The following is a 72,089-nucleotide window of genomic DNA, read 5'->3' as shown; positions in this document are numbered from 1 at the left end:
AAATACACAATTATGAGGACATATTATAATTACATGCAAGCCCCGCCTATGACACAAACCATTATTATAAGGACAGTAGCTATAACACACACACACACGTTATTATCGTGTATTAAAAGGACACAAATGTATTAATAGGACATATCTAAACATACACAAAATCAATGCATTGAGTATTGAAATGACATCGCTGACCTGAGGACAAATGGCTTATCACGTCAATATATTTGTGAACCCTCATGAGACTACTGTCAGTCAAACCTTATAGTCACAAAGTTCTGGTCTGTTAATAATGCCCTGAATATCTAAATCCTTTAAAAGGTAGTAAACAGTTTTCTGACTTCTAAACTTTAAAAGCCTCCACAGCCCCGTTCTGAATTCAGACACACTTGATCAGTTTAAGTCTACAGACTCATCTCTTTAACCATGCATACACATAATTCAATGCAAAAACAATATAATGCCACAATAATTAGCTCAATCAGAATCAAGAGTAATTCTTTTTCTGTTCATCTTTTTACACTAAGTGTGAATGTGTGAGCTTTGTCTTATCCTTGGACAACCAAGCCATATATTTTTATATGCACCCCCTAGAACACCATTAATTGAAAACTTAAAAACGCAAACACAAGCGTGAAAACATTGTGTATTATAAGGACAAAGGTGATCTAGGAGGACAAACGGTTTAACACAAACACACAAACGTGAAAACATTGTGTATTATAAGGACAAAAGTGATCTATGAGGACAAACGGTTTAACACACACACACACACAAACGTGAAAACATTGTGTATTATAAGGACAAAAGTGATCTATGAGGACAAACGGTTTAACACACACACACACAAACGTGAAAACATTGTGTATTATAAGGACAAAGGTGATCTATGAGGACAAACGGTTTAACACACACACACAAACGTGAAAACATTGTGTATTATAAGGACAAAGGTGATCTATGAGGACAAACGGTTTAACACACACACACAAATGTGAAAACATTGTGTATTATAAGGACAAAGGTGATCTAGGAGGACAAACGGTTTAACACACACACACAAATGTGAAAACATTGTGTATTATAAGGACAAAAGTGATCTAGGAGGACAAACGGTTTAACACACACACACAAATGTGAAAACATTGTGTATTATAAGGACAAAAGTGATCTATGAGGACAAATGGTTTAACACAAACACGAAAAGTTTAATGCTAACCACTAGGCCATTTTTATATATATATATATATATATATATGTGTGTGTGTGTATAGGAACATAAAACAGTACACCAAGTACGGGAACAAGAAGCAAAGTTTAATGTGTGCTTTTTCAAATACAAAAATAAAAAATAACTAAAATGCGAATTGAGGTAAAGCACTTTATCATTTCCCTTTGATAAACTTAAAGGATTAGTTCACTTTTAAATAAACTTTTGCTGATAATTTCCTCACCCCCATGTCATCCAAGATGTCCATGTCTTTCTTTTTGCGGTCGAAAAGAAATTAATGTTTTTGATGAAAGCATTTCTCCATATAATGGACTTCGATGGGCATCATTCTGTTCAAGGTCCAAATGACAGTTTCAGTGCAGCTTCAAAAGGGCTTTAAAGGTCCCGTTCTTCGTGTTTTTTGAAGCTTTGATTGTGTTTACAGTGTGCAATATAACATGTGTTCATGTTTCGCGTGTAAAAAAAAACACAGTATTTTTAACACAATTTACTCATCTGTACACCGCTGTTCTCACTGTCCTAAAAACGGCTGATGAGTTCCTTTATTCTATGAAGTCCCTCCTTCAGAAACACGTAACGAGTTCTGATTGTGCCAGCGGTTCCTGTGTTATGATTCGACAGCAGCTTAGCGAACGTGGAAAGGTCACGCCTCTTAACGGGAGATGTATGCGCTTAATGATCTCTACAGCGTCCCTGGGAAAGCCAAACAAAGGTGATTTGACTCCGGGATGAAAATAACAGCGTCTCGACGACATGGCGACAAACACACTCAAACGCAACACTTCCTTTTCTCCACGCGACACTTCCTCTTCTCCACGTGGAACAGCAACAAGACCACGCCCCCTTTTTTCGCGTATTCTTGTGGGCGGAGGTTAGTCTGTTCTACTGCTCTACTGACGTAATTAAAGCAGGCTGTACCAGGATGTAGTCCAAGCCGGCCGTTCGCTGTAGGCTTTGAAAGGGAACTTCTGTTAAATAAAATATCTCGCTTGGCATTGAACTTTGAGCTTTATAATTTTACAGGTATTATTTATGCTCTAACAGCAACATTACACACTAACTAAAGTTTGAACAATGGGATCACGAAGAACGGGACCTTTAAATAATACCAAACGACACCAGACGATTTACACTGAAACTCATTTGGACCTTGAACAGAATGATGCCCATCGAAGTCCATTATATGGAGAAATGCTTTCATCAAAAACATTAAAGGTCCCGTTTTCGTGTTTTTTTTAAAGCTTTGATTGTGTTTACAGTGTGCAATATAACATGTGTTCATGTTTCGCGTGTAAAAAAACACAGTATTTTTCACACAATTTACTCATCTGTATACCGCTGTTCTCACTGTCCTAAAAACGGCTGATGAGTTCCTTGTTCTATGAAGTCCCTCCTTCAGAAACACGTAACGAGTTCTGATTGTGCCAGCGGTTCCTGTATTGTGATTCGACCGCAGCTTAGCGCATGTTGCCCGGTTCCTGTGTTGTGATTGGACAGCAGCTTAGCGCACGTTGCCCGGTTCCTGTGTTAGACGTTGCACGGAAAGGTCACGCCTCTTACCGTAACGGGGAGATGTATGCGTTCAATAATCTCTACAGCGTCCCTGGGAAAGCCAAACAAAGGTGATTTGACTCCGGGATGAAAATAACAGCGTCTCGACGACATGGCGACAAACACACTCAAACGCAACACTTCCTCTTCTCCACGCAACACTTCCTCTTCTCCACGTGGGAGAGCAACAAGACCACGCCCCCTTTTTGGCGTATTCTTGTGGGCGGAGGTTAGTCTGTTCTACTGACGTAATTAAAGCAGGAAGTAGAGGGATGTAGTCCAAACCGGCAGTTAGCTGTAGGCTTTGAAAGGGAACTTCTGTTAAATAAAATACAGTCCCTCCAGAAAAACGCGATTAGGCGATCGCAAGAGTTAATGCATAATCAGCCAAAGTCTGCATATTTATGCGGGGACAGCATTTTTTTCCAAATACGCCGCACTTTCGCTGCGTAAATTGCCTATTTCCGCGTGCAAAATATTTGGGGCTAGCATGATTTCATAATCCCCGCATTTTCGTTGCAATAAAGTCACATATATTAGTAGAAAGTTGAAAAATGTTCGTTTACTTCACACAAGAGCCGCCATTTCCCCCTGTTGCCATGGGAACGCTTTGAAGTGACGCCACCCGACGCCAACGGTCATCGAAAAGCTGCAAACCCCGTGGAGAAACCATAGATATCGGTGAAACCAGAACGCACCTTAAGACAGCTGGCTAAAAAAAAAAATGTAACCTTTAAACTGCGGAAGAATAATAGTTTAATTCTATAGTTTAGAGCAATAGAGCAAGCACGATTTCACTTTTCTAACTTTAGCTAGTGTGTAATGTTGCTGTTTGAGCATAAACAACATCTGGAAAGTTACAACGTTCAAAGTTTAAAGCAAAGGGAGATATTGGCTTTTAAAGAAATCAATTTCTAAGGACTACAGCAAACGGCCGCAAGGGACTACTAGACATTCCTCAGGGGTCTCTGACATCACCAGCCCCAATATTTGCATAAACCCCTCCTCCAAGAATATTAAATAAGGGTGGGCGAGGCCATTTTTAGGGCCCTATGAAATCCGTTTTATTTTTTCCCAAATTCCGTTTTATTTTTTCCCAAATTCCGTTTTTTCCGTTTTAATTTTTGCTAATTCCTTTTTTTTCCGTTTTAATTTTTGCAAATTCAGTTTTTTTTACCCTTAACTGTTATTTTAGTCGTAAAAAGAGTGTTTTTAATGTTAATATAATAGAACATAAAACATAAAATAGGAATGACAAACATCAAACAGGTAACAAACATCACATTTACTTTTCAGGACAAATACTGCAACATAACACTGCACTCTAAGCACTTCAAGTCACAACTAGATATTAGTGCTGTGAATTGATAATAAAAAAAACCCAGAATTAATTGAATTTTTTCTGTAATTAATCATGATTAATTGCAATTAAAAACATTGGAGTTTTTAATATTTTGATATTGTAATAATTTCAGTTACTCTCCAAATTAATTTAGAAACAATTTAAAGACAGCATATTTTAAATGTGTGTTGTAATGGCATCTTTTTATGAATGAAGGCCAGTCTCACTGATATTAATGTCTATATGAAACATTGATGACGTTACATTACAGTATAACTGAAAGCTACCAATTTCACCATTTATTAGGCTTTAAAAAATAACTTTTAATTTAATTGAACTTAAAACAATCTTTACATAAACCCATTATAATAAATGTTATATTTACCTGTGGCCTTCCCTGTCAGGCATAGTCTACACAGAAATTGAATAAAGTTATCAACACCTTTCTTAACTGCATAAATAATAAGTGAAATATAGATGAATCATCATTAAAGCTACAATCTTCTGTTCCCGTTGTTCTTTGAACATTAATGACAGACATTATCAGTGCTCCTGTCACTTTAAGAACAGCCGCTTCTGAACATGATGTGGATAATGCTGCCTTCACGTGCTATCGGAAATTTGATGATTCCGACTTCTGAAGTCGTGATTACGAGCGCATTGCATTCAAGTTTCAAAATGTGAGGGCGTTCAGGTGCAATGTTTACCTAGGAAACTCGTATATTACGATAATTCCGAGAGCACGTGAAGGCAGCATAAGACGCGCTGATCCGCGCATCTCATTTTCTCTCAAGTTCATTTAAGGCATTATTTTCCATACAGTACATTGAAGTGCATTAAAAACAAGGCAAAATACAGCAAGCACTACCTGAGGGAACTGCTCGGCTCTGTACTGAGGGCGGTGTGAACGGGGCTTTAGCGTTGAGTTTCTTAACTTTTCCGCTGATGAAAGCAGAGCCGTGGTGAGCCGCTTCACCATACTTTCATTGTTTTGAAGGCGGAGCTGAAATGACGGGAGGGGTTGAGTCGCCCAGATTTGCTTCCCCCGGTCTGCATTTTCCCCAGACATACGTTCTTCTCCCACACAAAACCGCATTTCATTCCAAATATGTCAAATTCCGGGAAATTCCGCATTAACAATAGATTCCGCGTTAATATGCCAATTCCGCGATTCCGTCCGCGATTCGGTGATCGCGGAAATCATAGGGCCCTACATTTTGTATCGCCGCGGGGAATAGTTGTTGTGGTAGGCTAGTTAGTAGGCTGGAGTGTTGCTGTGGTATAGTTAGTAGGCTGGAGTGTTGTTGCCAATGCCGACGAAACGCTGTTATTTTCATCCAGACTGCAGGTCCACTTTGTTCAGCCTTCCTAGGGACGGGGGGGTTGCAGTGCATTTAACATTCAACATGTTATATGCATGTGTGTATGAGACAGAGGGGAATAGGTCGCATCTGCAGCAGATATATGCTGCCCATCATAAATCAAAGCACGAGACAGACAGGGGTCGGAGGAGAAGACTGGAAAATGTGACAGAATGGACAATATTTGCCTGTATTTGCAATCCACGAGCCGCGGTTCAGCTGCACGGGACACACACTGCCAGTGTGAGCGCCGCTGATCCACTGGAGCTCACAACTCCGAAAACGCCAGATAAAATGTACAAATAGGCACTCTTTATATAAATAAACCACAGATTTGAGCTTTAAACAACTAGCCTGGCTCCGCCCTCCTACGTACTTCCGCTCAATTTTCATTTTCCTTCAGTACTACGTCTGGGACTGCGGTGTATGCTTAGGTTTTCCCCCGAACAATTTTTTACCGGTCCAATCAGCGCACAGAGGGAGTGGCTGAGAGCGATGACGTTGATGTCGTGCGCTAGTTTGAGTTGTAGTTCAGTAATGGCGTCGGAGAAAGATGCGAGTGTGTGGCAGCGCTGACGAATGTCCAGAAGTTAAAAGAGTGGCGAGGTGGACGAGCGAGCGAGACCGGTGTGCGTGATTGAGACACACCGGTCTCGAGTCCTCTCATGAGGGAGCACGGAGGCATATAAGGGCGAGCGACACCGGTGAAGGACGAGAGAGGACCAGGCCGGGATTTTAAGTTGGGTTTTGTTATGTTTGTGCGCGGCAGTCGTCCGTGAGGGGCTGCCGCTTTTACTTTCATTTTGTGTTTATTATTTGATTAAAAGTTGTTAAACGTTCGCCGGTTCCCGCCTCCTTCTTCCCTGAACAAACGAACTCCCGTTACACGGAGCAAGAACAATCACTGCTGTACTGCTGATGTTGTGGTCCGGGAAAAGTCTTTTCCAGCTCGCTCCGTTAGTGGTGAAGGAGTTGCTGAAGCCGTCCGTCTCCCACCACCCGCGAGAAAAACCCAGGCTGAATTATCGACTTTTGACAAACACCAAGGTCGTGTGGTAATGTAATTGCTGTCCGAATCCACATCTCTGAGTTTTCAAGAATATGTCACTTCAAAACTCACTGTTTATATCCTTTATAGACCCTTTCAGAGCACTGCGCGGTTGCGTGAGCTGTAATTTGCATTTCTAGACTTGTATTTCTTTAAATACTGGCAAGTGTTTACAAGAGCAAAATATTTCACCACCGCTCAAAAAATAAAAGAAAAGCACGTAAACATTTGAATTGGGCTGTTATTCAAGGCAGCATTTATTCTTATCATACTAAGCATATGACATTTTATTGACAGCATACAATCATGTTATGATTGCATGATATATGCACCACGAGAGCAGCGCGTTCCGATCACAAAACTCTCCTCCACTGTGAATAAATAACAATCCGAATGCACGAGGTTTTATCACTGATACTGAGGTGGTGTGCTCAGTTAATGTGAGAATCTAGGCGAACGGCGCGTGACATACGTCACGACCAAACGTTAGCGATTGGTTAGGCAGATTCAGAGTGACTCTTGGCAGATCCAATAGTTTTAAACTTCAACAGAGGACCCGCCTTCAAGGAAGTAAACGCTTGTCAATGGAGAGTGGCCAGACTCTATGTACAAATGAAATGTACGAGAGTCTGGTAAAACCAGGCTATTAAACAACTACATTATCGACTGAAAAAGTCTTAAAACTCCGTTTTGTCACACATTAACAGTAGATTTTAACAAAAAAAAGATGTGTAGCAGCCCATGTCAGCCATTTCTCAACGAGACGAGCCGCTGGCAGAAGCCCCGCCCATGACACGGATTTGCGTCTGTTGTGCAGTGAATGTCACACGCGAATGAAGCGAATTTCACCCGCGAATGAAGCGAGTAAACTCAAAATGTTCAAGCGTCCACCTTCGCGCGAATAGCGCGATTTATTTGCGTCAATCGCGTCCGGTGTGAACGCCACATGAGACGGGCGTGCGCGGCTCCCGCTGCACATGTTCAATGAGTTCAATGCAGGATTCGCACAACGGCTTGTCCTGAAAGATGGATTTAAAAACAGAAGCTGTTTACGGGCCACAACCTGTAAGTGTGATTTATTTTTCTTCGCAGTGTTTTCCTGTAATAGTTTGTATTGTTAATTGTACGTTAGCAAGGAAATAAACAGATGACAACGCTCATTTGGCTCTGCAAACCAGTTCGTTAAATGCTCATTCATACTTAACGTTATCCGACAAACACTTAACGTTACAAACTGCTCAAATTTGTATGGTTTTATAGACGCCATTGTACTACCCAAAGCACAGGCTAGTAGCCTGAGGCTACCGGTAAAGGGAAGGGGCGTAGCGTTTCCGACATACGTGCACTAGGCGGTTAGCGAATCACAACACACTGGGCCAGCTAACCAATCTGAGCCCATTGCGTATTTTTGAGGAACCGGCTTCATACAACCCGGAAACCATCAGACCGTTTTTACAAGGAGGGACAGAGCAGTGTAGAATAAAGGTCAAATATATGAAAAATAATGCTTTTTTTTTAAACGAAGCATGAACACATGTTACATTCCACCCCACAAACACAATCAAGCCTTCGAAAGAATGTGTTTTACCACCCCTTTAAAAGTAGTGTAGTTTAGGGGGATGGACTTGGCATCCCCAAACCGCTTGGACTGTTCCAATATGGTGAATTACCTACGTATAGCGGCTCATAGAAACAGATGCTAAGGCGGCTTGATCTACAGATCTAATAAAGTGTTTATTGTACATTTTTGTTGGTGTTTTTTACTAGCTTGTTCATGCTCTTCCCTACTGCTGTGCTGCTTCTTCTTCTTCTTCTTCTTCTTCTTCTTCTTCTTCTTCTTACATTTTTGGTAAACTGCTTAAAAACAAAACAGAAACATGTGCACATCTAATTTAAATCAATCAAGCAAATGCAAAAAGTGATCCAGAATCTCAAATTCTAGATATGCCACTGATTTTTTAGCTTCGACTAACATTTATATATCTTTAAAATCGATTAGTAGTTAAAAACTTCCATCTTGTCTTACCAGCAGATTCAAGGTCAGGGCTTTCCAAGGCTAATAATCCAAGAATAAAATAATACTGTAATATACAGTAGGCACTGCTTGGTCTACATGAACTGAATCAAACCTTGCTAAACATGCTAGTTAAATGAGATTAATGCCCATACCTTCTGAGGTGCCTGGAAGATCCTCGACAGGTCGCCTAACTCGCTTCAGTGCTGTGGTATGAATAATATAGTTTAATATTAAGGTTTTGGTGTCGCATGTTTATTTATATACAAGAATAAACTAGAGTAAACACCATGATGGCTAGATTTCATCTCACTATTCTTTTAACCAGTCTAATAATTATCTTTGGTCTAGGCTTGTTTGAATGATTGCTAGTCTTTACTAAAGTGTTGAGGGGCTGTTTTGGCCTGCTTGTTTTGTAATAGGGAAGCAGGTTTGTACCATTAAAATTTTTTACCATTCTTTTAAGATTAATGTTTAATTGCTTTCCCAACCTGTATATACACCGATCAGGTATAACATTAAGACCCCCCTTCTAATATTATGTTGGTTACACAGTAAATATGAGGACATTATACACAACACGTGTCCCTATCTGACTGTAGAACCCACACCTGGATCTTCACCCAACCTCCCACAACATGACATCAACAGTAAATATGAGGACATTATACACAACACGTATCCCTATCTGACTGTAGAACCCTCACCTGGATCTTCACCCAACCCCCACAACATGACATCAACAGTAAATATGAGGACATTATACACAACACGTATCCCTATCTGACTGTAGAACCCTCACCTGGATCTTCACTCAACCCCCACAACATGACATCAACAGTAAATATGAGGACATTATACACAACACGTATCCCTATCTGACTGTAGAACCCTCACCTGGATCTTCACTCAACCCCCACAACATGACATCAACAGTAAATATGAGGACATTATACACAACACGTATCCCTATCTGACTGTAGAACCCTCACCTGGATCTTCACTCAACCCCCACAACATGACATCAACAGTAAATATGAGGACATTATACACAACACGTATCCCTATCTGACTGTAGAACCCTCACCTGGATCTTCACCCAACCCCCACAACATGACATCAACAGTAAATATGAGGACATTATACACAACACGTATCCCTATCTGACTGTGGAACCCTCACCTGGATCTTCACCCAACCTCCACAACATGACATCAACAGTAAATATGAGGACATTATACACAACACGTATCCCTATCTGACTGTAGAACCCTCACCTGGATCTTCACCCAACCCCCACAACATGACATCAACAGTAAATATGAGGACATTATACACAACACGTATCCCTATCTGACTGTAGAACCCTCACCTGGATCTTCACCCAACCCCCACAACATGACATTAACAGTAAATATGAGGACATTATACACAACACGTATCCCTATCTGACTGTGGAACCCTCACCTGGATCTTCACTCAACCCCCACAACATGACATCAACAGTAAATATGAGGACATTATACACAACACGTATCCCTATCTGACTGTGGAACCCTCACCTGGATCTTCACTCAACCCCCACAACATGACATCAACAGTAAATATGAGGACATTATTCACAACACGTATCCCTATCTGACTGTAGAACCCTCACCTGGATCTTCACTCAACCCCCACAACATGACATAAACAGTAAATATGAGGACATTATACACAACACGTATCCCTATCTGACTGTAGAACCCTCACCTGGATCTTCACCCAACCCCCACAACATGACATCAACAGTAAATATGAGGACATTATACACAACACGTATCCCTATCTGACTGTAGAACCCTCACCTGGATCTTCACTCAACCCCCACAACATGACATCAACAGTAAATATGAGGACATTATACACAACACGTATGCCTATCTGACTGTAGAACCCTTACCTGGATCTTCACTCAGCCCCCACAACATGACATCAACAGTAAATATGAGGACATTATACACAACACGTATCCCTATCTGACTGTGGAACCCTCACCTGGATCTTCACCCAACCTCCACAACATGACATCAACAGTAAATATGAGGACATTATACACAACACGTATCCCTATCTGACTGTGGAACCCTCACCTGGATCTTCACCCAACCTCCACAACATGACATCAACAGTAAATATGAGGACATTATACACAACACGTATCCCTATCTGACTGTGGAACCCTCACCTGGATCTTCACTCAACCCCCACAACATGACATCAACAGTAAATATGAGGACATTATACACAACACGTATCCCTATCTGACTGTGGAACCCTCACCTGGATCTTCACTCAACCCCCACAACATGACATCAACAGTAAATATGAGGACATTATACACAACACGTATCCCTATCTGACTGTAGAACCCTCACCTGGATCTTCACTCAACCCCCACAACATGACATCAACAGTAAATATGAGGACATTATACACAACACGTATCCCTATCTGACTGTAGAACCCTCACCTGGATCTTCACTCAACCCCCACAACATGACATCAACAGTAAATATGAGGACATTATACACAACACGTATCCCTATCTGACTGTAGAACCCTCACCTGGATCTTCACCCAACCCCCACAACATGACATCAACAGTAAATATGAGGACATTATACACAACACGTATCCCTATCTGACTGTGGAACCCTCACCTGGATCTTCACCCAACCTCCACAACATGACATCAACAGTAAATATGAGGACATTATACACAACACGTATCCCTATCTGACTGTAGAACCCTCACCTGGATCTTCACCCAACCCCCACAACATGACATCAACAGTAAATATGAGGACATTATACACAACACGTATCCCTATCTGACTGTAGAACCCTCACCTGGATCTTCACCCAACCCCCACAACATGACATCAACAGTAAATATGAGGACATTATACACAACACGTATCCCTATCTGACTGTGGAACCCTCACCTGGATCTTCACTCAACCCCCACAACATGACATCAACAGTAAATATGAGGACATTATACACAACACGTATCCCTATCTGACTGTGGAACCCTCACCTGGATCTTCACTCAACCCCCACAACATGACATCAACAGTAAATATGAGGACATTATTCACAACACGTATCCCTATCTGACTGTAGAACCCTCACCTGGATCTTCACTCAACCCCCACAACATGACATAAACAGTAAATATGAGGACATTATACACAACACGTATCCCTATCTGACTGTAGAACCCTCACCTGGATCTTCACCCAACCCCCACAACATGACATCAACAGTAAATATGAGGACATTATACACAACACGTATCCCTATCTGACTGTAGAACCCTCACCTGGATCTTCACTCAACCCCCACAACATGACATCAACAGTAAATATGAGGACATTATACACAACACGTATGCCTATCTGACTGTAGAACCCTTACCTGGATCTTCACTCAGCCCCCACAACATGACATCAACAGTAAATATGAGGACATTATACACAACACGTATCCCTATCTGACTGTGGAACCCTCACCTGGATCTTCACCCAACCTCCACAACATGACATCAACAGTAAATATGAGGACATTATACACAACACGTATCCCTATCTGACTGTGGAACCCTCACCTGGATCTTCACCCAACCTCCACAACATGACATCAACAGTAAATATGAGGACATTATACACAACACGTATCCCTATCTGACTGTGGAACCCTCACCTGGATCTTCACTCAACCCCCACAACATGACATCAACAGTAAATATGAGGACATTATACACAACACGTATCCCTATCTGACTGTGGAACCCTCACCTGGATCTTCACTCAACCCCCACAACATGACATCAACAGTAAATATGAGGACATTATACACAACACGTATCCCTATCTGACTGTAGAACCCTCACCTGGATCTTCACTCAACCCCCACAACATGACATCAACAGTAAATATGAGGACATTATACACAACACGTATCCCTATCTGACTGTGGAACCCTCACCTGGATCTTCACCCAACCCCCACAACATGACATCAACAGTAAATATGAGGACATTATACACAACACGTATCCCTATCTGACTGTAGAACCCTCACCTGGATCTTCACTCAACCCCCACAACATGACATCAACAGTAAATATGAGGACATTATACACAACACGTATCCCTATCTGACTGTGGAACCCTCACCTGGATCTTCACTCAACCCCCACAACATGACATCAACAGTAAATATGAGGACATTATACACAGCACGTATCCCTATCTGACTGTAGAACCCTCACCTGGATCTTCACTCAGCCCCCACAACATGACATCAACAGTAAATATGAGGACATTATACACAACACATATCCCTATCTGACTGTGGAACCCTCACCTGGATCTTCACCCAACCTCCACAACATGACATCAACAGTAAATATGAGGACATTATACACAACACGTATCCCTATCTGACTGTAGAACCCTCACCTGGATCTTCACCCAACCCCCACAACATGACATCAACAGTAAATATGAGGACATTATACACAACACGTATCCCTATCTGACTGTGGAACCCTCACCTGGATCTTCACTCAACCCCCACAACATGACATCAACAGTAAATATGAGGACATTATACACAACACGTATCCCTATCTGACTGTGGAACCCTCACCTGGATCTTCACTCAACCCCCACAACATGACATCAACAGTAAATATGAGGACATTATACACAACACGTATCCCTATCTGACTGTAGAACCCTCATCTGGATCTTCACTCAACCCCCACAACATGACATCAACAGTAAATATGAGGACATTATACACAACACGTATCCCTATCTGACTGTAGAACCCTCACCTGGATCTTCACCCAACCCCCACAACATGACATCAACAGTAAATATGAGGACATTATACACAACACGTATCCCTATCTGACTGTAGAACCCTCACCTGGATCTTCACTCAACCCCCACAACATGACATCAACAGTAAATATGAGGACATTATACACAACACGTATCCCTATCTGACTAGAACACACACCTGGATCTTCACTCAACCCCCACAACATGACATCAACAGTAAATATGAGGACATTATACACAACACGTGTCCCTATCTGACTGTAGAACCCTTACCTGGATCTTCACCCAACCCCCACAACATGACATCAACAGTAAATATGAGGAAATTATACACAACACGTGTCCCTATCTGACTGTAGAACCCTCACCTGGATCTTCACCCAACCCCCACAACATGACATCAACAGTAAATATGAGGACATTATACACAACACGTATCCCTATCTGACTGTAGAACCCTCACCTGGATCTTCACCCAACCCCCACAACATGACATCAACAGTAAATATGAGGACATTATACACAACACGTATCCCTATCTGACTGTAGAACCCTCACCTGGATCTTCACTCAACCCCCACAACATGACATCAACAGTAAATATGAGGACATTATACACAACACGTATCCCTATCTGACTAGAACACACACCTGGATCTTCACTCAACCCCCACAACATGACATCAACAGTAAATATGAGGACATTATACACAACACGTGTCCCTATCTGACTGTAGAACCCTTACCTGGATCTTCACCCAACCCCCACAACATGACATCAACAGTAAATTTGAGGAAATTATACACAACACGTGTCCCTATCTGACTGTAGAACCCTCACCTGGATCTTCACCCAACCCCCACAACATGACATCAACAGTAAATATGAGGACATTATACACAACACGTATCCCTATCTGACTGTAGAACCCTCACCTGGATCTTCACCCAACCCCCACAACATGACATCAACAGTAAATATGAGGACATTATACACAACACGTATCCCTATCTGACTGTAGAACCCTCACCTGGATCTTCACTCAACCCCCACAACATGACATCAACAGTAAATATGAGGACATTATACACAACACGTATCCCTATCTGACTAGAACACACACCTGGATCTTCACTCAACCCCCACAACATGACATCAACAGTAAATATGAGGACATTATACACAACACGTGTCCCTATCTGACTGTAGAACCCTTACCTGGATCTTCACCCAACCCCCACAACATGACATCAACAGTAAATATGAGGAAATTATACACAACACGTGTCCCTATCTGACTGTAGAACCCTCACCTGGATCTTCACCCAACCCCCACAACATGACATCAACAGTAAATATGAGGACATTATACACAACACGTATCCCTATCTGACTGTAGAACCCTCACCTGGATCTTCACCCAACCCCCACAACATGACATCAACAGTAAATATGAGGACATTATACACAACACGTGTCCCTATCTGACTGTAGAACCCTCACCTGGATCTTCACCCAACCCCCACAACATGACATCAACAGTAAATATGAGGACATTATACACAACACGTATCCCTATCTGACTAGAACACACACCTGGATCTTCACTCAACCCCCACAACATGACATCAACAGTAAATATGAGGACATTATACACAACACGTGTCCCTATCTGACTAGAACACACACCTGGATCTTCACTCAACCCCCACAACATGACATCAACAGTAAATATGAGGACATTATACACAACACGTATCCCTATCTGACTAGAACACACACCTGGATCTTCACTCAACCCCCACAACATGACATCAACAGTAAATATGAGGACATTATACACAACACGTGTCCCTATCTGACTGTAGAACCCTTACCTGGATCTTCACCCAACCCCCACAACATGACATCAACAGTAAATATGAGGAAATTATACACAACACGTGTCCCTATCTGACTGTAGAACCCTCACCTGGATCTTCACCCAACCCCCACAACATGACATCAACAGTAAATATGAGGACATTATACACAACACGTATCCCTATCTGACTGTAGAACCCTCACCTGGATCTTCACCCAACCCCCACAACATGACATCAACAGTAAATATGAGGACATTATACACAACACGTGTCCCTATCTGACTGTAGAACCCTCACCTGGATCTTCACCCAACCCCCACAACATGACATCAACAGTAAATATGAGGACATTATACACAACACGTATCCCTATCTGACTGTAGAACCCTCACCTGGATCTTCACCCAACCCCCACAACATGACATCAACAGTAAATATGAGGACATTATACACAACACGTATCCCTATCTGACTGTGGAACCCTCACCTGGATCTTCACTCAACCCCCACAACATGACATCAACAGTAAATATGAGGACATTATACACAACACGTATCCCTATCTGACTGTAGAACCCACACCTGGATCTTCACTCAACCCCCACAACATGACATCAACAGTAAATATGAGGACATTATACACAACACGTATCCCTATCTGACTGTAGAACCCTCACCTGGATCTTCACTCAACCCCCACAACATGACATCAACAGTAAATATGAGGACATTATACACAACACGTATCCCTATCTGACTGTAGAACCCTCACCTGGATCTTCACCCAACCCCCACAACATGACATCAACAGTAAATATGAGGACATTATACACAACACGTATCCCTATCTGACTGTGGAACCCTCACCTGGATCTTCACTCAACCCCCACAACATGACATCAACAGTAAATATGAGGACATTATACACAACACGTATCCCTATCTGACTGTAGAACCCTCACCTGGATCTTCACTCAACCCCCACAACATGACATCAACAGTAAATATGAGGACATTATACACAACACGTATCCCTATCTGACTGTAGAACCCTCACCTGGATCTTCACTCAACCCCCACAACATGACATCAACAGTAAATATGAGGACATTATACACAACACGTATCCCTATCTGACTGTGGAACCCTCACCTGGATCTTCACCCAACCCCCACAACATGACATCAACAGTAAATATGAGGACATTATACACAACACGTATCCCTATCTGACTGTAGAACCCTCACCTGGATCTTCACTCAAAAATATGAGGACATTATACACAACACGTATCCCTATCTGACTGTAGAACCCTCACCTGGATCTTCACTCAAAAATATGAGGACATTATACACAACACGTATCCCTATCTGACTGTAGAACCCTCACCAGGATCTTCACTCAACCCCCACAACATGACATCAACAGTAAATATGAGGACATTATACACAACACGTATCCCTATCTGACTGTAGAACCCTCACCTGGATCTTCACTCAACCCCCACAACATGACATCAACAGTAAATATGAGGACATTATACACAACACGTATCCCTATCTGACTGTAGAACCCTCACCTGGATCTTCACCCAACCCCCACAACATGACATCAACAGTAAATATGAGGACATTATACACAACACGTATCCCTATCTGACTGTAGAACCCTCACCTGGATCTTCACTCAACCCCCACAACATGACATCAACAGTAAATATGAGGACATTATACACAACACGTATCCCTATCTGACTGTAGAACCCTCACCTGGATCTTCACCCAACCCCCACAACATGACATCAACAGTAAATATGAGGACATTATACACAATTCGTGATCCATTAAGGGAAACGCCTGTTTTACACTGCACATGTAAGCAGTATATTGATGATGTGGGGGCATAAAGGGTTTATTCACTATAGGAGAGAGTGATTTGTGATGCAATCATTTTTCCTTTTTTCATATTTGTGAATGGCGAATGAAATGTGTAGTTTGAAGCCCTTCTCCTTTACTGTTCTTGATGTATGGCTTCTGTGTGAATGACTAAACACATGACATTGCTCCCTATTAAAGCAACATGCGCTTGATGGAACAAAGCTGGCTGAGATTTTAGCGGAAATATGTCATCGCCACATAAGCATATACCCCAGTCAGCATGAGCAACGCAGTAAAAATAGACTTGGCTCTGAAATTATGTAGGGCCCTATAAATTCCGCGATCACGGATGGGCAGACGGAATCGCAGAATTGGCATATTAACGCGGAATCTAGTGTTAACACGGAATTTCACTGAATTTTACATATTTGGAATGCAATGCTGTTTTGTGTGGGAGAAGAACGCATGTCTGGGGAAAATGCAGACCGGGGGAAGCACAACCCCCCCCCCCCGTCATTTCAGCCCCCTCTTCAAAACAATGAAAGCATGGCGAAGCGGATCACCACAGCTCTGCTTTCGCTGGTGAAAAAGTTAAGAAACTCAACGCTAAGCCCTCGGTACCGAGCAGTTCCCTCGCGGGGAGTACTTACTGTATTTTCCTTTGCTTTTAATTCACTTTAATGTACTGTATGGAAAATTTCTTAAATTAACTTGTGAGAAAATGAGATGCGCGGGACAGCGTCAGATCTGCGTCATGTTCGTCAGTGGCCGTTTTTAAAGGGACAGGAGCACTGATGATGTCTGTCATTAATGTTCATCAAAGAACAAAAGGAACAGAGACAAATGTAGCTTTAATGATGAATAATCTAGATTATTTATGCAGTTAATAAAGGTGTTGATAACTTTATTCAATTTCTATTTAGGCTATGTCTAACAGGGCTAGGCCATGGGTAAATATAACATTTATTATAATGGGTTTATGTAAAGATTGTTTTAAAAGTTTTTTTAAAGCCTAATAAATGTTAAATTGGTATCTTTCAGTGATACTGTAATGTAACGTCATTAATGTTTTACTAAGAGACATTAGTATCAGTGATACTGGCCTTCATTCATAAAAATCTGCTGTCTTTAAAATTGTATCTACATTAATTTGGAGAGTAACTGAAATTAATACAATATCAAAATATTAAAAACTCCAATGTTTTTTAAATGCAATTAATCATGATTAATTACAGAAATTTTTTTATTAATTTGAATTGATCTATTCACAGCACTAATATTTTGTTGTGACTTGAGGTACTTAGAGTGCAGTGTTATGTTGCATCATGCAGTATTTGTCTTGAAGTACAGAGTAAATGTTTGTTTGTTTCCTCAATCAATTTTAGGTCATTCCTATGTTCTATTATATTAACATTAAAAGCACAATCTTTTTACGACTAAAATAACAGTTAAGGATAAAAAAATATATAATTCCCAAAAATTTTAATGGAAAAAAATTTAATTTGGGGAAATAAAACGGAATTTGGGAAAAAATAAAACAGATTTTATAGGGCCCTAATGATGGCTGCACTGCTTATGAATGCTTTGTGATTTGCTCTTAGGTGCCAAAAAAAGATGTGTTGCTTACGCATTGCTTACACGTGCAGTATGAAATGGGTGTAACTCTCTGAAGGACATTGGCTCTCTAGGAGCAGGATTCCTTTACCCTTATTAAAGGGTTAGTTCACCCAAAAATGAAAATTATGTCATTAATTACTCACCCTCATGTCGTTCGACACCCGTAAGACATTCGTTCATCTTCGGAACACAATTGAAGATATTTTTGTTGAAAGCTGATGCTGAGAAAGGCCTCCATTGACATTCAGTACATTTACACTCACAAGACCCATAAAAGGCACTAAAGACGCCGTTACAAAGTCCATCTCACTACAGTGGCTCTACAATAATTTTACAAAGCAACGACAATAGTATTTGTGCGCAAAAAAAAAAATCTAAATAACGACTTTATTCAACACAAACTTTGGCCTCTGCCGTGAACTCACGAAGCACCACGACGCATGTGCGAGAATATGACGCAGATCCGGCATTCGGACACGTGACCCAGACGTGAGGAGATGTGTTTACAAGCAGAGGAAGACGCGCCGTATCTAAGCTGTTGAATTCTACATTGATCCTGCTTTAGGTCTCGTCGTAGAGCTCAATATGGGACTAAAGTGTGCATTTCATGGATTCCCGAACGCCGGTTCTGCGTCATATTCTCGCACATGCGTCGTGGTGGTTCATGAGTTCACGGCAGAGGTCAAAGTTTGTGTTGAATAAAGTCGTTATTTTGATTTTTTTTTTGCGCACAAAAACTATTGTCGTCACTTTGTAAAATTATTGTAGAGCCACTGTAGTGAGATGGACTTTGTAATAACGTGTTTAGTGCCTTTTATGGGTCTTGTGAGTGTAAATGTACTGTGACTGTGTTCGTGACTGTGTGCGTGACTGTGTGCGTGACAGTGTGCGTGACAGTGTGCGTGACAGTGTGCGTGACTGTGTTCGTGACAGTGTGCCTGACTGTGTGCCTGACTGTGTGCCTGACTGTGTGCCTGACTGTGTGCGTGACTGTGTGCGTGACTGTGTGCGTGACTGTGTGCGTGACTGTGTGCGTGACTGTGTGCGTGACTGTGTGCGTGACTGTGTGCCTGACTGTGTGCGTGACTGTGTGCGTGACTGTGTGCGTGACTGTGTGCGTGACTGTGTGCCTGACTGTGTGCGTGACTGTGTGCGTGACTGTGTGCGTGACTGTGTGCGTGACACTGTGCGTGACTGTGTGCGTGACTGTGTGCGTGACTGTGTGCGTGACTGTGTGCCTGACAGTGTGCGTGACTGTGTGCCTGACTGTGTGCCTGACTGTGTGCGTGACAGTGTGCGTGACAGTGTGCGTGACAGTGTGCGTGACTGTGTGCCTGACTGTGTGCCTGACTGTGTGCGTGACTGTGTGCGTGACTGTGTGCGTGACTGTGTGCGTGACTGTGTGCGTGACACTGTGCGTGACAGTGTGCGTGACTGTGTGCGTCACTGTGTGCGTGACTGTGTGCGTGACTGTGTGCGTGACTGTGTGCCTGACTGTGTGCCTGACTGTGTGCCTGACTGTGTGCGTGACTGTGTGCGTGACTGTGTGCCTGACTGTGTGCCTGACTGTGTGCCTGACTGTGTGCGTGACTGTGTGCGTGACTGTGTGCGTGACACTGTGCGTGACAGTGTGCGTGACTGTGTGCGTGACTGTGTGCGTGACTGTGTGCGTGACTGTGTGCGTGACTGTGTGCCTGACAGTGTGCCTGACTGTGTGCGTGACTGTGTGCGTGACTGTGTGCGTGACTGTGTGCGTGACTGTGTGCCTGACTGTGTGCCTGACTGTGTGCCTGACTGTGTGCGTGACTGTGTGCGTGACTGTGTGCGTGACTGTGTGCGTGACTGTGTGCGTGACTCTGTGCGTGACTGTGTGCCTGACTGTGTGCCTGACTGTGTGCCTGACTGTGTGCGTGACTGTGTGCGTGACTGTGTGCGTGACTGTGTGCGTGACTGTGTGCCTGACTGTGTGCGTGACTGTGTGCGTGACAGTGTGCGTGACTGTGTGCGTGACAGTGTGCCTGACTGTGTGCCTGACTGTGTGCCTGACTGTGTGCGTGACTGTGTGCTTGACTGTGTGCCTGACTGTGTGCCTGACTGTGTGCGTGACTGTGTGCGTGACTGTGTGCGTGACTGTGTGCGTGACTGTGTGCGTGACTGTGTGCGTGACTGTGTGCGTGACAGTGTGCGTGACTGTGTGCGTGACAGTGTGCCTGACTGTGTGCCTGACTGTGTGCCTGACTGTGTGCGTGACTGTGTGCTTGACTGTGTGCGTGACTGTGTGCCTGACTGTGTGCCTGACTGTGTGCTTGACTGTGTGCGTGACTGTGTGCCTGACTGTGTGCCTGACTGTGTGCGTGACTGTGTGCGTGACTGTGTGCTTGACTGTGTGCGTGACTGTGTGCCTGACTGTGTGCCTGACTGTGTGCGTGACTGTGTGCTTGACTGTGTGCGTGACTGTGTGCCTGACTGTGTGCGTGACTGTGTGACATGCATGTTTGAAGGAGAATATATAGAATAAAACGAGAAGACCCAAAATGCAGTCACTTTTCATGAACACTTACCATCTGCGATGCTTTACTTCCATCTCCACAGACGAGTGAGGCAGGTTCTTCAGTCTCCGAAGTTACCTGCGTAGATTAACAATAAACTATAAATAAATCTTTAACATGATTAAAGCTTATGTTTGAATAATTGTTTAGAGCAAAATAACATTTAAGAAATAAGGGTTATGAAAGTCACTAGTTTACTATTACTACTGCTATTACTTGCAGAAAATGCAGTTTGCATTTCTGGTTCACTTACAACTTACAAATATATTTATAAGAACCAATAAAACCATATACATACCATAATTGTTTTCCATTAAAACGGAAATCAAATAAAAACACTTCAAGTGAACTGTCATAGGTTTGGAGTCTTCTTTCATATTCCTCTTTATTAATGACCTCTCCTCGATATTCCATCAGAACATCTCCTTTTTGAAAGTGAGAAGTGGTGAACACTCCCGACCTAACAAAAGAATTAGTCTGATTAATCAGAGAAAAGTTTTAAATAAAGATTTAGAGCAGGGGTGGAAATCCCTGACTCAAACATAGGTCTGCGTTACTTACCTTTGAATGAAGTGATATATTTTGCTTCAAATCCATCCTTGTCTTTTTACACATTGATCATAATATACAGCCTCCTCTTCTGGGCCTTATTCCTGCAATTTTCTGCAAAGGTCCAGCAAGTCATTTTTTTGTGATTTATTGTTTTATACATAAAAGCATCTTACATAATGAAAGAAACATTCTGTGAAAACATATCCTTGATATTTTGAATACTGAATAATACTGAACTTAATGATTTGACAGACAGGGTTACAGCTGAAACATACCTGAAACCTTAAGACACATTATTTATAACTCATAGCGATCTATTAGCTCAGACTAAGTAAAATGACAACATTAAAGTTATCATGCAGTTACAGAATCTGTTGCATTTCTTAGGGATGCACAAATAATTATTTCAGTACCGTTATCATTCAGATTCAGATTAATGTGTTACAGTAACAGCTGAAGCTGAGAAGCATTACGACATTTCGCTAAATAATGTGATCTTAAACGACAGTAATTATAGTTAAACTAAAGTTTGGGGTAAAACTGTGGTTATTTAAATGGTAATCAGTAAGCCAAACAAAACATGGTTACACTTTTACTATAATAAAACCATGGTTTATTTTCGTAAGGGATGTTTCACCAAAGCTAACTTGATTAAAAGTTCATGCTCTTTAATTTCACAGTTGTCTTAATAACAGTCATAGTTTAAATCGTTATAAACTAAAGCAGATTTTAACACAGATAGCAGCTGTGCTGATCATTGATCTTACCTGTGCGACTGCGATGAGTGATGATATCGTCAGAAAAGACTTCGGTCAGGAGAAAAGGCTTCAGTGTGCAGTGTTTTTATAACTTAGTCCATGTAACATGTGGCTATTATTTTATACTTAGAATGATATATTTTCCAATACCGTCGTTGTCGTCGACCTGTGTTAAAGGGGCTTGAGTTTGACAAATTCCAACATTATGAGGACTTCTAGCGGTCAGCCAATCAGAAGCCGCGATTCATACACACGTATTAATAATTAATGAGGAGGCGCAGTACCAAGTCCGTCCTACAGAGGCGCACTTCCGATACACACGTCATACACAAATTCAGGTCTATGTGAATTATAAAGACATGTGGAGAAATTTTGGATTTTAGCTCCCCCTAGCTTCTGGAGCACTTCTACATTCCCCGAATTATGAGGACATCGGCCCTGTCCTCATAATTCAAAATGTCCTCATAATGTGGCGTGTATTCATGTCAAATGTCCTCGTAAATCACATAGGCGCACACACACACACACACACACACACACACACACACACACACACACACACACACACACACACACACACACACACACACACACACACACACACACACACACACACACACACACACACACACACACATAAACTTTTGTGGTTGATTGCATTTTTTTTCATAGACTTGTGGCAGAAGCACACCTGTGGAGGACACAGTGTGGAGAGACATTTCATTGCCATGAAATGCTACAAAATCCAGATAGAGATCAGGTTGAGATCAGCATCATGTCAGAGAAGTGCAGAAGAGTAATTCAACTGCTGGACATCTTCCAGAGTAGACGTCTCGTAACCACCAAGGTTTTTGACTACCTTGAGGATCTGTTCATGCACTTTGTGGCAAATGCACATCTACAGTATGAAGCAAGGGACTTGATCTGGCTTTGGCTATCAAGAACCACATCCTCAACAAAGTGGAACAGGCTTACAACAATGCAGAGGCCAAACTCGGCAAGTACATGTCAGATGGACAACCTGCCATTCATTTCCTGAAAGAAGTCAGGGTCTTTGATCCTCGTCACACTGCATTTATGGACGAGAGTGTGGTCAGCTACAAATACATTTCAGGATTCAGTGCTGTTCCTACAGAGGAATTGGATGCCTACTTCATCCACCTAGGTCCAGCTGCACTCAGAGCTTCAGTGTGTGAAGTGGTGGATTTGGATATTTTCTGGGATGGGTTGCAGGGAAGGCTGCCCGTACTGAGTGTCCTGGCCAAACGATACAAAGATGTCATCGTAAACTCAGCAGATGCTGAACACAGCAACAGCATCTACAAGCTGGTTTTGTCCAGCCCGAAGGAGATCAGTGTCAAACAACAACCTCAAAGCCTTGGTCTTCTTATACCACAACCAGAGACTAACCAGTGGAGCTTTTGAAATGGTTGAAGTGCAGGAAGATTTTGAGGAGGACATGGAGGATATTGAGGATTAGTCAGCTCTCAGAAAACTAGATGTCAGACTAGACAGCTGCACTTTACCCTGCATAATGCCATTTTGTTTAACTGTGCTTTGTTTATTGGCATCTTTCAACATGCATGATGCTTAATGTTTACTGTATAGTTCAATGCCTGTTTTTGAACTGGGTCAGTGTGTTATTTTTCTCATAGTGTGATTGAAGAGAGGCTTTGGCATTGTCATGAATATCTGCCAAAATTAGTTTTTACCTCATTAAAAAGATCTCATTTGGATTGATTCAGAGCATTTTGATAAGTCTAGCTTAAAGGGTTAGTTCACCCAAAAATGAAAATTCTGTCATTAATGACTTACCCTCATGTCGTTCGACACCCATCAGACCTCCGTTCATCTTCGGAACAGAAATGAAGATATTTTAGTTGAAATCTGATGGCTCTGAAAGGCCTCCATTGGCACAATGGCACGGTTCACTCTCAAGACCCTTAAAAGGTACTACCCATACGGAAATGTAATATATGTACATATATGAAATATACATATATTAAATATATCCACATAGAAAGTGAAAACATATATGTACATATATATCTGCCCATATATAAAACATATTAGAAAATGGAACAATTTCATATATTGACATATAAAACTAGCCCATATATTTTATGTATGTATAATACAGTATTTTATATACATGTCACATATATAATTATCAATATACATGACATATATTTCTTTGTATATATGTTCAATATACAAACTACACATATATGCATAGCATATTGCTTGCATACATGTTACATATATGTCCCTAATATATGTTTTTATATAGTCTTATTATATATTTTACATTTAAAATGAAATATATAAAATATATTTTTGATAAATGTATATGGAATATATAAGTGACATATATATATATATATATATATATATATATATATATATATATATATATATATATATATATATATATATATATATATATATAAACAGTGTGCACATATATTTTAAATATATGTTATGTTATTATATTATGTATATCAATTGCTAAATATTTTGAATTAATGGTGTAAACTAAACAAATGTAAAAAAAACATGCTTTCATAAATTTCGTACATATTTTTTAAATATAGGTTATGGATGTGTACTTACACACTTGCAATGCAATACATATGACATGCCTAAGCCTTAAATGTTAAACGGTGCAGTTAGCAAAAAATAAGTAATACAGTAAAACATTTAAAACATTTAAACTTTATTAAAACAGGCGATCCTCTGCCCATCTTTGCTCCTAAAGGATTAGACCTTTCTTGGATGCTGCTTTTGTACCAAATCATAATTACAATCACCTGTTGACATCACCTGTTTAAAATCACATCATTATTTAACCATTTTACCTCATTACTAGCCCTAAATTGCTCCTGTCCCAACTTTTTTTAAATGTGTTGCAGGTCTGAATGACATGAAGTTGACCAGACAAAACATGAAATATTTTGTGTTCACATTGTCTGCAATGAAATACAAGTCAAAGTAAATTGAGAAATCACTTCTTTTTTTTCTTATTTTTTGCGTTTTCCATACTGTCCCAACTTTTTCTGATTTGGGGTTGTATATATGTATATAAAAAAAAACTTTTTTTAATGAAATGTGGATTGTGTAGACTTGATAAAAGTTCAAGCTGTTCAAATAAGGAAAAGAAGGAATGAATTAATAAGGAAACCATAGGCATATAAAATGTATGTATGTTGTTTAAATAAATGGGCATATATAAATTAAACATATCGGTGACAAATATGGTCATAACATACAATATTTTATAAACAATAGTCATATATATCGTATTAATATATGTCAATATACTAATTTAATATGGAAAATGTATATATGTTATAAACTTATATCAACATATATCTAGAGATATGAATATATGTGATAGCAATATATTGTCTTATATTTAGCATATATGACGGCGTCATTTGCGATATAGGGACATATATGTCATATATTACATTTCCGTATGGAAAGAGGTGTTTTCTTATCCTTTTGAATGTCAGCAGCTGTTTTCCCTTCTCCGGAATGTAAGCTGATGACTGGGAGGCTGGTAGGATAAAAGATTCCGCTTTTTTGTAGTAATCTTCCAGTCACAGAGTTTCTAATTTCATCATTGAAGTCAAGAACAGTAGCTAAGCAGAAAGCAGGAAGCTTAAACATAAACAATTCAATATTAACCTTTTAAAAACCCTTTCATTTAAATGTGTAAGCTGTATATCTGTTGACCTGCCATTGCTTTCTCACTGAAACATGCAGGTCTATATTAGTAATTATATCAGTAATTTGTATACTAGTTTAAACCGACCCAGATGGGTCAATAAAAAACAGTGCTGGGTTGCCAAAATGACCCAAATTGTGTTTGTTTTTGCAGGCACTGTAGATTAATAAATGAATAAAATCATAACATGATGACGCTGAATCAATTTTCTCTTTTGCAGATCATATTGTGACATCACCAAAATAAATCCAGGTCCTCCAGCCCTTTACCGTCTGAACACTGAAAGAAAATATATTGATGATATATTGATATTGATATGGACGAAGAGACAGAATCAAGCAGATCAAAGTCATACTGATGGTGGGAGAAACCGGCTCTGGGAAAACCACCATCATCAACACCATGATCAACCACTTACTGGGAGTGAAGTTTGAGGATCAAGAGTTTTATCAAATCACAGAAGAAGAAGATATAGATGAAACACAATCCCAGACACATGAGATCACTGTTTATGAGGTGTTTGTTGAAGAAAACCCAACATCTCTGACCATCATTGACACTCCAGGATACGGACGCACTGAAGGATACGAGAAAGATGTAGAGATTTCTGAGTATCTGATCAGATTATTTTCACATGAGGATGGGATTGGTTATATTGATGCAGTGTGTTTTGTGATGAAAGTGTCTCAGAATCGTCTCTCTGGAAAAGAGCTTTACATATTTCACGCAGTTCTTTCTCTGTTTGGTAGAGATATAGAGAACAACATCGTGTTTCTACTCACACAGTCAAACGGACAACGTCCAACAGATGCTCTCAATGCCATTAAGAAAGCACAGATTCCCTGCAGAAAAGACGGGAGAGGACAACCTTTTCACTTCATATTCAAAAACCAGCAGAAAGAAGCAAGAGATGAACAATATGATAATTTGCTCAGATCAGCCTGGGAAATTGGAGAGAGAAGCATGAATGAGTTCTTGACACTCATGGAAGAAAAGAACAGAAAAAGTGTTCAGATGACATTAGATGTTCTGACAGAGCGAAAACGACTCGAGGCCTGTGTCTCTAATCTGAAGGAGAGAATCAATGAGGAGGAGCTAAAAATGAAAGAACTGACTGAGATTCAGGAAGCCATCAAAGAGAACAGAAACAAGATTGAGAAATATGAAAACTCTGAGTTTACATTCAGCAAAATTGTCAAAGAAAAAGTCTCCACAAATGATGAATGGTGGTGGAACAGAAACACAACCTGCTGCTCCGTCTGTGAGGAAAACTGTCACGAGAGCTGCTGGGAATTTCATCAAGAATCTTGTAAGGTCATGAAAGACTTTTTCTGTACTAAGTGTACAGGGAACTGTCATTTCAGCGCACATGTCACAGAGAACAAAAAATATGCAATGAGGGCAAAAACAGTCACTATGACATTTGTTGAGCTCAAACAGGAGTTAGAACGCACTGGTGAAAAGGCCAGAGACAATAGATATGAAAAGATTACAAAAGAACATGAACGTAACATGAAAGATTTTGAGAATAAGAGAAAAATAGAAGAAAATCTGAGGAGCGATCTGGAGAAGATTAAAAATGAAAAGTCCAAACTGCTGCATGTAGCTTATATGACCATCATGAGTCTGTCTAAGATCGCATTAAAAGCCGACAGCGCTTTCACTCTTCAACATTTGGAGTTCCTGATTCCCAGACTGAAGGAGGAGGGAGAAGATGAATGGGTGAAGAACCTGGAGGATCTGAGGAAAGCTGGAGAAGAGCAAAAAAACAAGGGGGCTTTACAGCATGTGATGGATTTTGAAGTGCAAAACTGGAACCAATTAATCAGCCGTGTAACTCGTAAAAAATGAATAAATGCAACAAATCTGAGACAAAAAAAACAGAAGCTGAACTATCAATGAAAATAATTCACTTCATAATGGATATACTAAACATATGAAAAATAAGACCATGATTGACACTTTTTCCGCCATTGACAAGATTTTCCATCATTTATGACACAACGCTTTGACAACGCTTTGGGTAGGGAATTTCCAGAACAAAACACAGGCGAAGAAGAAGCAAGAACAAGCGATAGGCACGGCAAGGCTTGTTGCAGGGCTTGTTTGGAATTATGAAAGGCGTGTGACTATACCCAAAGACTTCAGGAATGTTCAGATGGGAAAATTCCTCTAATTTATGATTTATCTGAAAACAACAATTGACATTTCTTATGTATTACGTGTTTCAAATAATCTGTTTTATTTCTCCACATCATTAACATGGCAGAACAGAACTCTATGTTTAGAACAATTATGGAATTAACTGGTTATGTAACCTATCACACTATTAGAAGTTGCATTAACTCATTTTACACTTGCTTCTAAAGTAGTGTTTTCATGTTTGAAACTATGCTGAGTTAGGTCCTTGAATTCACCATGTCTGTCACTTCAAAATAATAATTTGTCTTCAAAAGACTCCTGGTATTCTTTTTCTATACCATGTTCTGGTCTCTCTTCAGACCGACTGCTCAAAACTGGGGTGCCGACCCCTTTAATGGGTGTAATGATCTCATGGAATGAGATGGCACTTTTCCGCACAAACAATAATTGGAGTTCTGTCATGACAACTCTCAGAAAGATTGGCATGTTAATGGATATGGCGATGTTAAAGGGGACCTATTATGCAAAATTTACATTTACATGGTGTGTACACACACTTTATAAAATAACAAGTTGAGTTTAAAAAAAAAATAATAAGAAAGCAACCATCTGCAAATCATTTTTGAGTTAACTTAACTTCAGTGGTCGAAGTTGTGCCGAATCATTTTTGAAAGTTCACTAAACTTATTTAATTAAGTTAATTATACCTTCCTCAGTAAGTTAATCTAACTACCGGTCCAAAAGAAACAAAGAAACAAGAAAGCACGGTAACACTTTATTTTAAGGGTCCAGAATAATGCATTAGTTAAGCATTAATTAAGGGTTAACTTGTTTACAACTAAGCATTAGTTAAGCACGAACACACTAGTAATTAATGATTAACTTTACATTTCCGTAATTATGCATTAGTTAAACTAGTAATCAATGATTTGCTTGTTCACAATTATGCATAAGGGCATGTTAGACATTATTTACAATTTAATAAGCCATATATTCTTTTTCTGTAGCGATGTAATTATATGTCTTTGTATTTTCTGTTAAGTTAACTGAACAATAAATTAGTAATTATGTTTAACTACTGCTGATTTTGCCATTATAAATTGCTAAAATAGTGTAATAAAGACAATTTGAGCCCCTATTCTAAAGTGAAAGTTTAATCCTCATTAATTATGGCACTTATTCAGTGATATTTAAGTTTATTAACCAGAATAAGCCAATAATTAAGCCTAACTACCATTAATACAGTACTAATAAAGGCAATTTGACCCCCTATTCTAAAGTTAAAGTTGTATCCTCATTAATTATGGCACTTATTGAGTTATCACTAAACATTTCGCTGTGTGTGACTTCTGCTGCAAACTCGGTTCAAATGATTACGTTAAACAAAACGCTTCGGTTAGTTACGTAACCTCGGTTCCCTGAGAAGAGGGAACAAGTATTGCGTTTGCTAAACGCTATGGGGAATTTCCTTTCCTCGAGATTTTGAAGCAATTTTTATCCTATCCTAAAATTACCATGTAAAACGCAGTGCAGCTGCACAGCTCTCAGCAGGAAGCAGCTGCGTGCTGATTGGCTGTGCCGCTGCTACTGCAGAAACCTATGGCGAGACCGCTGGGAGGGATGGACCAATCAGGTCCCTCTAATATTCCCGCCAAAGAGGGCAGCAGAATTTGCATAGCCAAGGGTATAAAAGACCCTGTCTCGCCAGGTTCGTCAGGTTAAATCGACTGAAGCGACTCCCTGAGCAAGCGAAGCACGGCAAGCAAACGCAATACTCGTTCCCTCTTCTAAGGGAACCGAGATTAAGTAACCGAAGCGTTCCCTTTCGAGAGTACTCGTATTGCGTTTGCTAAACGCTATGGGGAACCAATGCAAAACGCCGTGCTCGCTTAACGGCTCTGATAGCCTGGAGAAACCATACCCAGGCCGACCTAAGTGAGCCCGTAAATATGATATTCATAGAAGTCCCCAATATGAGCCAGACCTGAGTGGGGCTATTTCAATGAGAATATCACACAAGATATATGTATATATATAATATATAAATAGACCAGACAGAGTCGAGTCCTATAAGGAATGTGCTTATGACTTATACAAATACTTAACCCAGACCGGACTATCGGCCATAAGGGGTTAATATGTATTATACGGCGAGAAGCCCAGCCTGTAAGGCAGGGACATCCAAATTATAAAATCTGATAAAAGTGGACGGGGAGGCCCAGCCTGCCACCGCACAGATATCATTCAGAGAAATGCCAGTAGACCAAGCCCACGACGAGGCCATGCCTCTAGTAGAATGGACTTTGATGCCTATAGGGCAGCTGAGATCTTTAGACTCATAAGCCAGCGAGATAGCATCCACTATCCATCGTGACAAGGTCTGCTTTGTAACCGCGCACCCTCGGGTGTGGCCGCCAAAGCACACAAAGAGCTGTTCAGTTTGTCTGAAAGCAGCGGAACGCTCTATGTATATTCTCAGCGCTCTGACAGGACAGAGCAAATTAGCATCTTCTTCATCTAACGATGATGAGAGTGCTGAAAGTGAAATGACCTGTGCTCTAAACGGAGTTGAAAGCTCTTTAGGTACATATCCATGTCTTGGTTTGAGGACGACTTTAGAGTCGTTTGGCCCAAATTCCAGACAAGAGGCGCTCACTGAGAGCACGTGCAGATTACCCACTCGCTTAACTGATGCGATCGCTAGCAGAAAAGCGGTCTTGAGTGATAGGAGCTTTAAGCTCACCGAATGCAGAGGCTCGAATGTTGAGCCTTTCATAGCATCCAGGACCGTGGACAGGTCCCATATAGGGACTGAAGGGGGCGAGGTGTAAAGCCTTCTAGCCCCTTTGAGGAAGTGCACGATAAGATCGTTCTTCCCCAGTGACAGTCCGTTCACTTGAATGTGATACGCTGCTATAGCAGCCACATAAACTTGAGCGTGGAGGGGGAACGACCCGCGTCCAGCAGCTCTTGTAAAAAAGTGAGCACTTCTGACACTTCACAATTATGTGGGATCAGACTTCGTGCTACACCAGTCCGAAAGGACTGACCATTTGCCTGAATAGAGCCGCCTGGTTGCGGGGGCTCTAACTTCAGAAATAGTGTTTAATACATTTTCAGAGAGGTTCTCATGTACCCGTTGATGGGCTAGACATGAAGCGCCCATAGATCGGGATGGGGATGCCAGATCTGCCTTTTCGCCTGCATGAGGAGGTCTCTCCTCAGCGGAATTGGCCACGGGGCTGTATCTGACATCCGACTCAGCAGTGAGAACCAAGGCTGATTTCTCCACAGCGGGGCTATCAAAAGCACAACGCACTTGCTCTCCCTGATCCTCTCTATGACCTGAGGTAACATTGAGATTGGGTGAAAAGCATAAAGAGGAAGGTTGGGCCATTCATGGGCCAACGCATCCTTGTGCTTGGAGAATTATATTAGGCATTGAGCATTGTCTTGTGAGGCGAAAAGATCCACTTTTGCCTTTCCAAACATTTCCCAAATTGTCTGAATCGTTTGTGGGTGAAGAGACCACTCTGCTGGGGACACTTGCCCCTGGACAGCATGTCTGGGCCCAAATTCAGAATGCCTGGCACATGAGTCGCTCTCAGCGAGCTCAGGTTGTGCTCTGCCCATATTAGGACTTTTTCCACCATTGTGTGTAGACCAATAGATCTTAGACCGCCCTGGTGATTTATATAGGCTACCACTGACCTGCTGTCCATTCGGATCAGGACATGGTGGTGCTTTATGTACGGAAGGAAAGCTCTTAGCGATAGCGTGACCGCTTTCATCTCTACACAGTTTATGTGAAGGCTCTTTTCCGAGTCTGACCAGAGACCGGAGACTGGCCTGCCCTCGTGAAGGGCTCCCCAACCTAGGTTGGATGTATCTGTCGAGATAACTTTCCACTTCGTAACAGTACCCAAGCTCACGCCCATCTGATACCAGACGGGATTCTTCCAAGGAGCCAGAGCCAACACACAGCTGTGGTCTACCTTGATTTGCAATCGGCCCGAGAGCCATGCGTGAGCTGGAACGCGGCGATTCAGCCAGTGCTGTAGGGGGCGCATGTGCAACAAACCCAGTCTGAGAACTAGCGCCGCCGAGGCCATGAGACCCAGCATCCTCTGAAAGTGTTTGAGAGGATTGTATGCACCGGACCTGAGGGAAACCGCTCGGTTCTGAACAGATTCATTGTAAATAATGTGTGGTGGCGCACACTGTATAGTGGGCGCCACCTACATTAGAGTACTCGCGGCGTACGCCGGCGAGCGAGTTCACAGAGGTAAACGCATAACAGCGTTAATGTGCAACCGAGCATGTTTGACCACAGGCTAGTTATTGCAATATTACATCTCCAGTCACCTGAACTAAGGGAACTGGGAGAATATCAGGTTTATTGAGTGATTTTGTGGCACTGAATTAACAGTGCTTATGCAGGAGTGCACACTATGTAGTGGACACATTACCTACAGTGTTGAACCACTCCAGCCGCCTGAATAGAGGGGACTGGGAGAAGTGATATTGAGGAAAAAAAGGCGCAGGCTTGGCAGCCATTTTACGGCACCGTTATGCTCTAGACGGAGAGCGCGTGTTATGACGTAGGACGCGCTCTAGTGTGCAGAAGTGCTCATCTTCAAAAAAAACCTAAATAACGACTTACATAGTGATGACGATTTCAAAACAAGGCATCATGAAGCTTCGAAGCGTTATGAATCAGCGAGCCGATTCATGAATCGGATCGCGTGTCAAACCGCCAAACTGCTGAAATTTGGCGATTCAAACCGCTGAATCGACTCGCTGATTCATAATGCTTCGAAGCTTCATGATGCCTTGTTTTGAAATCGTCATCACTATGTAAGTCGTTATTTAGGGTTTTTTTGCGCTCAAAAACTATTATCGCCGATTCATAAAGTTATTTTAGAACCACTGTAGTGAGATGGACTTTGTAACGACGTCTTTAGTACCTTTTAAGGGTCTTGAGAGTGAACGGTGCCATTGTGCCAATGGAGGCCTTTCAGAGCCATCAGATTTCTACTAAAATATCTTAATTTCTGTTCTGAAGATGAACGGAGGTCTTACGGGTGTCGAACGACATGAGGGTAAGTAATTAATGACAGAATTTTCATTTTTGGGTGAACTAACCCTTTAAGATCAAGCAAAGTGGATTTATTACACAGGCTTGTGTAGTTACATTAATTTATATTGTATAGCATTTAACTTGTATTTTTATGCATTCAGGTACTGTGTGGTTACAAAACTTGGTTTTGTATTGTTTTGGTATTGGCATATTGAAACATAAATGCTGTGAAGTTATCAATGTCAGTTTTTTGTTTTCTTTACATTTACTGCATACTGATACGAATACAGTTTTGCCCTGTATATTTGTTGATCCATAGTGGTATCAGTGTTACGTTATGGTACTCAGAAGAATGCAGGCTTCAGCATTTTGTTATCCATATCTGCAGAAATAAATTAAATTATAAATTATATATTTCATTAAAGCATAGATTATTTTTGATTAGTTTGATGAAAGTATCAAAGTTATGAAATGGCCTGTACTGTGTTTACTGTAAAGGGCTGTGCACTTAAACTTTTTATTTTTCCACTATTTAACTTTTGTGGGTATTCCTAAGAAAACTGTATTTTGGCACCTTTCAACATAAATGCTGCTTAATGTTTGTGAGGTTCTGCACATTTACATCTTTGCAGGTGCAGATCTTATTTAAAAATTTCTTCTATTTTGCTGTGTCTTTAAATCGCTTGTTTTGCCTTTTTATAAGGTTAATAAAGGTTAGTTTTATTCTCCTTAGATCAATATCCTTTTTAATTTGTAATGATTTAATTATTCAAATAAATTATGAGGGTGTTCCATGCTAGCAGCTAGGCGAGCATTATAACGTGTGTTACAAAGTGAGCACACATGCTGGACTACAATAGAGCAGATGGTGAACAGTGTTTTCTGTGGGACATGGTAAGTCCCTTTGGGGTGCACTTTGGGCTTTTTCACTTTTTAAACCTTTAACATGCACAAAAGAAGATATTTAAGACAATAAAGGATGGAAAAAGCAAAAAAAGCATAATATGAGCACTTAAGTAAAAATCGATCTACCTTTGCTATTTTAACCTAGAAAAACAAATGCAGAAAAACATCGCAACTTTTAAGAAAAGCGGCCGCAACATCAGGCCTTTTAGGCCGCAACAATCACAAAAAAGGCCCACGAAATCCTGGAGGGACTGAAAAGTGCATTGCACTCATTTTTGATGATGTAAGTACATAGTAGTTAAGGCTACCTAATATAAAGTGGGACCAACAAACCCAAATGTTCAGAGTATAAATGTACAGCAGTGCTCTATCGCGGGGGAGAAATATGTCCTTATTTCATATTTACATATAGTTTGCAAGTTCAAACAAGAGTGCATACTTGATTTTGCTTTGGTTATTTCCTTGTCCTTGCTTGAGTTAAAATGTCTAAATACCATAGAAATAGAAATTATGCAAAAAGTTTAAAATTATTGAATATGCATGCAAATAAATTAGAATGTGTAAAATGATGTTATTTACAAACCATACACTAGTTATTTGTTATAGCTTTTGACGTTTGCCTCAAAAACAGGATGTACACTCATAAAAAAGCTTTTAAAAATTGAAAAACTGGTTAAAGGAAGAACGTTCTATGGGGGCAGGTTGACCAAGTCAGTTACAACATCTTTCCTGTCATTGGTTTCCTCAGCGGAGCAGCAGCCGACTCTGGCACAATAACCAGCATCATGATTATTTTCTGTGCACATAAGAACTTCCAAATTCCAGTTCAGACTTGATGCAAATGTACAAAAATGTATTTACCCAATCTAACTTGAGTATGACAGAGCATAAACTTGAGAGCAAACCAGGTGTGCACCCCTGTTAGAACCTGTCTTTTTAATATATATAAACTGGTAAAACAGGGTGGTTCTGTCTGAACATTTAAGCTGAACTTACATGCATGTACGGAAGTGGGACTTTTTTAGTTTGTTTGTTTGAAACAATATGTAATTTCTATGTGTCATATATATTTATGGTCAAACCAAAATGTATTCAGACACCTTCAACATTTTCTCACATTATCACAGTTTATTCGCTATAGTTTAGTAAATGGTAATACAATATGACAAGAACTTAAACTGTGTCAGAACAAATTCATCTTGATAATGTCAGATATCTTTGATAGGAAGGTGTGTAATGGATTACAATCAACCAATCAGCTGTTAAATTTAAGTGCACAATTAGACAATACCAATTTAGGTCAACTAATGACCAAGCAATGCTTCATTTTGTTCAGTCTGTGGTGTCAAAGGTCACATTAGCAATTAAAGAAAAGACACTTCAGCAAAACATGGTCAGCTCAAAGTGTCTAAATCATTTGGCCCCACTTTATATTAGGTGGCCTTAAGTACTATGTACTTACATCAAAAAATAAGTACAATGTACTTACTGTGTTCAAATTGTATTGCAAAACACCTTTGCTGATATTGAGGTGGGATATGAGTAGGGTTAGGGACAGGTGTGGTGGTATGGGTAAGTTTAAGGGTAGGGTTAGGGACAGGTGTGGGGTATGGGTAAGTTTAAGGGTAGGGTTAGGGACAGGTGTGGGGTATGGGTAAGTTTAAGGGTAAAGTTAGGGACAGGTGTGGGGTATGGGTAAGTTTAAGGGTAGGGTTAGGGACAGGTGTGGTGGTATGGGTAAGTTTAAGGGTAGGGTTAGGGACAGGTGTGGTGGTGTGGGTAAGTTTAAGGGTAGGGTTAGGGACAGGTGTGGTGGTATGGGTAAGTTTAAGGGTAGGGTTAGGGACAGGTGTGGTGGTGTGGGTAAGTTTAAGGGTAGGGTTAGGGACAGGTGTGGTGGTATGGGTAAGTTTAAGGGTATGGTTAGGTGTAAGGGAAGTGTCAACTGTGTAATTACAAATGTAACTACAGAAATTAATTACAGATGTAATTACATGCAGGTATTTTTTTTAAATGTAAGTACAATGTAAAAACATGTATGTACACAATAAGTGCATTGTATCAAATGATTAGTTAAAATGTTAGTACATAGTAGTTAAGGCCACCTAATATAAGTGGGTCCAATCATTTTGTTTCCAAATTTTACTGGTAGTCACTGTATGAAGAATCTTTGGGTATAATATGTCAGAGTTTACTTTATTCTGCTATCCTCACTTACATAAATGAACTATAGTGTCCTGCACACACTAGTAAAACATTATATCTGGTGTCTGAATAATTTTTGGTTTGACTGACTGGCGATATATATATATAGTCAGTCAAACCATATATATATATATATATATATATATATCGCCATTTTTTAGTGACTAACTAACGAGCTAGCTAACTAACTAACACTAAGATCATTAAATGGCTTCCCTGAGCTCTAGGTAGACATTGTTTATTGTGACATTGTTCTCCAGCTGTTTTATTGACCTCTTTCTGCAGTTGAAACACAGATTGATCGATTTATTTACTATTATTAAATAAGAAGAGATGTATAATATTACAGAAGAAGAGATGATCAGTTCATGTGATGCTTGAACTGAGGCGATACAGCCAGGGTTGCCAGGTTTTCACAACAAAACCCACCCAATTGCTACTCAAAACTAGCCCAAAACTACCCCAATTATGTTTCGGAGTGGTCTCCCGGTAAAATTCTTCCGGTTTCCCTGCTAAAAGTTGCACTAAATATCACATTATTGGGGTCGCTTCAACCTGCGGACATGAAAAACAGCCTGTGGCAACAGTGTTGATGTAGCCCAATTCTGCGGGAAATCCGCAGGTTTACCAACACTGGATACAGCGATCCGTTACATCACATTTAAGAGCACCATAACGGTATTTATTGTTTGAATTTCGTAATAAAATTGACCAAATTTGAAAGCTGTTACTTTGTTTCATAGGACCACCAGATTGGCCATGGTGTGCCCGATGGCCTGGGCTGTCAATTTAGTGATGCACAAGTGAGGTCTGCTGAAGGCAGCTGGATCTGGGTAGCTCTCATCCATGTCACAGAGGAGCTTGGCCTGATATACTTGGAGGACCGCCATCATGTGGAGGGCAGAGCTAGCCTGGCCGCTCAAAGAATGGCCTGCAGGAACCATTCATCGAGGCAGCTTTATGTCAGGTGTGGGCCAGATCTGGTCTGACACAATGATTCTTTCTGGGCTCCAACAACACTAGGTCTTGGTTGTCAAGGCTTAATTTTAAAATTAAGCATTTTTATTTTTGAATTTGATAGGAAAGGTATAATTTAAGCTTGGAGCTGAGCTGTAAGGCAAAGCTCTCGATTTACCGGTCAATCTACGTTCCTACTCTCACCTATGGCCATGAGCTGTGGGTCATGACCAAAAGGACAAGATCCCGGATACAGGCGGCCGAAATGAGCTTTCTCCACAGGGTGGCTGGGTGCTCCCTTAGATATAGGGTGAGAAGCTCGGTCACTTGGGAGGAGCTCAGAGTAGAGCCGTTGCTCCTCCACATCGAGGACACGTCCCACCGGGAGGAGACCCCGGGAAGACCTGGGACACACTGGAGGGATTATGTCTCCCGGCTGGCCTGGGAACGCCTCGGGGTTCCCCCGGAAGAGCTGGAGGAAGTGGCTAGGGAGAGGGAAGTCTGGGTGTCTCTGCTTAGACTGTTGCCCCCGTGACCCGGCCCCTGATAAGCGGAAAATGATGGATGGATGGATGGATGGGTATCATTTAAGGAGAGACAAAGATATGTAACTTTTCTTGCATAGACATTAGACGTAACATTTCTATATCCTCATAGATTACATGTGAATTTACGACACTAACCTGTGTAGATCTTCAATCTGGTCATAATCTAAGATGCCTTTCTCTTTCATGTTAAACATAGCATTTGTCTCTGTAAGATATGATCAAATAAACATTACTGCTTCAAACTGAAGAAAACATGCAATTTCTTGTTAGACTATCGAGATGTGATCAAGTGTTATAGGTCAGTCCATCATCCTGCAGCGTTTGTTCATACATGAATGATTCATCATATAATGTCCTATTTTTATATGTGGTTTTCAACTACTTGATGATAAAGCAGGTAAAAACTTTCCACAGGCCTACTACATCAAATGAATGATAATGATCAGTAGAAATAAGCAAAACAAACACTCAGAACTCCCTATCAACTGCAAAGCTTGACTGTGACTGTGAAAATATTCAAAGAATTGATGACAGCGCCATCTGGAGGTTTGCATGATTTACAGCAGCCATAACACCAGCAAATACTGTTGTTTATTGGAAAATGTGAAATGTTCTAAACAGGGGAACTGGGGAATACTTGAGACAAGACCAATAAATCATCATGTTTTGAGGATATAAAAAAAAAATAGAGTATTTTGTAGTGTAAAATACATATGCTATTAACAGCAATTCATTTTAATTTAATGTAAATATAAATCTTTATATTACACTAGTAGAAGTTGAGAAGTCAAGCAGTCAGAAAAGTACAATCTTTCCCCCCACAAAAATCTCTTTATTTTTGCCTCTGTATAGTTGCAATCACATCATTCAAGTTTTATGAGCTCAATAATGAACAAATTCCCCTTTTTAAGGCCCTCCTTGTGGATTTATTTACAGTTTTCACGAAGACAGAACAATCATAATCGCTCCATCTGCATCCTGCCAATAATGTAATAAATGTGTTGGATATTCATTAAATACACCATAAATTGGTCAAATGAAACCACATAAGTACCCAGATAAATTCTCTCTTTTTTATTTTCTTACATGATTTCCACTTCCTGTCTTTACCAGTATCTCATTTTTTTACCCATGGAAAATTCACAGAATGGTCATTTGTTTCTAGGCAGATATAAAGCCTCAAGATTGTAAAAACCATTCAATTGGATTGTTGATTAATATTTTCTGGTCATTTAAAAAAGTGTGCCATGCAGTGTAACATCTATCTAAAGCCACGTTTTCACCGCAGGAACCTTACCCAGGAACTAGGGAATTTGGGGTGGTATTCTGTGTGTTTTCGAATGCATGGACCAGGGTCCAAATCAGGGTTCCTCAAATCCGGTCCTGGAGGGCCACTGTTTAGTGCCAACCCTGATAAAACTCATCTGAGAAAGCTAATGAAGGTCTTCAGGATCACTAGAAAATCACAGGTAGTTGAGTTTGATCAGGGTTGGAGCTAAACTCTGCAGGATCGAATTTGAGGAACCCTGGTCTAAATGAAGTTCCGGGTAAAAGTCCCTGCTCGCAAGGTAGTACTTCAAAGTTCAGAAACTTTCGGGAGTGGGACTTGGTGATTGGTTGAGTATATGCAGCATTTTATTTCAACCACCATTTTTAAAAGTTGGAGTTTAAAAAAATATGACAGATGGACTGAAGCTTATATGCCGAGGACCAAATCTAGCAGGAATTGGAAAGGGGGAAAAAGATCCTGGGACAAATTGTTCTGGGTAATTTCAGTGGAAACGCAGCTTTACATCCATTATCTGAGGTGAAATATTCAGTTTGGCTTCTTTTGGCATGTAAACGAAAACATTTTGTCTTGTTTTAATGTTAAAAATACCTAAATGTATAGGATGTTTCTTCCAGTTTTTCTAAAATAAATGAATTGCTAACCAACAGTTTGGATTCATACATTTTAATAATTTTCAACATTGCACCTATAACTGTAGTTGATGAACTAAATGAAACCAAAAATAACTAAACAATGAATAACTGCATTTTTATTTAACACATCAATGTACATGGATGCAATATTTTCTGTTAAAACTATGATAAAGTACATTTTACAGTTTTTATTATATTTCATAAACTAACAGACTGTATTGGAGTAAAAGCTTGATAATATGGTTAAAATAAATGATCCTATGGTTAAGTCTTATTTTCATATCTACAGAACATTACCTGGATTGATTTATCACTGGAAGCAATCTTCTTAATTTTCATTGATTCATCTCTTGTCTTCTTTGCATTTCTTCACTGGACCATGGAAAAGTTTTGCCATACCAGCTTTCAGGTAACTCAGAGCATCTTTATTTGCTTCTTCTGTTTCAGCCGTTCTTCTCATATCCTCCAGCTCTTTGGCCCAATTTTCTTTCCCGGCCTCTCTCAGTTTGGGGATGAAGAAGTCCAGATGCTGAAGAGTGAAGGCCGAGTCTGGCTTTAATGCGATCTGAGACAGCTGCTTAATGTTCTTGTAGGCATTGAACAGAAGAATTTGCTTTTGGTCCTCAAGCTCCTTCAGATCTTTGTCAAGATCATCCATTACAACTGAAAACCTCTTCGTTTGAGCGTTTTCATATTCCTTTTTTACTTCATCGGATTTCATCTCAACGTTCGAGGTGGTGATGACATATTTCTTGTTTTCTCTGACGTGTTTGCTGTGATGGCACTTCCCTGTGCACACAGTGCAATAGCCTTTTTTCATGACTTCACATTTGCTGGGATTAGAAACCCACCAGCAGTCGAACTCATGGCAGTTTTCCTGACAGACGGTGCAGGTCGTCGCCTTCCTGCTCTTCCATGACCTGCTCTCAATGGGCACCTTCATTTTGACAGTCTGTTTGAAACTAATGGTAAAGTTTGTATGACTCTCAATCTTTCCCTTGTTTTGTCTCATTACCTCCTGAATCTGAATTTTTTCAGACTTCTTTGACTCTTTCTCTTCGACTCGCAGCTGTAAGTTGCAAATAAATGCTTCAAATTGAATGCGCTCTATCAGGACATCTGAAGTCAACTCCAAACTTCTTCTGTTCTTTTCATCCAGAGACTGAAGGAAATGCTTCACCTCATCCATGCTGTCTTCCCAGGCGCCGCTTTGAGCACGAAGGTAACGTTTGTCATTGTGACGGGCATCAGCCTGCCGATTGTTGAATAAGAAATAAACAGGTTGGCCTTTTTTGTCTCGTCTGCAGGGGATTCTAGCTTTTTTAATGACGCCAAGGACGTTTTTGGGTTCCATGCCATCAGCATGTGTGATTAGAAACACAATGTTGTTCACAATGTCTTTTCCAAACAAAGACAGAACTGAACTGATAATGTAATGCTGTCTGTCCGAGAGACGATTTTTAGATGCTTGAGTCACAAAACACACAGCATCAATCTCACGAACACCATCATTGCTCTTAAACAGCATGGCTAAATTCTCAGCAACTTCTAGGTCTTTTTCCAGTCCTCTAGTGTCTCCGTATCCTGGAGTATCAATGATGGTCAGAGATAAAGATTTCTCCTCTGGACAGACCTCATACATGGTGATTTCAGAGGTTTGTGATTCTGATTGGTCTCTGGCTTCTTCTTCTGTGATTTCATACCACAATTCATCCTCAAACTTCACTTCTAGTAAGTAGTTGACCATGGTGTTAATGATGGTGGTCTTTCCAACACCGGTTTCTCCCACCAGCAGAACAATTTTGTTTTGTTTTTTGGTGTCTTTTATCCCATAAGTCCATTTTCTGACTTTTCCATTATCATCAAGCACTTTTCTCTTTGTGTCTAAACAAAATCGTTTTGGAGGACCTTGATGAATAAGAGTTGATCTTCTTGGTGGAAGACTCGGCTGTCTGTAAAATATGGAGTCAAATGTTTCTCAGAATATTTATGTAGCAAGAATTTTAGACTAGTAGTATCCATCAATAGACAGACATAATGTAAAACACATCTTCAACATGAACATATTAATGTAATGAAACAATATCTTAGGAAAACAATCCAAATGCATTCATTTCAATAAAAAAACTAAACTAAATTCTAAACTCACTGAGGTAAAACAATTGAATGTGGGGGGAAATTCACATTATGAAATAAATGTTTTTCTCCCATGCATATTGGCCACAATTATTGGCACCCCTAGAAATGCTTATAAGCAAAATGTCTAATTTACATTTTTTTTTAACACCAGGGTGACTAGGAGCATGACATTGTCCAGCCATGACTTCCTGTTCCACAGAAATATAAATATGAGAAAACACAAAGGCCAAATTCCCTTAATCATCCATCACAATAAGTAAAACCAGGAACATAGCTCTGATGAAAGTGGCTGTAAGAAAGCTAAACAAAACTGAAGCATTGAAAATCCCCATTTCCACCATCAGGGCAATAATTAAGAAGTTCAATCAAAAAGCCTAAAAAAATTATCAAACAGCCCCTACATCACCACATGTTGTTTGGGAGGCTTTCAAGAAAAATCCTCCTCGCTCATCCAATAAAACAGACTCCAGTATATTCAGTTGTCAGACACAACTGGAGCTTTAGACAGGATGGGGTTCTGTGATCAGATGAAACTAAAAACCACCAGATGGTTTTGGTGCAAACAGGGATAAAAAATAAAAAAGTACCCCATGCCAATGGTTAAATATGCCGCTGGATCCTTAATGTTGTGGGACTATTTTTTTTTTTGCTGGAGGTCCTGGACATCTAGTTCAGACACATGGTTTCATGGATTCTAGCAAATACCAGCAGATAAAAAATCTAAACCTGATGGCCTCAGCTAGAAATCTTATAATGGGCTGTGGTTGGATCTTCAATCAGGACAACGATCCAAAACAAACATCAAAATCAAAACAAAAATGTGTCAATGAGCACAAAATAAAACTTCTGCCATTGCCGCCCCAGTCCCCTGACCTGAACCCTATAGAGAAGGAGTGGGGTGAACTGAAGAGAAGAGCTGGGAATCTGAAGGATCTGGAGAGATTCTGTATGGAGGAATGGTCTCTGATCTCTTGTTCTCCAAACTTCTCAGGCATTATAGGAGAAAACAGAACTTTTATCTTGGGAAAAGGATGTTGCGATAATTGAGTGCCAATAATTGTGGTCAACATAAACTAGAGAAAAACATTTATTTCATAATGAGATTTTTTATCTCCACTTTCAATTCTGTTACATCATTGAAAGGTTAGAATTTTTTGAATGAAAGATCAAAACGATAAACAATGCAGATTTATTTTTACAGCCATATTTGGTCATTTTTACCAAGGGGCCAATATTAGTGAAGGGCAATGTATGCGTAGCCCAGCACTATTGACCTGATTGATGTTAAAAATATTTAAGCACAATAAGTCGTGAAAAAGAATGAGAAAAAGTTTGTGAAAGTCAAGAAAATTGCTTGCTCGCACTGACTGGCACACTGGCAAAGTGCGCACAGAAAGCTTCCTCTCTCTGAAGGCAATCGTGAATTTGGGACATGCTTAATGTTAAAAAAAAGTAAAAATTAAGCCCAATAAACTATGAAAAAGAACTAAATGTGGATGTGGTGCAGATGTTGACTGACACAGCTGAAGTGGCACAGAAAGCCACGTCTCAGCATACAATAAAAAATGTAATTCTCTTTCACGTCTTATTGAGCTTGAATGGTCGAATATGCACACAGTTATTTCAAAATGGCCATCGCGTGGGTATCAGTTATGTCTCAAGTGAAAGTAAATGTTGCCCCCTTGGACAATGAACACGACAGTCTTTTCTTTGCTGTCGATTTATTTGCCTCGGTTGTTTTTCTCTTTTGTTTTCTGCGACAGATTTTTTTTGGGCTCAAAGCATTAACATGAACAACAACATGCGTTAACTGCACTGCCCCTATCCTTTTTCTCACTACTCTTTTCTTCCCACAGCGCCCCCAACAGTATATCGTTTACTTAGATTTTCTATATAAAAGTACATTATATTAGTGTAAATGATCTACAATAAACAAAAATAATTATTTGAGGTCATTACATAAACAGTTATGAACCAGATGTGTATCAGTATAATGGATCTGTTAATGTGAATCAAACAAAAAAGAAAACTTACTGCTCATGACTGAATAACTTTTGTAGCTTTAATTAGAATACATTTATATGTAATTCATTCAGTGAAGACTATGCAGTATTTTATATAGGTTGCCTGCCTTTACATGCACATGAACTTTAATGACATCCTATTCTTAATCCGTAGGGTTTAATATGGAGTTGGCCCACCCTTTGCAGCTCTAACAGCTTCAACTCTTCTGGGAAGGCTTTCCTCAAGGTTTAGGAGTGTGTTTATGGGGATTTTTGGCCATTCTTCTAGAAGCGCATTTGTGAAGTCAGGCACTGATGTTGGACGAGAAGGCCTGGCTCTCAGTCTCCGCTCTAATTCATCCCAAAGGTGTCCTATCGGGTTGAGGTCAGGACTCTGTGCAGGCCAGTCCAGTTCCTCCACACCAAACTTGCTCATCCATGTCTTTATGGGCCGACGCTTTGTGCACTGGTCAGTCATGTTGGGACAGGAAGGGGCCGTCCACAAACTGTTCCCACAAAGTTGGGAGCATGAAATTGTCCAAAATGTCTTGGTATGCTGAAGCATTAAGAGTTCCTTTCACTGGAACGAAGGGGCCAAGCCCAACCCTTGAAAAACAACCCCAAACCATAATCCCCCTCCACCAAACTTTAGGATGGACCCATTCAATGAAGCTCTCTACGCACCGTTCTTGAGCTCATCTGAAGGCCACAGAAGTTTGCTCTGTGATTTTTCATGACTGAGCTGCTGTTGTTCTTAATTGCTTACACTTTGTTATAACAACACTAACAGTTGAGCGTGGAATATTTAGTAGTGAGGAAATGTCCCGAATGGACTTATTGCACAGGTGTCCACCGATCACGGCCCCACGCTTGAGTTCTCTGAGCTCCTGAGAGCGGCCCATTCTCTCACTAATGTGTGTAGAAGCGTCTGCAGGCCTAGTGCTTGATTTATACACCTGTGGCCATGAAGGGATTGAACACCTGAATTCAATTTGTAGGGGTGTCCCAATACTTTTGGCAAAATAGTGTATCTCTCTCGCTCTCAATAATTCATTCAAATAAATGTAATCTTACCGCACTACTTGATCATTGTCTGATTTAAAGTTGGCAGAATGCTAGATCTAAAGAACCGTATCTGACGAAAATAACTTTATATTTTATCCTGCCACTGCAAACATCAAAAACAGCTTTAACATATTAGTGCTGGCAAGTGACCGTGGTACAAGCGGGATAATCCAAGGATAATGTGCATTATTACACAATTTGAATGCACATTGTGTAGGCTTAAATCATATGGTTTTGCCTCCACATTGTGCATTAAAATAGAGTAGTGCACACCTAGCAGTGGATTACCCCTTACAGCACATTCTCATCCTGTATAAAGCACATCGATTTCAACTCACCCGAAACTCATGGTGATCACAGGACTGAAACTGTCGACCTCACAGAAGACCTTCAAATTCACTCTCCAGTCTGCTTACAGCAAAACAATTCATTACTTTATTAGTAAAACACTGCATTTTTTTAAAAACTACTACTATATTTAATTATACATCAAACATTGAGAGATGCAATTTTGCTATTAAAGTGCCCCTATTACGGCATTTGAAAAGTTCCTATTTTTGTGTTGCGAGTCCCCAACATGCATGCAAGGTCAAAAAACACTTTCATTGTCTTATAATATGCATTTATTTTTACCTTATTTGCTCAACGACTCCCAAAGGACTCACTCAACGATTAATTTTTCCAAACCCCTCCTTTGCGTGACGCTAATCTGCGGTGATTGGTCAAATGAACCAGTCAGTTGTGATTGGTATACTGCGTGCAGCTCATGTCAGAAAACGGGACGCCTATCACCATTACTGGATTACTGCTTGTCAAGTGTTGAACATTTTTTACAGTGTAGGAACAGACATGGCATCAAATTTGCCTTACCAATTCGAGCCAGAGTCTGACGAGGAAACGTTCAGAGTTGCTAATGAACCAGAAAGTCAATCGCAAACGACTGGAGCAGGACCTTTCTCAATAAGTGTCATGTAGTTTATGGCATTTCAGGCCAATTGAACATGCAGAATTGAGTAAGAATGTCTGAGAAGTGACGTGTGCTGTAATCTGATTAATCTTGCTGTATGTTGCCATTAGTTAGTTCAGTGTAACGCGTCACAGACAAATTAATTGCCTAATTTATTTAAGTGCATGTGTGGGAACAGTATCAAAATGCAAAGCGAGGCTGAAAATGTGTGCAATATGCTAATGTTTCATCTTGACGTCACAACGAAACAGCTTGGGATTTGTTTAAAAAACAATTTGTCGACTCTTACTTTGAGACAATAACTTTATATACACTGCACTTTCAGATTTAAAACTTTGCAGGATGTGTTCATTCACTTAGAGCTATGTTACATACTACATGAAAGGTCATTTACAAAAAAAAAATCCATATTAGGGGCACTTTAAATGTGAATATAAATGAATATTCTTACACACCAGCCTTTGTGTCGAGTGGCGTACAGTAAATACTGATCCAACAAGCCTAACTGGCTGAAGTCCCTCCCAACCAAATGTGTCTTCAATGTAATTTAGTATTTAAATAAAATAATAGGAACAACACTTTCATGTGTGCATGTTGTCATAAATGTACTTCATGTAACCATTTATTCATAGTATAAAATGTAAAGAAAAAAACGATATATAGAATGCAGATTTTTTTTTTATCAGTCTAGTCGATTAGCAGTCATTAATTTAAGCCATTATACAACTAATCACACATTTATTTGAAATAAACATAATTTAATATATATGGGCCTAATAGCTTATTCAACACTCAACTAAAGCTTTCTGAAAAGTACAGAGAAAAGTAATGATTATGAATATGTCAGAAAAAACAGCAAGGAGATAATTTAATTATTTATTTAAAAAAAAGAATGTGTTTTCTGAGTCAGTATCGGCTGCAAAGATGTTGAAAAAACTAGTTTGTTAAACTAACTACTAAACTAACATTTGATCTCATATTATAAAATAGTTTGACTATGTCTCACAATATATGAGAATTACATGCCAGCATTTTTAAGTTATATTCTTTACATATTTGAAATATGAATAAAAAAGTCCTCACCTTGAAGAGTTTCTTTGCTTGAAGTTCTTGTGTTGATATTCACTGATGACTTTTATACACTCTCATGTCCAATGAAAAACCTGCTGGCATTGCTGGAGGAGGAGGAGGAGGAGGAGGAAAGGGGAAATACAAACCCACATACTGTACATGCATAACCACAGATTTTGAGAAAAAAATATTTGCATATTTAAGTTCAACAAAAAGGCAATAGAAAATTACTCCTTCATAGTCTGTGACACTAAAGATATTGACATGAAAACATTCCCTTACTGCTGACTAATAAAGAGGAAACAGCACACAACATAAGATTAAACAGTAACAGTATAAAATGTGACATAATAATATATGTTAAATGAATATTAGGCAATAAGTAACTTTAAAGGGAAATAAAGCATTTCAAATAAATTAAACAACAAACTACAACACACACACGCACACACAGAGAGAGAGAGAGAGAGAGAGAGAGAGAGAGAGAGAGAGAGAGAGAGAGAGAGAGAGAGAGAGAAACTTGTAAGCTGCTATTAAGAAGCCAAAACAGATTTAAAGATAGTAAAAGATAACTCCATACTATCTTTCACTTCTACATTTGACGTTTGCCATCCTGGAATGAAATCAAACTGGTGAAACTTGTGAGCTTGACAAATGTTTTCACACATGAAGCTTAACCAACTCCTGCTTAGTGAAACAAACTTAAATGTAAAAAAACATTTACTCTAACAACTTATAGTTAATATTAATTTGAATAAGTTAACACACAAGCTTAAGGGTAAAGTTAGGTACAGGTGTGGTGGTATGGGAAAGTTTAAGGGAAAAGTTAGGGACAGGTGTGGTGGTATGGGTAAGTTTAAGGGTAAAGTTAGAGACAGGTGTGGTGGTATGGGTAAGTTTAAGAGTAAAGTTAGAGACAGGTGTGGTGGTATGGGTAAGTTTAAGGGTAAAGTTAGGGACAGGTGTGGTGGTATGGGTAAGTTTAAGGGTAAAGTTAGAGACAGGTGTGGTGGTATGGGTAAGTTTAAGAGTAAAGTTAGAGACAGGTGTGGTGGTATGGGTAAGTTTAAGGGTAAAGTTAGAGACAGGTGTGGTGGTATAGGTAAGTTTAAGGGTAAAGTTTGGGACAGGTGTGGTGGTATGGGTAAGTTTAAGGGTAGGGTTAGAGACAGGTGTGGTGGTATGGGTAAGTTTAAGGGTAGGGTTAGGGACAGGTGTGGTGGTATAGGTAAGTTTAAGGGTAAAGTTTGGGACAGGTGTGGTGGTGTGGGTAAGTTTAAGGGTAAAGTTTGGGACAGGTGTGGTGGTGTGGGTAAGTTTAAGGGTAAAGTTTGGGACAGGTGTGGTGGTGTGGGTAAGTTTAAGGGTAAAGTTAGGGACAGGTGTGGTGGTATGGGTAAGTTTAAGGGTAAAGTTAGGGAAGGTTGTGGTGGTATTTGTAAGTTTAAGGGTAAAGTTAGGGACAGGTGTGATGGTATGGGTAAGTTTAAGGGTAAAGTTAGGGACAGGTGTGGTGGTATGGGTAAGTTTAAGGGTATGGTTAGGGACAGGTGTGGTGGTATGGGTAAGTTTAAGGGTAAAGTTATGGACAGGTGTGGTGGTATGGGTAAGTTTAAGGGTAAAGTTAGGGACAGGTGTGGTGGTATGGGTAAGTTTAAGGGTAGGGTTAGGGACAGGTGTGGTGGTATGGGTAAGTTTAAGGGTAAAGTTATGGACAGGTGTAGTGGTATGGGTAAGTTTAAGGGTAAAGTTAGGGACAGGTGTGGTGGTATGGGTAAGTTTAAGGGTAAAGTTAGGGACAGGTGTGGTGGTATGGGTAAGTTTAAGGGTAAAGTTAGAGAGAGGTGTGGTGGTATAGGTAAGTTTAAGGGTAGGGTTAGAGACAGGTGTGATGGTATGGGTAAGTTTAAGGGTAGGGTTAGGGACAGGTGTGGTGGTATTTGTAAGTTTAAGGGTAAAGTTAGGGACAGGTGTGATGGTATGGGTAAGTTTAAGGGTAAAGTTAGGGACAGGTGTGGTGGTATGGGTAAGTTTAAGGGTATGGTTAGGGACAGGTGTGGTGGTATGGGTAAGTTTAAGGGTAAAGTTATGGACAGGTGTGGTGGTATGGGTAAGTTTAAGGGTAAAGTTAGGGACAGGTGTGGTGGTATGGGTAAGTTTAAGGGTAGGGTTAGGGACAGGTGTGGTGGTATGGGTAAGTTTAAGGGTAAAGTTATGGACAGGTGTAGTGGTATGGGTAAGTTTAAGGGTAAAGTTAGGGACAGGTGTGGTGGTATGGGTAAGTTTAAGGGTAAAGTTAGGGACAGGTGTGGTGGTATGGGTAAGTTTAAGGGTAAAGTTAGAGAGAGGTGTGGTGGTATGGGTAAGTTTAAGGGTAGGGTTAGAGACAGGTGTGGTGGTATGGGTAAGTTTAAGGGTAGGGTTAGGTAAAGGTGTGGTGGTATAGGTAAGTTTAAGGGTAAAGTTTGGGACAGGTGTGGTGGTGTGGGTAAGTTTAAGGGTAAAGTTTGGGACAGGTGTGGTGGTGTGGGTAAGTTTAAGGGTAAAGTTTGGGACAGGTGTGGTGGTGTGGGTAAGTTTAAGGGTAAAGTTAGGGACAGGTGTGGTGGTATGGGTAAGTTTAAGGGTAAAGTTAGAGAAGGTTGTGGTGGTATGTGTAAGTTTAAGGGTAAAGTTAGGGACGGGTGTGGTGGTATGGGTAAGTTTAAGGGTAAAGTTAGGGACAGGTGTGGTGGTATGGGTAAGTTTAAGGGTAGGGTTAGGGACCAGTGTGGTGGTATGGGTAAGTTTAAGGGTAAAGTTAGGGACAGGTGTGGTGGTATGGGTAAGTTTAAGGGTAAAGTTAGGGACAGGTGTGGTGGTATGGGTAAGTTTAAGGGTAAAGTTATGGACAGGTGTGGTGGTATGGGTAAGTTTAAGGGTAAAGTTAGGGACAGGTGTGGTGGTATGGGTAAGTTTAAGGGTAAAGTTAGGGACAGGTGTGGTGGTATGGGTAAGTTTAAGGGTAAAGTTAGAGACAGGTGTGGTGGTATGGGTAAGTTTAAGGGTAAAGTTAGAGACAGGTGTGGTGGTATGGGTAAGTTTAAGGGTAGGGTTAGGGACAGGTGTGGTGGTATAGGTAAGTTTAAGGGTAAAGTTAGGGACAGGTGTGGTGGTATGGGTAAGTTTAAGGGTAAAGTTAGAGACAGGTGTGGTGGTATGGGTAAGTTTAAGGGTAGGGTTAGGGACAGGTGTGGTGGTATGGGTAAGTTTAAGGGTCGGGTTAGGGACAGGTGTGGTGGTATCGGTAAGTTTAAGGTTAGGGTTAGGTGTAAAAGCGTCACAGGACCCACATGACAGACACATCAGATTACCATCAACATGTTAGGATGTTATCAACGCATTCAAGAAGATCATCAGCCAGTCTTGCAGCAACAGAGGCTCGAGCCAAAGCTGAAGCTGCCCGTACAAGAGCACATGCACAAAGAGAGATAGAAATCAAAGTAAAGAAAGCTCAACTCTCTATGTAGAAGAGACACGCTTAGAGGCTGACATGAGATTAAATTTGGCACAAACACTTGTTTTGTTCTTATTCACAATAATTTTTTACTCAACTTCTGAACCACATTGCTGTAATAACAGAGCACAAGTTCCAAAAGGTTTAAAAGTCTGTCACACCCTATGCTGATTTTATCATCTAAGGTATGTAACCGGTTTTTACCTCAAGCGGTCTTGCAATTAAAATGACCCCCCCCCCCCCCCCCCCCAACACACACACACACACACAATGCCAAAGCAAACAAAGTCTGTGAGTAACTATGTATTACTTTCTGTTTCATAAATGGGACTCCAAAGGGCAAAGCCCACATTTGTGACCCGTTACGGCAACCAGGGACACAAGTCGGCAGCACAAGTTTCGAGCAAAATGAGAATGAAGCGGGTTTTTTTTCAAAATTGGTGATTGAATCGCTTTTTTGCCGAATCTGTTAGTTGAGATCATAAAGAAGCCTCTCCATGTTTGAGATAGCAGTATTGGTATATTTAAAAGCACACACTTTGAGGTTTAAATCGCCTTGTTTTTAGGAGATTCTAGCATGCAGCAGAGGCGTGTTTCTCTTTTGTTATTGTCCCGCCCTCTAAGGGAAGCGTGGCTCAGTGTTGCCAAGTCCGCTGCTTTTCATGTCCGCGGGTTGAAGCGACCCCAATTATGTGATATTTAGCCCCGGGAATGTGAATTTTAGTAGGCAACCATGCCAAAAAAACACATATTTTACCCCCTGAAATGCGATTTGGATTGTTTTGGGCTAGTTTTGAGTAGCAATTGTGCGGGTTTTGTTGTGAAAACCTGGCAACCCTGGTGGCTGATACACGAGCAGCGAGCAACGAGCAGCTGATACGAAGTGCAAACCTCCCAGATAACACAATGTCTGAAGCAGTAAAGAACCAACACGATCATCTTTCCCTTGTGCAGAAAGAGAGGGCTGAGTACAATGACATGACTGAAAATAAACATACATACAGGTCCTTGAAAGTGCTTGAATTTATTTTGTGCAAGAAGTTTTCTGGAAGAAATTCCATATTATTCTCTCCGGTCCGATAATGTGTTATTTCGCCAACACTTCGTGGACTATGCTTGATTTACGTTTGTTACTTGCATTTACGTGTTACATTAAGTGTTTCCCTCGTGAGGTACTTTGTGTTGTACATTGCCATGATGTTCACGCGCGCACAAAACCACTACGGTACCTCAGCGTTTCACAGACTCACCGTGAAATATTGCAAAAATAGACTGGTTACATGAGCCTAAGCTCTTTTCAATAAAATCCATGCAAAAGTTAATATCAGATCATTTTAGAATACAGTATAGGATGTACCGAATATTCTTCAGTTTTATGCAAAACAGAAATATGACAAATAGAATATCAGACCTCTGTCATATGGCCAAAAGTAAAGTCCTTGAAAGGTTCTTGAATTTGAAGTTAACCAAGCTGTGGGAACGCTGTATTAACAACTATCCAAACTGTTTTAGACCTAAAAGAGCCTTTGTAGGCCTATGTTACCCTTAAATGTCAGAGAAAAGAACAGAATCAGAGATTTTATTTTTCTTATAGAAAATTGTACTTTGCATATTATACTATAAAAACATAATTATAGTTGATTTTAGTTTATCATAGTTGATCATGACGGTTATCACAGAATCCTGTTAAAAAGTCCCAATGCTACACAATGAAATCAATTCACCAAGTTTTATGTAGAAAACCAGCAAATAACAAATAAAAAGGTTTTATAAAAAGATAAAACTCACATATTTCAGCCTCTAAATCATTTGCTTGTAGTCAAATCATTTGAGTCGCTTATAACGTGAGTGAAAAAGCAACACGCGTAAAACATCTTCACAAACTAGTAATGCGAAGCATTCATAAACCTGTTGTCCAACAAAATACATATAATAACATGTTTAAACTCACTTCATATAATCAGTCGGGTGTTTGTGAGCTAATGTGGCTTCTTATCACAGAATGAGGCAGACAGTATTCTATACATTGATAAAGTCTGTCAATCAGCACTGCATACTTAATTATTATGAAAATACCCAAGATATCTGGATGAAGTCGTGTTTATCGTCTTGTAAATTCCACCCACTGGCTCAAATTTCGAAATCCAGCAGCTGGTTGAAGGAATTCTGCGTGTAAGCCTTTTCAGCCTTTCGGTGAAGTTCTTTTAATTTATTGATATCTCATTTTAAATCTGACTCCATTAATGATTTTATCTGACTCCAATTTTATGTGACTCCATAAAGTGTGTTACGTTTAGAGTTTATCAGCTGATTTTAAGATTAGTTGCGATTTAATTTAGATCGTTGATTTTCTTTGTATCTTCCTAGTTTTCATATTCGTTCATTGAGAGACCCAATATCTCAGAGAGACATGACGCGTCCGGTTCGCGCGCTCACGGGCACAAAACGGTTACTTCTGTGATTAGTCAGAGGATGCAGGGTGAATATTTTACCTTTAAGTGGTTGCACATGCTCACTCAACAAAAAGTGTAATTTTTGTAATATTCACGGACTACAACTTTCCAATCCAGCGATAGTCAGAAATCGGAATATCGCGCACGCTGCGCTCCATGCTTCAGTCGTGGCGTCATCGGTGTGATCTATCATAACCCTAGATTTTATTTTTTTTAGACGGTAATAAAGGAGTATACATCGATCCATATTAGAATAATGATTTCAGAATCATACAAGATAAATCAAGATTAACATTTATTTTGGCCAGACAGGAAAAGTAAATAAGTAAACAAGAATCCATGGTACACAACTGATCAGCGTAAAAACAGAAAACATAATTGCAAAGCAATATGAAAATAATTTCATCATGTCTGGCACATCTACATGCAGTTTGCACTACACGGGGGGTCTGACTGCAGAATATTCCCCCTGAGAGTTAGATTATCCAGCCTTAAATACTTCAACTAGAACAAAAGGTTGTAAATATTTGCAACACCCCCACCTGGTTTTGGGGGAGTGGATCAGATATCTTTGAAGAGACTCCTGAATTCTCATTAGTTTTCCAATCTTTCTAATACTACTAGTGACTGCAGTGAAACTGAGACCATTTTACCATTCACACCGAGACCTTTAAAAAGACATCAAACATGAAAGAGATAAAACAATAGATTTACAAGATACATCATCACTGGTATATCTGCATTTGGTGACTTGAAAACAGGGCAAGGAGAGGGCAGAATGGGGAGGGGGGAGGAATGTTTGTCAGGGTGTTGTCACAGTTTCTGTGAGATCTTTCTCTCAAGATTAGTGACTTTTATTGTTCAATTGCCGGGGTGTGGATCTCAGCTTTTGTCTTAGCACCAAAACCGATCCTTACAGTCTTCATGTTTAATCAGTCAAAGCGTTTTTATCTTCCTTTTATTCCGCCTACAGTGCCAGCTTCATATTTGGGATTTCCTGAAAACTATTACTTCTCTGAGGCAAATGTGGAGTTAATTGAATTAAACTTTTGGGTAAAAAATAAGAAAAATAATACTTCTCTCTAAATAAATGTATATGACAATGTACAGTTTTCTTCAATGTACAGGAGTTTTTCCCCCCACAGTGAATGCATACGAGGCTCATATTTCATATTAAAAGCATAGACTTTAATAAATTATCCCAGATAAAAAGCACAGATTTTTTTAATAATGATTTTTTTGTATATTTTTACAATAAATCCTTAGACCTCTCAAATGATGTTTAGTCATAGGCTGTCTGCATATTAACAGGTAACCCAGCATTTTTTTTTTTTTGTAAAATAAGTTTAAAATATAATGATTATTTTTATTATTATTACATTGTTATATTTATTCTTAAATACTCTATTTGTAATTCTTAATAATTAAACTGTTATTGTAATAGTGATATTTCTTATTTTGTTAAATATTTTTATTTAACAATAATAATAATCATAATTATTATTATTAGCCAAGGTGATGCTCCAGATTTGCCATGGTGTGCCCGATTGCCTGGGCTGCTGCACTGCGAGGTCTGCTGAACTGCGCAGCTCTTTGAAGGCTACCAGGTCTGGGTGGCTCTCATCTTTGTCACAGAGGAGCTTGGCCTGGTATACTTGGAGGACCGCCATCATGTGGAGGGCAGAGCTAACCTGGCTGCTCGAACCATGGCCTTCAGGAACCAATCATCGAGGTGGCTGCAGGCGGGCTTTTCCGGAGCTGACCAGTCTATGCCTTGCTCACTCACTGCCTTGGGAAGGACGCAGATTAGTTTTGAGTACTGCAGAGGCCTTGTCGAGTCTTTGGGCCCTATTTTAACGATCTGAAACGCAAGTGTCAAACCGCGAAGCGCAAGTAACTTTGTGGGCGGGTCTCGGCGCTGTTGCTATTTTCCCGGCGGGATAAATGGCTCTTGCGCCCGGCGCAAATCTAAAATGGGTTGGTCTGAAGTAGCTTCATTATTCATAGGTGTGGTTTGGGCGTAACGTGAATAAACCAATCCGAGCGTCATCCAACATTCCCTTTAAAAGCAGGTGCGCAAGTTCCATTATGGATTGCTATTATTATGGCGTATTTACCAGGCGCACGCCAGGAGCGGTTCACAGCCGAGGAGACTGATGTTCTTGTAAGAGCAGTGAAAGACAGAGAAGTGAAGTTGTAATGTTGTACATTATGGTAAAGGTGATTTCACAGTCTTTTTTTTTTTCAGTCTTTCAGTTTTTTCAGTTTTTCAGTCGATTTTTTTTCCTGGTTCTTGACGGACAAACCAATTTGTCAGATGTCCTTATATACATATATGTCTTGCCACTATTGGGCAAACAGGTCTTATCCTTAATTATTACAATTAGCCTGAATCATTTGTAAGCTAGATTTATGCCTATTTTTTTCACATCTTCGTGGCACACCACAATGATTTCCGTCATCTCATGTGTTAATATTTTTTTAGTGTAACAATTTATGATTTGCAAAAATAACTGTTGCATCTGTGTAGATTACATGAGCAAAGTGTATGCGCGTTGTGCACGCTATACATTATGGTCAAGCATGCGCCCTTAAAATAGCATAATGAACAACGCGCAACGCGCCACTGACTTTAGACTAGGTTTTTTCTGGTCAGTGGCGCAATTGTTTAATGGAACAGCAAAATAGCACCAGGGATTGTTTGCGCCGGAACACGCCTCCTTTTTTGCGCTGAACCGCCCAGGGAGCGCAAGTGCATTCACTAGTTTAGCGACGTGCTTCTGTGGAGGGAAAAGCGCGCTTTGCGCGGGTGCAAAATAGGAATGACACATGCGTCGGTGTACAAAGTCAATTGCGCTGGGTGCAAGATAGGGCCCTTTCTCTCTAAGTTTGGTGAGTGGAGTCATCGCCAGAGTTTGTCCAAATGGATAAGTTATTTTGTAATTGGCATGTGCCGGGAAATATGAAGATCAATCTAGTATATGATCATGATTCCACTTATGTCAGGTGTGGGCCGTATCTGGGTCGACACAATGATTCTGTCTGGGCTCCAACAACACTAGGTCTTGGTTGTCAAGGCTTAACTGTAAAATTAAGCAGTTTTATTTTTGAAATGTATAGTGAAGGTGTCATTTAAGGAGAGACAAAGCCATTCAACTCTGCTTTCATAGACATTATATGTAACATTTCTACATTCTCATAGATTACATGTGACACTAACCTGTGTAGATCTTCAATCTGGTCATATTTTAAGATGCCTTTCTCTTTCATGTTAAACATTATAGCATTTGTCTCTGTAAGATATGATCAAATATACAGTAGTGCTTCAAACTAAAGAAAACATGAAATTGCTTATTAGACATCTTATCTAGATGTGATCAAGTGTTAAAGGTCCCATGGCATGACATTTTCATTTCATTTTATCATTTTATTTCATTTCAACATTAACCCCTAGGAGTCTGAGCTGTTTTGGGGCCCTTTAGAAGTTTTGACTTGCTCTGACATTTGTGTTTTTTTCGGTTGCTTATAAACACATTAATGGCAAAAGTGTAATTACACTGTTAGCTGTAGCTCAAACACTAGAGTGTGGCGCTAGCAACGCCAAGGTCATGGGTTCGATTCCCAGGGAAAGCAAGAACTGACAAAATGTAAAATGTGTAGCTTGAAGACAATGTAAGTCGCTTTGGATAAAAGCGTCTGCCAAATGCATAAATGTAAATGTAAATGTACTGTATTCAGCACAAACTGGGCTACCAGAATATGTGAGCAACATCTATGTACATGCTTGTCATTTTGAGAGAAAAATGTTTAAGCACAGATTTTGAAAATAAAAAAAAAAAATAAAAAAAAATAATTAAGGCCTCAAAACACACATTAGATATGTGTTCCCAAGACTTTTGACTCCTGACTGTATTTGCATAGAGTTTTTTCTTTATACTGATGTGAGAATCATTGAGCCTACTCATTCACATAAAACAATACACTTCACAAAGCCAATATGCGAGGAGGCGTGGTATCTAATGAATAATGATGAGATAGCACCTGAGATAACAAAGGACTCGCTTTAATGAGCTGCATAATGAATGAGCTGCAGGTAAGTCTGTGACAGAGAGCAACAGAGCAAAGGATCTATATTCTCTGCCACAACAATTTATGATTTATTAAACTATAATTTATAATTTATTACACCAATTGTTTTAAATAACCTTATGTGATCTCATTTGGCTTTGGATCAAAAAATCAGACAAAAAATATATTTTACAATATTCTGCATGGTGATACCATGTGACATTGACATAAAAAGCTTCCAGAAATCGATCAATGAATATGAAAACTGTCGGTGCATTCTAAAGATTGTAATACTAGCGTCAGCTGCTCTCATTCATAAAAAACTCTTCAAAAAACGACATGTGCACGGAGGGCGCTCCGTGCACATGTAGTCCATATATAGCACGCATGAAGAAGAAATCTTCTTCATGAGTGCTATATGGACTACATGTGCATGGAGCGCCCTCCGGCTGCCAGTATGAAGTATGAAGAGTTTTTTATGAATGAGAGCAGCTGACGCTCGTATTACAATCTTTAGAAGGTACCGACGCAGTTTACATATTCATAACTTCTGACACATATTAACAAATTACGGTCACTATATGACTTTGAGAATAAAACAAAGGTGAAAAATGGAAGCTTGAGACTTAGATCTTTTAAATGATGTATAGTTTGTCAAGGTAACTACTTCTGACAATAATTTTGAGCTAATTTAAACAAAGAAAGCTTTAGTGTGCCTCGTTGCACGATGTGTTTGTTTGAGCTGATGTGTGTGTGGGCGTCACCCGAGCTTGGTGGGCGTGGTCGCAATAGTCTATAATGAGCCGCTCAGGAACGACTAACATTGATCTGCTTTCAAACGGATTACATAAACACAGAATATTTGTTTTTGATTTGGTTTACAGTGTTTAAAACCTGACATATCAGCGTTTCTTTAGACTTATGGCTCATGTTTGTCAGACAAGTATTCACTAAGCTAGAGGTCATTTTCTATCTGAATGAACGTCTTTCAAAGAGAGGCTGCAGATCGCGCATCATGTTTGATTTCTTTATTTTGCAAAAAGCACAACCATTTGTTTTTATTGTGACTGTACTAAAAAAAACAGAAACTTAACAGATTATAATGATGTATAACACTTGCCTGAATGATAAAAAAAAGACAGAGTTATTTGAGTCTCTTTGGCACTGATAAGAAAAAAAGCAAGCCAATCCCGCTGGCGTGATTGCCGACTCGAGAGGGTTAATATGAGTTCCCCTAGCCTGAATATTGTCCCCAAGTGGCTAGAAATTTCGATTGGTGTAAACCGAGTTCTGGCTGCCTTTGAGAAAATGACAGCTCAGAGGAGCTGATCTTGAATTTTCCTGTTATGACGTCATAACAGGAACGGTTACCTCCCTTTCCTCCGCCCAGAGAATTTTGCACGCCCATGCGAGCGCCATATTTATTTGTCCTCGAGAGATCATGGCTTGTGAACGAGTGAATGCTGGCAGTTTCTCAGTGTTTGGATGTACAAATGAAAACAGAAGTCTTTTTTCAGTTCCTTCTGATCTGTGATCAGTGATTTCTGATGTGTAGCTAATTATTTATTATTCGTGCACACGCTGCGGCTTCTATCTCTCCCGACAGAACGGTGTTTTCTATCTTGTGAGTCAGTGTTTTTGCACGTCCTCGTCGCGTCTATCTGTTCTAAAATGTGCATACAGTCATTTCTGCTCAACATCAGCAGAGTAACATCTTTAGAGATAAACCTCACGCACGCCGAAGCTCGGGCTGCACTGACCGGTCGGCCTTCAACATCCCCGACCCCCAGTACTGCATCTGGCCCACAGCGGAGGCACCAAACGCGGCGCGAGATTAAGCAGAAGGGGGGTAAGCGTGAGGGTATCCGGCTAGGCTAGCCAGCTGTCCCCACAATAAACTGGATTAGATTCGATTACTGCTGTTGTGTATTTGTTTGCGCTGTGTACTCAATGTTTTCATATGATAGGAAAATATCTAAAAATAATGCTATACTCAACACTTACTAACTCGTTCATCTCGACAGCTGTAATGGTACATTGCATGTGTTACAAAGTTGATAGAATAATGATGAAGACGGACTCTGTGTGACTGGGACTCGTGTTTATTCAGAACTCTCAGATACAAACACAATAAACTCGCGCTGACAGCACTCTCACAACTCAGTAGTTACTATAAATAACTTTGTTAGCAATCGCTCCATCTCTGGTTTGTGATGTCCGGTTCGTGAACAAATCTTTCTTTTGAACCGGTTCTTTTTAGTGAACTGGTCGAACCAGTTCACCAAATCGGACTGAATCGCTCTAAACGGTTCGCGTCTGCAGTCAGCGCTGATCCATAATTTACTAAACTTACTAACTTTCTGACATGAGTGACAGCCCCTCCGACTAGAAATAAACTAATAACCTGAAGTATATGCTAGTAACTACAACAGTTCACTGAACTGAGACGTGCTGAGAGAACTGATGAGAAGTGAACTCAGGTCCATCCGTCTCTCTGGCAGCAGGCTCGTGCCTCGTAGACCTTGTTAAACCACGCCCCCTTCGCTACAAGATCTAATAATTTCAAATGCAAAGATGTCAGCCAATCACAACAGTGGGCGTTTTTACTGAAGTCTCACAGCAGACACGCCTCTTGAAACAGGGCATTCAGCCACAGGGCAAACATCAGTATAGAAAAAATGCCTTTTGTTTCTAAATTATAATAATAATAATAATTTGTTACATTTATATAGCGCTTTTCTAGGCACTCAAAGCGCTTTACATATAGAAGGGGGAATCTCCTCAACCACCACCAATGTGCAGCATCCACCTGGATGATGCGACGGCAGCCATATTGCGCCAGAACGCCCACCACACACCAGCTTATTGGTGGAGAGGAGACAGAGTGATGAAGCCAATCTGTATATGGGGATGATTAGGAGGCCATGATGGAGAGGGGCCAATGGGCAAATTTGGGATTTTTAATGACCACAGAGAGTCAGGACCTCGGTTTAATGTCATAAATTATGACATTTTATGATGTAAAAATCATACTAACAATATAAGTACACCTCAGGAAACATTATAAAATAATAGAAAAACGCCATACCATGGGACCTTTAAAGGTCAGTCCGTCATCCTCCAGCGTTTGTTCAGACATGAATGATTCATCATATAATGTGTCCTATTATTATTTATATGTGGTTTTCAACTACTTGATGATAAAGAAAGTGAAAACATCCCACAGACCTACATCAAATGAATGATAATGATCAGTAGCAATACGCAAAACAGTAAACCAGTAAAAAGACTAATTCATAAAAAAAAAACAAAGTATTTTGTAGTGTAAAATACACATGCTATTAACAACAAGTAATTTTCATTTAATTTCAATCTTTATATTCCACTAGTAGAAGTTGAGAAGTCAACATCTCTTTATTCTTGCCTCTGCACAATTGCAATCGCATAATTTTCAAAAAAAGTTTTATGAGCTCAATGAGGAACAATTTCCCCTTTTTAAGGAACTCCTTATGGATTTATTTACAAGTCTACAAGAAATATTCGGAAGTAAGATGAAGTGCAAAAAGTAACAAGTTTATTGATAGTCCAGCAAGTATGATAATTAGAGGTTCTTTGGCGTAGGCCCTGTCCTTAGTTTTCGTTTAGAGGGTAACGGACTCTGCATTTCCTGCCTGAAGATGAAGGCAGGGGCGCAGCCGACCCCTGGGAGGTATGGGCAGGGACCATCCTGGTGGTGGTGGGGAGGCTGGAGGTGAATGTCGGCGTCAGCATCTGCGAACTCAGACATGAATAAGTGACCGTCTTTTATACTCTGTGAATTAGGACGTGATTGGTTAGGCCTGAATGTGACGAGTGACATAACATAGAAAATCTTCCTGGCAGAACTTACGCTAAAGCTTTCATTTCTTATGGAGACAGAACAATCATCTCTTTGTAGATTAATTCGTTCAGGATAATCACTCCATCTGCATCCTGACAATAATGTAATTGATTTGTTGGATATTTGTTAAATACATCACAAGTTGGTGAAATGAAACCATACAAGTACCCAGATAGTAAATGATCTCTTTATTATGATTTCCACTTCCTGTATTTACCAGTAGCGTATTTTTTTTACCCATGGAAAATTCACAGAATGGGTCTAGGGAGATATAAAGCCTCAATATTGTAAAAACCATTCAATTGGATTGTTAATTAATTTTCTCCTTGAACCTTATGGTCATTTATAAGTGTGTCATGCAATGTAACAACTATCTGACATCTATCTAAAGCCACGTTTCCACCGCAGGAACTTTCCCCAGAAACTTTCCCCAGGAACTAGGGACTTTGGGGTGGTACTCTGTGTGTTTCGAATGCAGGGACCAGGGTCTAAATCAGGGTTCCTCAAATCCGGTCCTGGAGGGCCACTGTTTAGCTCCAACCCTGATCAAACTCACCTGAGAAAGCTAATCAAGGTCTTCAGGATCACTAGAAAATCACAGGTAGTTGAGTTTGATCAGGGTTGGAGCTAAACTCTGCAGGACAGTGGGCCTCCAGGACCGCGTTTGAGGAAGCCTGGTCTAAATTAAGGCCCCGCCCACACAAGAGACACGTTTAGCTGTATACTTTTTAAAAAATTACCGTTTTGTCCACACGGATCTGGCGTTTTTGGAGCATGAAATTATGTTTTATAAACAAAGTTCGGGAGAAGCACGTTCAGATAATTGACACAGGTGGAGAGCACTCAGCTAATCAACAGTAAGAGGTATATATATATACACGCAGCAGTCTTACCTCCATTCATTGACAGTTTTCCAGCATCCTTCCACCACCACCACTTACATACACGGGGGTACTCTGGGTTCGGGCCAAATTCCAAGCTCAAAGCCCTCCCCTCGGACAGCACGCCAAATACGGAATAAAATTACTCTCCATAAATTATATGTAAGTGTGAACTCGTGAAACTGATATTTTGTGAAACCTAATCCCAGAGTGGATGAATCTGAAAACGACACCCTTGCATTTTCATGTGTACAGCCAATCCGTTTATTTTGTGTCATCACACCATGTCCCGCGCGGGAAAGACTAAAAGGGATACAACTACGGGCACTGGGAATGTGCACATCAATATCGCAATATTGCATATTTGCATTATTGTAAGGGTGTATAATGAAATAATATTGTTTAGGGTAAAGGCGTTAATAAAACACAATCTGGTAAGTAGCACATGTATTTCTTGTTATTTTATTGTGAGATTTTGCCTCTGGCAGAATTACAGCGCCACATAATGGCCTGGCATGTATACTACATCGTTTTGAGTCGGTTTCATTGCTCTCGTGTGTACACAGATATTTCTTGAAATGAGGAAAAAAAGATTGGATAGGGAAAGCTCTGGCTTCGTGTGGACGGGGCCTAAGTTCCGGGTAAAAATCCCTGCTCACAAGTTAGTACTTTATCAAAGTTCAGGAACTTTTGGGGGTTGGACTTGGGCGCTGAACATGCTGATTGGTTGAGTTCACGCAGCATTTTATTTCAACCACCATTTTTAAAAGTTTGTTGCGGTGCATGGAGTAACAGTTGTTTGCTATTTAAATCAACAATGGAGTTGAAAAAAATACGACCGATGGACAGAAGCTTATATTCGGAGGACAAAAGTTCTTGGTACAAAATGTTCTTGGTAATTTCAGTGGAAACGCGGCTTTACATCCATCATCTGAGGTGAAATATTCAATTTGGCTTCTTTTGGCATGTAAACGAAAACACTTCTATATTTTGTTTTGTTTTAATGTTAAAAATACCTCAATGTATAGGATGTTTCTTTTCAGTTTTTCTAAAATAAATGAATTGCTAACCAACAGCTTGGATTCATATATTTTAATAATTACAGCATTTTATTATTTCAACATTGCCAAACGTTGCACCTATAACTGTAGTTGATGAACTAAATAAAACCTAAAATAACTAAACAATGATTAATTGCATTTTTATTTAACACCATGTTCATGGATGCATCATTTTCTGTCAAAACTATGATAAAGTAAATATTACAGTTTTTATTACAGTTCATAAACTAACATAGTATTGGAGTAAAAGCTTGATACTATGGTTACATTTTCAGATCTACAGAACATCACCTAGATTGATAGAGAGAGTCTTCTCTGCATTCTTCACTCAGACACCTCCCCCCTTCGCCAGCGGGCGGCAGTGGCTGTGTTCAGGACGCACTCAAGATGCCTCTGCACACCCTCTCTGCCCCCCAGTGAAAACAGGTATGTGTTGCACTGCACACTCAAACTACACTTCGGGCCGTTATACCATCCGAGTTGGGTCCCTGCATTCCGTCTGGCTGCCCCAGTGCGGGTACTTCCCACTTGCTCGGTCGCTGGGAGGCTGGCTATCGCTTCACAGCCCGTCTCACTGGCTCATCCATACCATCAGACTCGGCTATGCCATTCAGTTCTCCCTGAACCTCCCAAGTTCAAGGGCATCCACTTCAGCCCCCTGCTGCTCTGTCTTACGGGCGGAGATCACAGTCCTGCTGGCAGAGGACACGTTAGAGCCGGTCCCGCCAGCCGATGTGAAGACAGGCTTCTAAAGCCCATACTTCATTGTACCAAAAAATGACTGTGGGTTACTGCCAATCTTTGACCTGCGAGTTTTGATGTTAACGCAAAAACGCATCTTCTGGTGCATCCGTCCTCAAGATTGGTTTGTAGCGATCGACCTGAAGGACGTGACCATTCCTACACTGCGTTTGAGGGACAGGCATATCAGTACAATGTCCTAGCCTCTGGGCTGTCCCTGTCGCCCAGTGTCTTCATGAAAGTCACAGAGGCAGCCATTGTTCCCATGAGAGTGTGGTGTTCACATTCTCAACTAACTCGACGACTGGCTCATATTGACCCAGTATAAAGCACATCAAATGTCAACTCACCTGAAACTCATGGTGTTCGCTGGACTGAATGTGTCGATCTCACAGAAGTCCTTTACTTTCACTCTCCAGTCTGCTTACAGCAAAACAATTCATTACTTTATTGGTAACATTGAGATTCAATTTTGCTATTAAATTTGAATATAAATGAATATTCTTACACACCAGCCTTTGTGTCGAGTGGCGTACAGTAAATACAGATCCAACAAGCCTAACTGGCTGAAGTCCCTCCCAACCAAATGTGTCTTCGATGTAATTTAGTATCTGAATAAAAAAGTAGGAACAACACTTTCATGTGTGCATGTTGTCATACAAATACTTCATATCAATCCTTTATTCATAGTGTTAAATGGGCTAAATGTATTAACCTGTCATGGAAAAAAAAAATGTTTTCCATAAGCAAAAAAAAAAAAATGTTTTCCATAATGTTTTCCATAAGCAACTGGTAGGTTTGGTTATGGATTAGTTTATCTTGATTATGATTAGTGAAAACATTCATTTTTGAATATTAATATATATTGAATATTAAATGTATGTTATTAGTGAGTTTTTTATTTTTATAAACAATAAATCACTAATAAATTGGACCTGACACAAACCTGAATCTTTGTAGTATCAAGAGATTAACTTTGAGAATACATTGCAAATGTTGGACCCAGCCTCAATTTCCACACAAACACACACACACACACAAATATAATTCTAGTTGATTAATAGTCGATCATTTAAACCTGTGGGTGTTTTTCTGCGACTAAGTTTATTTTACTAAGCCTCTAACATTTAGTCTATTATTATGGGGCAGCCCTACTAAACTAACATTTGATCTCATATTAGGAAACAGGTTGACTAAGTCTCACAGTATATGTATTCTGTCCTCAGTGTTTGTGACTGTACACAAATCGACAGATAACTAACAGTCTTCAAAAGAAACTTGATGCACCATATGAGGAGCACTCATCCTGGCATTTTGGATGGTGCAGAGGACAACAAGTGTCCCATGTGAGAGGATTCTTTCAAAGGCTGGAGAAATTATATGTAAAAAAAGAAGTCAGCTAACTCATTCAACAGCAGAGCAAATAATATTTTTGAATAAAAATGTTATGTTTACTTCATGTTATGTTTACTTCAAAATGTTATGTTTACTGTTTACTTCCTGCTTCGCTACTGTTCGGACGCTCTTGCTTACTGCTCCGCGCTTTGCTCTATCGCTTCTATATTTTACAACTTCAGCAAATCAGCACATTGCTCAAACGACAAAGCTTGACTCCAATGATAAAATTAGAAACTCTGGTGACTGAATTCCTAAACAAAAAGCGGAATATTTCAACCGACCAGCCTCCCACTGCCTCCAGCTTACATTCCGGAGAAGGGAAAACACAGCTGCCTACATTCAAAAGGATAAGAAAATGCCTCTTCTAGAATCTACTTGCTGCACAAACTGCCACAGACTTTTACAAAGGATTGCAGTTCTTGAAACAAAGTTATTTGCGGAACCATCCAACCAGACGAATCACACAGCAGAGCTTCATCATGATCGCCCTCTGCACACTGCCGGTGAGTCCCATAAATGTAGTGCTACTCAACATGTAGAGAAACAAGTAACTGATCAACACACTAATCGATGGAACAAACAGGGAGCGAGACCCAAAGGCACTCGAGACATCAGATTGTCACGAGCATCACATATTGCCGCAGTAGCATGCTCTACCCCAGACACAAGGATTGCAAACACTAGTTTTCTACCACCAAATATACATCTTGAAAACAGATTTGAAGTGCTAATGAATGTGGGTGAGGAATCCCCAAACGTGATAAATGTGACCGAACACAGATTGAATCAGCCCGCAGCTAACACTAATGCTAACAGGCGCTCAAGGTCAAGCAGACAGCGGCCCTCAGCTCAGAGCGCAGCCGAGCCCAGGACTCTCATAGTGGGGGACTCAACAATCAGAAACATTAGCAGCAGGGATACAACTACATGCTGCCTTCCACAAGCAACAGTTTCTGATGTCAACAGGGAACTTAAGAACATTCTGATGAAACACAAGACTGCAAATCGACTCATCATTCATGTGGGAAAGAACGATATTCAGAGAGAGGAGTCAGAACTCCTCAAGAGGGATTTTAATGAACTTTTTGAAACACTTAGAAAACTGAAAGTTCAGCCGTTCATCAGTGGACCACTTCCAGCAAAAGGAACAAATAGGTTTTCACGGCTACTTGGGCTTAATACATGGCTGCAAAAAACCTGCAACATGAAGGGAGTGAACTTTATCGACAATTTTAATCTCTTCTGGAGTCAGAGACAACTGTTTACATCAAATGGCCTCTACCCAAACAAACTCGGTGCAAGAGTGCTAAAGGACAATATTTATTTTTCCCTTCATCATCCTTCAGCTGTGTGTGCTAACCCACTCAACCTGGATGGCACACACACACCAGTAAAGTACGATCACAGGACTTCATTTCAGCATCTGAATGGACACGCGGTTGATACACCCCACAAGGACAATGATAACACCACGCAGCCACAACAACCACTTCTCATGGACACACTCCCAGCTGAGCCCCGCCCTCAGAGCTCACCACAGATAGACTGTGACGAATTAGAACTGGTCCAAATGACACAGATCGAGGCACTAAACAGTAACATCTCAGCCCATACTGTGGAGTCAGGGGAGGCACTGGTAAAAATGGGGACCATCAGGAGTGACACTGGTGAAATTTTAAAACTTATATGTAATATAAGCAATAGGCTGGAAGAAATGTCACTCCTTGAACCGGACGATAACATATTGCAGCTTCCGGTAACACCAGAGAAAAAGCCCCCCTCACCAGACATGTTATCCCGCTCTACAGCATCCCCGCCTCTGAGCTTCACAGAGAAAATGGATTTTGTTTATACTGGAAACAGACAATCATACTCGATCGCTGCGAGCCCCCAGATATCGACCAAAAAGCGTCAAGGCCCACAACCACCAAAGACTGTGGGCCCAGCTCGCTCTGCCCCTCCTCCTGTGAGATTTCTTCGGTCACAACGCCAGGGCACACACCCTCCTCCATCTGCACCAAAAACAACTGATACCAGCTCTCAGTGACGTGTTCTGGGTCCTCGCAAAGTCACCAGCAATCTTATCAAATGTTTACAAAACATGCGTGAGCCCAGTGTGTCTCTATCTTTCTCTATTTCTGTTCTGTTACGTGATAGAAAGTCCAAGGCTTTCTCAGGCCGTATGGCAAACCCATCTAATCTGCTGCCTGTTAATTGTCAAACTAAGATTACTATGGGGGAAAAAATTAAAATTAATACTGTTAAGTTAGCACTCTTAAACATCCGTTCACTTAAAAACAAATCATTTCTAGTCAACGACTTAATATCCACAAACAACCTAGATTTTTTGCTTCTAAATGAAACGTGGCTAGAAGACAGCTACAGTGCAACAGTCCTCAATGAAACAGCCCCTCCTAACTTTACTTTTATGAGTGTCTGCAGACCAGTCAGAAGGGGGGGGGGGGGTCGCAGCTCTATTTAAAGATGTTTATCAATGTAAGCAAGTATCATTTGGTGACTATTTGTCTCTAGAATATCTGGGCATTGTGCTAAAAGGTGCACCACGCATCCTGCTTATCATTATTTATAGGCCTCCGAAATATTCTCCGGCCTTTATTGATGACTTTACAGAGCTGTTATCAGCAATCTCATCTGAGTATGACTGTTTTGCTATTGCTGGGGATTTTAACATTCACATTGACAATGCTGAATCCAGTACAACAAAAGATCTCATGACTGTTCTTAACACTTTTGATTTGACACAACATGTTCACGGACCCACACATGATCGTGGACACACTTTAGATTTACTTATCAGTAAGGGTCTAAATATTTCATCAATAGTTATTAAGGATGTGGCACTGTCTGATCATTTCTGTATTTTCTTTGATATATCAATCTCTCCTGCCATTGAAACTAGATCTGTCTCTGTCAAAAAGAGATGCTTAAATGAGAACACTAGTGCGCTGTTTATGAAGGCTATATCTCTAACACCAAGCATATCTGCAGACTCTGTTGATTTTCTCCTTGACTCTTTTAACTCAAAAATTAAGGGTGTAATTGATGATATTGCTCCTGTAAAAGCCAGGAAAAAGAGTGGCAAACAAAAAGCACCTTGGAGAAACGCAACAGCAGTGCAATTAATGAAAAGACAATGCAGGAAATCGGAACGCATGTGGCGAAAGACAAAACTTGTAGTCCATTATAAGATCTATAAAGACAGTCTTCGTGCTTTCAATGTGGAACTAGGCAAAGCTAGACAGACCTTCTTTTCAAATATTATAAACAGAAACATAAACAACACACGCACTCTTTTTGCTACTGTAGAGAGACTAACAAACCCCCCGAGTCACATTCCCAGTGAAATGCTCTCAGACAGCAAATGTAGTGAGTTTGCCTCCTTCTTCTCCGAGAAAATTATTAATATCAGAAATGCGATCAGCACATCCTTGAGTTTCTCTGGGGTGAATCAGATCAGACCACAGCCTCAGAAAGTTACTATGACTGATTTCGAAGCAATTGATGGCAAAATTTTAGAAGAAACAGTACAGCACCTTAAAACATCAACCTGCGCCCTTGACACACTCCCCACTTCTTTTTTCAAAAGTGTGTTTAACTGTTTAGAAGCAGATCTCCTAGAAGTTGTAAACTCCTCACTTCTTTCTGGGACTTTTCCAAACTCCCTAAAAACCGCAGTAGTAAAGCCTCTCCTGAAAAAGAGAAATCTGGATAACTCCATATTGAGCAACTACAGACCAATCTCAAATCTCCCCTTCATAGGCAAGATCATTGAAAAAGTTGTTTTCAGTCAGCTGAACAAATTCTTGAACTCAAACGGATACTTTGACAATTTTCAATCTGGTTTCCGACCGCATCACAGCACAGAGACAGCGCTCATAAAGATTATAAATGATATTCGCCTCAATACAGATACAGGCAAAACATCAATTCTGGTACTACTGGACCTCAGTGCCGCATTCGACACTGTTGACCACAACATACTTCTTGACAGGCTAGAAAATTGGGTTGGGCTTTCTGGAATGGTCCTCAAATGGTTCAGGTCATACTTAGAAGGGAGAGGTTATTATGTGAGTATAGGTGACCATAAGTCTGAGTGGACATCCATGACATGCGGAGTCCCACAAGGGTCAATTCTTGCACCACTACTATTCAACCTGTATATGCTGCCACTGAGCCAAATAATGAAAAATAACAAAATGGCTTACCACAGCTATGCTGACGACACCCAGATCTACTTAGCCCTATCACCTAATGACTACAGCCCCATTGACTCTCTATGTAAATGCATTGATGAAGTTAACAGTTGGATGTGCCAAAACTTTCTTCAGTTAAACAAAGACAAAACTGAAATTACTACATTTGGAAACAAAGATGAAATTCTCAAGGTGAATGCATATCTTGAGGCTAAAGGCCTGAAATCAAAAAATCAAGTCAGGAATCTTGGTGTGATTTTGGAGTCAGACCTGAGTTTCAATAGTCATGTCAAAGCAATAACTAAATCCGCTTACTATCATCTCAAAAACATATCAAGAATTAGATGCTTTGTTTCCAGGCAAGACTTAGAGAAACTCGTTCATGCTTTTATTACCAGCAGGGTGGACTATTGTAATGGTCTCCTCACCGGCCTTCCCAAAAAGACCATTAGACAGCTGCAGCTCATACAGAACGCTGCTGCCAGGATCCTGAGCAGAACCAGAAAATATGACCATATCACACCAGTCCTCAGATCTTTACACTGGCTTCCAGTTACATTTAGGATCGATTTTAAAGTGCTATTACTTGTATATAAATCACTCAATGACCTAGGACCTCAATACATTGCAGATATGCTGATTAAATACAAACCCAACAGATCACTCAGATCATCAGGATCAAGTCAATTAGAAATACCAAGGGTTCACTCAAAGCAAGGAGAGTCTGCTTTTAGCTATTATGCCAGCCGTAGCTGGAACCAGCTTCCTGAACAGATCAGATGTGCTCCAACAGTAGCCACTTTCAAATCCAGACTCAAAACACATCTGTTTAGCTGCGCATTTACTGAATGAGCACTGTGCCACTGTACGTGCTTTGTCCGAACTGCTTGCATTTTAATTTATATGCTTAAATTTAACCCTGTTTTTATTTTTATTTTTAATTATACTCTTTATTTTTATCTTTCAATGTTTTCTTTATTTTTTATTTCTTTTAATTCCTATTATAACTGTAATATTTTTATTTCATTTCTGTGTAAAGCACTTTGAATTGCCACTGTGTATGAAATGTGCTATACAAATAAACTTGCCTTGCCTTGCCTTGCCTTATGTAACAAATGTTACACATTGTGGATTTATTTATTTTATTAATGTTCATTTTTCATGACCACAAAAAAAAACGAGTTATTCACAATGAGGAGGCTACAGGTTACAAAACCAAGATCATGTAGTTGTCAGACAGATGTTAAAAACTTTTTTTTTATTTTTTTTTCATGGATGATTGTCAAGGTATTTCAGAGCAACACATGCAAGTGACCACTAGATGTCGCCGTAAAGACGGGTGTCGGATTGATTCGAAGCTTCGAAACATTATGGCACATTTGCTTCAACTGCTTCAGTGCTATACGAAGCCTCGGGCTGCCCATCACTAAATAGAACTACTAATCTGTTTCCTGATCAGACTGCATCATGTGATAAAATCAACCAATGACAGGAATGTAAGAATTATATATGAACACAATTAATTACTCCTAGATGCCCACTAGGGGGAGAAAGTAACAAACTAAATGCAAAGTATTCCTACAGAACATGACACTCCCCGCCTGGTATTGATTAAATACCACTATCTGAATAATCTTATTGTGTCTGAATAACTAAATCAGTTTAATTCCTCAGCACTCTTGAGAAGGATAGTCTCAGAAACAGGTCTCAAGAAGGTCCTCGCTGATCCAGATCTTGTGACCTTGAGTTCGATCTTCCTGACCTTCTCATCTTCATCAGGGAATGTCTTAGTAACCAGAGCTATGGGCCATTTATTCCGCTTCGCCTGGTTATCCTTAAGCAGAACCAGGTCACCTTTCTCAATGATAGGTCGTACGTCCTGCCACTTGCTTCGGCTTTGCAGTGTAGGAAGGTACTCACGCCTCCATCTACTCCAAAATGTGTTGGCCAGATGCTGCACCCTTCTCCTCTGCTGACGGTGAAGGTCTGTGCTGTCAAAGGTTCCCGGACGAGGAGGGTAAGTAGACATCTTCTGAGTCAGAAGTGTAGCAGGGGTAAGGAGAAAGGGTGACTCCGGGTCTGAAGAAATAGGTGCGAGTGGCCTAGCATTAATAATTGCCGTGATCTCTGCCATTAAAGAAGACAACACCTCATGAGTGAGGCATGAAGGGTTGGTTTGCATAAGCATGGAGTTGAGTATCCGTCTGGCGAAACCAATCATTCGCTCCCAAGATCCTCCCATGTGGGAGGAATGCGGAGAGTTAAATACCCAAGAGCAACCCTCTTCACCCAAGTACCTCCTCACATTGGGCTCTTTGGGATCGGTAAGGAGTATGTGCAACTCCTTGAAGGCACCTGTAAAGTTGGTTCCATAGTCTGAACGGATTTGCTTAGCAGGCCCCCGCAGAGCAAAGATTCGGCGCAATGCATTGATGAAGCTTGACGTGTCCATCGCCTCTATCAGCTCTATGTGCACGGCCCGTGTGCTCATGCAGGTG

General features: G+C 40.3%; 2 protein-coding genes across 2 annotated transcripts; one reads left to right on the top strand and one right to left on the bottom strand.

Annotated features, from left to right (window-relative positions):
* Window positions 1-26,708: 26,708 nt before the first annotated feature.
* Window positions 26,709-28,244, top strand: LOC307118653 (uncharacterized protein; the record flags this gene model as incomplete). The annotated part of the gene is made up of 1 exon (XM_079804364.1): window positions 26,709-28,244. A coding segment is annotated over one exon (1,536 nt), but the record flags the coding sequence as incomplete, so codon positions are not given.
* A 10,802-nt stretch (window positions 28,245-39,046) lies between these two features.
* LOC307140203 (uncharacterized protein) lies at window positions 39,047-47,481 on the bottom strand. Its single transcript, XM_079839516.1, has 3 exons — window positions 47,412-47,481; window positions 45,700-45,769; window positions 39,047-42,106 (listed from the first exon to the last, which is right to left on the bottom strand). The coding sequence occupies exons 2-3, from the start codon at window positions 45,708-45,710 to the stop codon at window positions 40,498-40,500; spliced, it is 1,620 nt and encodes a 539-aa protein (XP_079695642.1). The 5' UTR covers window positions 45,711-45,769; window positions 47,412-47,481; the 3' UTR covers window positions 39,047-40,497.
* Window positions 47,482-72,089: the final 24,608 nt, after the last annotated feature.

Source organism: Gobio gobio, assembly GCF_949357685.1.
Source record: "Gobio gobio genome assembly, chromosome: 2".
NCBI lineage: Eukaryota > Metazoa > Chordata > Actinopteri > Cypriniformes > Gobionidae > Gobio > Gobio gobio.
This window is presented reverse-complemented; position numbering and strand designations above follow the sequence as displayed.